Source organism: Meriones unguiculatus, chromosome 15 (genome assembly GCF_030254825.1).
Source record: "Meriones unguiculatus strain TT.TT164.6M chromosome 15, Bangor_MerUng_6.1, whole genome shotgun sequence".
Taxonomy (NCBI): domain Eukaryota; kingdom Metazoa; phylum Chordata; class Mammalia; order Rodentia; family Muridae; genus Meriones; species Meriones unguiculatus.
Window position 1 is genome coordinate 65235365 of NC_083362.1, and position 72089 is coordinate 65307453.

Below are 72089 nucleotides of genomic sequence, written 5' to 3' on the forward strand. Positions count from 1 at the left end.
CTTAAATGTTCCTGGGAAGATGAAGAGGAAAAGGTAGCTGAGTCCAGTCTTGACTACTGACATCTCTGACTTTCTGTAGCATGTATACTTCTCACGGCATAATGTGTAAGAGTGATCCCATGGTACTGGGTGTCCATGGAAACCTGATGGATGCCTGAGAGCAATGGCTATACACCAGCGGCACAGAGACTGCTCCTTAATCCTACCCTGCTATAACAGTCCCAGTACGCCAGGGACAGAGTCTATGGCAGGGATGTTACTAAACACAGCGTACTGTCACAGGCATGTCAGGTACTGTAAACACCAACTATTGTTTCCAGAACAACGTCCCTCAGGATTATTTAATGACTCAAAATAGAAATAATAATTACTTTTTTTTTTGTTTGTTTTGTTTGCTTTGCAAGACAGAGTTTCTCTGTGTATCCCTGGATTTGCTTTGTAGACCAGGCTGGCCTTGAACTCGTAGAGATCCACCTACCTGTGCCTCCAGATCAAAGGTGTGTGCCATTATACTTGGCTAATGATTATTTTAAAGAGATTATCTAAAAGACACATTGTTAAATCGTTGTGTGCGAGTGTAGACCTGTTCACCATGGTGCATTTGTAGAGGTCGGAGGACAACTTTCGGGAGTTGGCTTTCTCTATCTCTCTCCACCATAGGATATCAGGCTTGCTTGGGAAGCCCATCCCACTAATCCAATGATGTAAACCACATGGTTTTGAAGCTCTCAAGTAAAATAAAGTCATCCCTGGTTTCTGTCCCCTAGGAGACAGTATCTAGATAGAACTCAGATCTATCGCTATAGTCACCTTCATTGGTTATACATTACTGAACCTGCCCTATTATCCATTCATCTATTCAAAACTATGTATCAAGCTATTACTGTACTTATTTGTGGTCATATTTGTCATATAAACCATTCTTTCTAATATTTTGTAAAGTGTCTACCATTTTCAACATATAGGCATGACCGTAAATTTTTCTCTCATGCTATGTAAGAAAAAGTAATTGTAGTCAAAGGAAGATTTACTTTTTTCTCTTTTCTACATTATAGAAACTTCTAGATGCTGAGAGCAGAAACAGATGGGGAATTGGTAGTCAGCCTCCAGTTTTGTGGCACAGCCTGGCTTCTGGAATTATAGTGTCATTTGTCAAAAGACTTAACAGAGATGGAGAAGGGAAGGGGCAGAGTGGAATAAAAATGTCACATTTTAGCCTGTTTAAAAACTGACCATTCAAGTTTGGCTTTCTTATTTGTGTGTTGTGTGTTTCAGATTATTCTTGCTTGTAGAGTTATATATCACTAATATGAGTGAAATCTGAGGCTTGACCAGTCATAAACCAAGTCCAGTGCTGATGGTGTGTGAAGTGCTTTGTCCATTGAGAAGGACCCCCATGACATCACAGTGTGTGTTTGGCTTATTTCTGTTTCCCCCCTGCACTACTCACCTGAGCTGAGGTAAGGAGATGTCTTCCCAAACTGGATAGGTTGGCCCCACTGGTCCTGGGACTCTGAACACAATGATATGTCTAGATAAATAATGGTGTTCCTTCTTTCTTCATCCTCTATGCTTTTCCATGGTTCATATGCAGACCTCATCAAATTCAAGGTCACATTCTCCCAGAGAATTTTTTTTTTTTGTAGATTTGATTAATGACGATTTGTTTGAGCTTTTTCCAAGTCTTAAACAAGGGGTAGGGGTAATTCTTATGACTTATTGAAGGTGATAATTTTTAAATTTTGCACTAGATCAACTGATGGAATCAATGAGCTGGGCAGAATGGGAAAGCATAAAGCACAAGGCAGTTTTTGTTCAGAGGCCTGTTTTTACTTAGGTAATTAACAGCATATCAACTAGTCTTGTTGTCAAGCTTAAGTATCAAACAGCAATAATTTGTCCACAAAAAAATCTAGTATCAAAAGTTAAATGTTCCTCAACAATTAAGATGAGGAATTGTGTGTTTTTTTTTTTTAAATAAATTAAGCATTTAGATTATGATGGATTACTGGATTCCTTTAAATGAAATCTCCTCTGTGTGATTGATCTGGGGCTACTATATATTCAAGCGTTAATTGCTTGTCCTCCAAGACCTTCAGTGTTCTGTGAGCAAAGGCTTACGTACACTGAGTGACGTTGTGTAACCTTGCCTCCCAAATTATCCCTATTGGCCAGTAAAATTGCCTACAGCTGGGCTGGGCAGAAGAGAAACAGGTGGAGCTAAGGTTCGAGGGCTTGGAGGGAGAAGCATTACCAGAGGGAGGCGCAGGGAGGAAGGAGAAAGAAGTTCCTGTGGGTTCGTGTGAGCTAGAAGCTAGGAGGAGCTTTCTCTGAGGATTGGCACGATAGAGAGAAACAGCTCAAACGGAGCATGTGGAAGTATTTACGGGAATTTGGGATGGGATGTGAGGCTGGGAGATAACAAGGTAACTTATGGGGTTAGTGTCTGCTCATCCCCAGTGTTTAAGGCATATTAAAACTCTTAACAGGTGTCCATGTCTTTTATTCATATAAAATAGCAGGTTAAATAGTAACTGCTGCTTTAATAATCACATGAATCAATATTAAATATTAATAACATTTTTTTTCCAACACTCCTCCAGGGAGGTTCTCTAGGGAATAATTCAAATGTCATAGCAATTGAAGTGATGTTCTTGTCAGTTGGTGAGGGAAAGCTGGTGGTGCTTGACTTTCTCAATACCCGGTACTCCTGCACAAGGAAATTCTCTCCTAGCTCGCACCATTCCAGAGGCCCAGGAGGATGTCCTAAGCCCTAATGCCTTAGGACTGATTGTATTTAGAGACAATGTTTTGAGAGACGATGGAGTTCAAATGTGCTCTTGAGAGTGGCCCCTCACCAAATATGAAGGGATTAGAACCTGTTCAGAGAGAGACCAGGAGTGTACGTGAAATAGTTGGCTGTTATGAGGGATGGCGTGGTAATCATTCACAAGCCAATAAGAAAGGCCCCACAAGAAACTACACCTGTCGACATCTTGATCTGGGGACTTCCAGCCTCCAAGACGCTGTCTGAGAAAAAGCTGCTTTTTTTTTTTTTTTTAATTATGTGGTTTAAGTCAGTCTTGGCATTTTATTATGGACGCTCCTGGGAACTGACATGGTGTTATTTTTGGAAATCCATAGCAATGATGCTCAAACTGTTTCTGACATTCATGTTTTCATCATAACACATTTGTAGCTCCTGTCTCCATGGTGACTCTACGTATAGTAGAAGCATCTTTGCTATAAGCGTTTATGGTATTCATTTTATTTTACTATAAATCATCTTTATGTTTTCCATTTAAGCTTATTAGGCTGGTATATAGGTAGTTTTGGAAACTGAATGTATAAGGAATTTATAGAACCTGCATATTTGAAGCCAGAGCATTAAAAAAAAAATTTGAAATCTTTCTGATGGATGTAAGATACTGGGTTGGCTTGATGTTGAGAATCAGGGCTTTATATTGGTTTTAGAAGAGGAAAGTTTCAGTTAGGTTTTATTTTGCTTGCTGTAAAGGAATCTCCTTATTGAAACCAGTGATTCTTGGATGTGGGTGCGTGCTGTGAAGATATCTGATTTCCACACCGAAGAATGCTTTATTTGGGGTCTGGCCCAAGCATCAGGTCCAGCCTAAAGCTCTCTGAGTGATTCTAATGTGGGCACAGGGCCTACAGCACTCTGTCAGCTTCAGACGTGCTTGGGAATTCTTCGGTACTCCTTTTAATGAAAGGCAGATGTCATTGCCCTTGAATATAGGGCAGCCCAATGACTCATCGCTTAGCCATAGGAAGCAGTTGGAGTGTCCCCTGAGACTTTCAAAGTCAGGGACTGAAAGGCAGATACTGGTTTGTCCCTTCCTCCTAGCCGTCTGGGTGGGATTATGTCTGGATGCCATGCGCAATCAGACGCACACATCCAGAGTGCCAGCTGCCCCCTCCTCGGATGCTTTTGGCCATGCGCAGACAGACGCACACATCCAAAGAGTGCCAGCTGCCCCCTCCTCAGATGCTTTATGCTGCTCGGGCACCACTTGTTCCCCTGGATGAAGCTTCAGGATGATCTCTGACTGTGAGCATAGACAGACGCTGAGAGAGAATTGTCTAGAGGAGCCCTCTGAGAGATAATTTGGGCTGCTTATTGTATGAAGTAACTGGGGGAACTTATCATATAGCAGTGGCAGGTTTAAGCCAACTCTTCTAAAGTAAGACTCCCTGATATTTGCAAAGCTCCTTCTTGGACAGAATTCAAGTTCCCTGTACCCTTTTCCATTGTTCTCTGGATCAAAATACAGTGGGAGGCACCTCCTCCTCGCTAGAGCGGGATCACTGAGTCTCCTGAGTTCATGCTTCCATGGATTTCCAGCGTTAGGCTCTCTTTATTTTTAACCTGCTAATGGAAGAAGAATTATTTTTTTTGTCAGTTTGATATAAAAAAGGACTAGTAGTAAGTCTAGCAAAAAGGGCTATACTGAAGAGCTATCTTGCATATGAGAACACAGGAGTAGAGAGCCCTGTATTTTTTACTTCTGGATTAGTTCATACCTTACGCTCTGCATTTCTAACCATTTTGACTGATTTGTACATCAAGATGAGCCCAGAGAAGCCCAAGGCTAGGCAGAGAAAGCTGGAATATCATCTCTGTAATTTCACCGGGAGCTGACAGACCTGACACAGGCAAACGCTGACAGTCAGCTCATCACGGTTTGCACTGCAGCCGGAGAGACACGAAAGTACAGGCCCGGTCCACAGGCAGCCCCGAGAGTCCTGACTCAATCCTATTAGCAGAAACTGGGCAGCCAGCCAAGCATCATAAATGCTTTACGTGGCCCTCTCTTGAAGGGTCAACTGGAAGACAGATGCACAAATGATAGAACTGGATGCATCTTGTCTCTCTCGAAAGCCCGTTCCTATGCCAGCTCCATTTATTTCCTTTTCAAGTGGTAGTCCCGTGCAATGACCTTTTCCTCATTGACGCGCAGTGAAAACCAAGGCGAGGCTGGAGACAGTAGGAGTTTGGAAACTGTGATTTCCTAAAAATTATGTTTTCAAATATTTCTTTGATGCGTTTTTTGGATTGAAACTCCTGGAAGTCTGAGATTAGGATTACTTATATTGTTTTTGGTGCTGGGAGAGTCACACCCTGGACAGCACACTACAGTTTTCTCATAGAATTGGAGATCACCAGGTTACGAGACTGTTGGTTCCCAGCCAACCAAGGAGGTGTTTGTAGGGGATGACACAGTGGGCAGCAATCTTTGCAAGGGGCTGAGATGGTTTTCTTTGGGTCAAGCATGAAGCAGGGTACCTGGGGAATCAAAGCTTTATAGGTAGAGGGAATTTAAGATTGAGAGAGTTTGCAAACAACAGGGAGGACTGGAATATTTTCATAAACATGTCTGAGAAGAAAGGAATAGACTTGAGTCATCTTGTGAGAGACCCTCAACTGAGGCATGGCCTACATTAGATTGGTCTGTGACATGTCTGTGGCGCATTTTCTTGATAGGTGATTTTTTTTTTTTTGTTAGCTCAACACAAACTGAGATCTATCTGGAAATAGAATCTTAAATGAGAAAATGCCTCCATAAGATTGGTCTGTAGGTAAGTCTGTAGGTCATTTTCTTATTAGTGAGTCTACTGGAAGGCCCAGCCCATTGTGGGTGGGGTCACCTATGATCAGAGGGTCCTGAGATATATTAAAAAAACAGTTTGGGCAAGCCATGGGGAGCAAGTCAGGTGTGGCTTAAAGTAATGGCAGGCAGGGCACTGAGACACAGCATCTATTTCTTTTTTTTCTTTAATGGAGCAAATGTTTCACTGGATGAGTTATAAGACGCATTCTCCAGTTGGCATGTGATCCCAGTTTGGTCTCCATGCCATTATGCCAATGGTCTTTTCATACTGGGTGTTAGCTGCTCCAGTTCTTAATGGGTGGTTTTCACCACCCACATCTCTCCAGCTGTCACACCTTGGTCCAGGATATCCACTTCACCCCGCTACACCCACTGCAACGACAGACACTTCTCTCAAGACTAGAGAGTAATCAGAAAGTCTAATCCAGTTCACAGTCTGTCTCTGGGATCTGTCATGGGCAATGGCCATGTTACTTTGACCTCATCCATTAAATCCCTTTCCGGTGCTGGAGGCACACAGAACACCCTACACCCATCTTTGGAATTCTGTTCTTGCCTACTGCTTTCTAAACAGCCTCAATGACACATGGTCCTGGCCAAAGGCAAGGCCAGGACATGGCAAATCATCTTGAAGCTAGAGACATGACCAAGGCAGACAGTAGAAGAGTTGGATGTGGAGAGAGCAGGCTCTGAAATGAATGCTTCTGGAGATTCCTAGGACTTAGCTTTGGGGCCGAAAGGTAGAGCTGACATTGAGTTTCTTTCTGGACATTTCCAGAGACAGCTAACTTAGCTTCGGTGGCCTGCCCTGAATGTGGGCAGTCCCATAGCCTAGGTTGAATGGAATAAAAAGAGGCAGGTGGGAGACTTTGTGATTGCAGGAGGTCTCTCTCTGCTTCCTGGCTGTCTTGATGTGAGATGTCCTATCCTGCTCTCTCTCTCTGTTTCTTTCTCTGGCTCTTTGTCTTTGTCTCTCTGTCTTTATGTATGTCTCTCTTTCTCTCTGTATCTTTCTCTCTGCATCTTGGCTGCCTTTATGTGTGATGTCCTGCCCTGCTCTCTTTAAAATGATGGAGTGAAACCTCTGAAACTGTAATTAAAATAAAGCCTTCCTCTCTTCTTCAGTTGTCTTGTCATGTCCTTGAAAAGCTAGAACAGAAAACTGACATTCGATGGTTAATCTTGATTGTCAACGTCATAGGATTGGGAGGTGCCTAAGAGATCAGTAAAGCTCCCTCTGTGTGTCTGTGACAGTGTTTTTACACAATGAAGGTGGAAAGACTTATCGTGGATATGGCTGATCCCATGCAGTAGGTTGGGGCCCAGATGAAATGAAAAGAGAAAACAGAAGAAGCTCAGGAATGCTCACTCTCTCCTTTCCTGACTGCAACTAGAAGAACAGTGTTTTTCCACTATCATGCTTTCTCAGCTTTGATGCTCTGTCTTGTCACAGGCCACAGTAATGGGACAAAACAATTGTAGACGAAAACTTCTAAACTGAGCACAAACCATCCTCCTCATTTTAAAACGTTCTTTTAAGTATTTGTTACAGTGACAAAAATGGAACAAAACACAAAAACAAACAAAACACACAAAACAAAACACACAGAAAATTGAAGAGCAGTTGTGACTGAATTTGACTCTTGCTTTTTAATCTTTGGTACCAGTTTTCATGATGAATTCAGAAAAGTTCAAAGATGTATACTAGACATTAATATCTGATTGTTGCAAGAGTTTAGAAAACTGAATACTGGTAAGAATGAAGACAGAAAAGGGTGTTTTTATAAGGTTCAGATGGTAATAAGAATGTTAATGGGAAAAAAAAAGAATGTTAATGGGGATTTGACTGCAGACCAGTACTGCAGTCTGCCAAGGAATTTGTCTACATTTTGCTTGTGTCCTGAGACTTTACCAGAGCCCAAGCTTTAAGGGTAATAGATGAGTTAATCTGGTGGAAGAATTTTCAAGACACGGCAGCATTCAAGCTGTGGCATGAGTATTGCTAGCCATTTGAAGCTACAGTTGCAGTGAAAGTCAGGAGCAAAAAGCAGAGCAGAGAGACGGAAACAACTTGTGGTTTGGGCAGAAAAATCTTGGTAAAGTTGGGGCTAAGAATGTGTGACTTCTGAAGAGATTAGTACCAAGTGCTCTCCGTGTAGGGAAAAGGAAAGATACCTCAAGGGCGTCCCAGGAAGGAATGGGACCCGCTACACTGGACGTTCCAGGGGTAAGACTGCAAGCTCATTTAAAAAACTTTCCCAAGAGAAGAGAGAGCACCGTGAGGGTGTCCCATTCACACAGGGCCACCGCAGGGTCTATTTCCCAGTGTTTGACCATGCAGATATTTAGAAGCTGCTGCAACCACGACTCAAATTGGCAGAAGACATTGATATCGTCACACTATGCCAATTTTTATAGATATGTGGAATGCCAAAACTCTAAGGTCATAGAGGCTAGATTTAAAAGGAAAGGTGAGAAGCCAGGAAATAAATATCCTGAGGTCATTTCTAGTTTTGAAAACTACAGGCTGAACAGGTTACATTTGGGAATATGTGTGTATGTGTGTATGTATGTGTGTGTATGCATGTACAGGACAGTCCATGAAAAAGGAGACTTTGATTTGAAAGAGAGCAAAGAAGAGCATGTGGGAAGGTTGGGAGGAAGGAAAGAAAAGGAAGAAATAATGTAATTGTGTTAAAAGTCAAAAATAGAAGAAATAGTAAAAAAAAAAAATGCTTTCAGTAGGGACTCCATATCAGCTTTCATTTGAATTCTGCGTTGACTTTCAATCCCTGTCCCTAATCGAACAGTTTTATAATTACCTTTTTTTAAATCTCTGAATAATAATGATAGTAATAATAATAAAAGCAGTTTATATTTTCTGAGAACTTGACTGCTTATAAATTTTTCTCTGTTTTTAAAATGTTAGGACCTTCTGGGCGGAAACTGATGTTTGATTGATGGAAGAGGTAGGTCAGGCTGCCCTGAAGGGCTCTGTTTTGCTAGAGCAGAAAGTTGTCTCAGAGAATCAGCTGACTCTGTTATTTGGAAAGGGGCCAGAGAATCTTGGCAAGCATGAGAGCTTCTTCATTAGCCCAGCGTTTTGCTTCTCTCACCCAGAACACTGACACTGTGCTTTGGGAGATATGGAAGGATAAGAGCTTTTTCCCAATATGTAACACTTATCCACAACAGGAGAGCTAGGTTTTGAGCAGAGAACGGCTGTTTCCCCCCCTCTGTTATGGGACTTTTCAGAAGATCCATCCAGGAAGGTTGTTGAGAATGCAGATTTGTGACCCATCTAGGAGACTATCTTTTCACTAATACTTCCAATAGTAATTCCCTAGTAATTCCAGTGTCAATAGTCCATGTATTGCACTCAATGACAAGTCTCCTTCCTGTTTCAAGTTGACTTTCAGACACTGTATTTATACTCTAAAGTACTCTCCAATTTATAAAGTACTTACATATTCTCATTTATCAGTTTAGATGTATGGTCTAAAACTCTAAATGGTTTCTGGAAGCCCTTCCATCCCATCTCCAAGAAATGCTGCTTACTCGCTCAGAGGACCAGTCTGCGAGCTCAGGTGGGCAGTACAGGGTTCAGACACCTCTTCCTGTCATGCATGAAGACTTCCCATTCCAAGGGCATGCTATCTGACCTTTATCTATGGGTATTGATTGCAGAGGCAGCAGCAGGCAATGACCAGAAAAGTCTGTGGAAATGTTGTCAGTTATCCGTAGGAAACTATTGAAAAGACTATATGAATACATCTTGATGAGCAACTCTCTGGAAATAGTTTTCTGTTAGGGGTCTGGAAACTTGGTTTCTAGTCCTGACCTTAGCCCCTGACTTACTGAGTGAATACTTGGTGGCCTCTGTGCTTTGGTTCCTTAGTGACACGAAGGAACTGAACTAGATCAGTAACTTCATAATGTGCTCTTTGGAGCCCAATGGTTTAGAAGAGGAACCCTAGGTGACATGATAAGGAAAAAAAGGAATTGGGTAGAGGGATTTTCATATCCCATTCTGCCTTAGTATGGCTTCTTGGTATTTGTTTTGCTTTGTTTATCTGGGTCCTGTGTGAGCTCTCCAGAAACATGGGTTTTCATACTGAATATTGTTTGTAAAGCAATGAACTCATACCCTTTACTCATTCACATAAAAAAATAGGTCTCTATAGTTGCTCACTGTAGCCTCTTAAAATTACTCACACTCAATGTTAAGATACATGTTAATATTTTATTTATATTCATACATTCATATAATGTGTTTGGATCACATTCACTCCACATTCTCTCCCTTCTCATTCTTTTTCTATTTCTCACCACTTTGCTTTTCCCTCCAAATATTTTTTCCTCTCTCTCTTTCTCTGCCTCTTTCACTCTAAATATCCACTAAGTCTGTTCACTGCTGTCATCTACCAGAGTAGATTTTCAGGTCCTATATCCCTGAAGAACACTGACACTCCCTTCCTTGGCTGCCATCAGTTACCTATATCTCCTCATATAGAGGAAGGACTGCATGAACCCTTCCACATCTATGCCCAGGCTTTGGCTGGCTTGATTCGTACAAGTCTTATACATGCGTTTCAAGCCTCTTTGAGTTCATTTGTCATGTAGAGTAAATTGTGCTTTGCTGCAGACCTCTAATGTCTCTGGCTCTTGTCATCTTTTTGCCCCCTTCTCTGATGACCCTGATTCTTGGGGGGAGGGTCTGTGATGCACTCCAAAGTCTCTTACTCCGTACCTTGATTGGTTGTGGGTCTCTGTATTTATCTCCACTTACTGCCAAAGAAGATTCTTTGATGAGGTTTAAGAGATGCTGTATTCTATGGACATAAAGACAAGAACTTAGGGTGCAGTTTGTTACTTTTTCTGTTTGACAGTACTTGCTTCTTCCTCCAATGACCTAGCTAGCTATGGGTTTTTGGGCTAGGTTATGGTAGCAGACATCATGCCATCGTGACCTTGGTCATAGCAACAGGAGAATAACGCCCAAGGAGAAGATGTCTTACCCATCCAATCTGGTGTTGTTCACTGCAGAGTTTGTTCTGAGCATCATAGAGCAGCATGGCCAGGATTGGTCAGCTTCTATTGTTTACTCCAGGAAACAGTTTCTTTTTTGGCTCCAGCTTCCTTTTCTGCATCATGAAATTGCTAGACTAGGTGGTCTTTAATGCATCTATTCTGGATTCTGGCAGTTTGAGTTCCATTTCTTATGCTGTTGAAACTATTGAAGTAAGCATTTTTTGGGTGTGTTTGTATGATTAAAGGTTGTTCTATGGGAAAGACAAACAAAAAGTAGCCAGAGAAATGGAGCTAAAGGTTTCCTAATAATGATGGCCATATTTCCAAATATTTTAATATAAAATATGTGTCATTTAACCACAACCCCAAGGCTAAGACCAAGAGACCTTGGTCTTAAGCAGATGTTAAACAGCATAGATTTAGAGTTTTCATCCCAAACATCCAACCTACATAATTTTCAAACAAGAGTGAGTGATTATTTGATACTCAATTTTGGATAAAATGTCTTAAGAATGAATTTTCTTAAGTCCTACAACTTTGGGTCATTATTCATTTTTGTTTTTGGTTTTTCCGTGACAGGGTTTCTCTATGTAGCCTTGGCTGACTTGGACTCACTTTGTAGATCAAGCTGTCCTCGAACTCAGAGTGATCTGCTGCCTCTGCCTCCCAGAGTGCTGGGATTACAGGAGTGTGCCATCATGCCCAGCTGGCCATTACTGATGTTTAAAAGTACAAATACGGGCTGGTGAGATGGGTCAGTGGGTAAAAGTGCTTGTCACCAAGCTTGAGGGTCTGAGTTTGATTCCCAGGACCTACAGAGTAGAAAAAAGTGTTTGCGTTTTTATGATGAAGTCTCAACTGATCCAGTTAAAAGAGGAGGGACGGTCTGGGGATTGTAGCTCGGTGGAAGAGTGTGTGCGGGGCAGGCAGAAGACCCTGTATTTGATCTTTAACAGAATAGTCATAGCAGATAGAAGAGATTTGCAATACACAATGGTTGGCAAACCAGTCTCTCAGCAGCTCTGTATGTGTGGGAAGACACTTGGTTTTGCCTCTGGGACAGATGTCCCCTTCAGCTACAGGATGAGGTCAGGCTGATGGTGGAGGCCTCCTGGGGGACTTTCTCTTTTCTTGTCTGCCCCACAAACAGCTGTTTTGCTCTTTCACTTATTTTATTTACTCCTTTCTCCCCCTCTTCCCTTGAGTTCCATTATCCTTTGGGTTTCTCAAGGAAGGATTTTTAACCTTGAAATGCTCTCAGCCTCTTTATGTCAAGCGCTGTAGTGGGGAGACAATCAGCATGATGATGGAGTCAGTCACCTGGACTGGATTCTAGGGTTCACACTTAGTGGATTGGTGAACTCTGGCTCTCCATGTCTTCAACAACTCAACTACAAAATGGATCATTGTAAAGATTCAACAAACCAGCTCACGGGGGGATTTGGCAGATAATAACAACTCTTCATCCAACTGTCTGTCTGTCTGTTTCTCCATCTGTCTGTCTACTGACTCACCATCTATTTGTTTTACCCTCTTACTCTGTGCATCCCTATCTCTCTATAAACTGTGTCACATTTGAAAGAGAAAAGGAGGTAGTGAAATAGGGTCTCTGATTCTTTTTAAGTAATTGGCTTATTTTCCTTGCTTATGAAATAGTTCTGGTGACAGACAAAGCAGGTGACTGTGTGGCTAGAACCTATGCTGCCATCACCAGGCTTGGGATTCAGCTGACACAAATTCCACTCAAGCCTTGGCATTTCTTCTTCCCTGCTGTCCTCTCTGCCATGCTCAGAAGACAACAGCAACTTGATTGGGAACTGCTCTATCGTCAAGGTTTTTAGTTTGACTATCACTAATGGGAATTATTTGTGATTTCCCATAATTTGTAATGGGAAAGGGTGCAAAATATATTTCTTTATGTGATTTTCTTTCAGTAGCATGTTTTAATTGTTTAGATGTATGTACTACTTCTACTATAGTCACTTTAACATCTGTGTAGTGTTCTGAGTATTCCTTCTCTGTCTCATTCCACGTTCTCTTCTCTTGAGCTTCTCTCTTCCCTCCACACGGTTAGCTAGAGTCTGCTTTTGAGCATGACAGATAGATGGCATTGGATATTTATGTCTTTGAAGGCACATGTAGGTGACTATTTAATTTGCTTCTTCCCTGGGCCATGTTCTTGTCTGTAGATAGAAGGGCAGGGTGGGATGATCTCTAAGATCCCTTTTTCCTCTCAGTAGAACTTGAGCTCCAGCTAGGCCTCCATTGTTCATGACAGGTCACACCATTAGAGCAGCAGCCAACTGCACTAAATCTGCACTGGACCACTGGTCTCTGAGGGCCCCACCTGACACTGGGTCTGGCTACATGATGTCCTTCTTTGGGTGCCCTGTGAAGGAGTGAAGCAATTCTACTCTTCTCTCTGAGAATTCCCAGGACTCATGTCTTTCCTCCCTGAGAATATATCCCAAAATCAGAGAACTGGATCCCATCCAAACCTCAAACCAGTCCTACTCAGCCATCGTCTTTGAACTCAGTTTTTCTTTCTTGCCTCCCTTTTCCCTAGTGTCTAGTTACCGAGTCGAGATGATGGTCTCTTTTAGGCTGTGAGTATGTTTAAAGAAGAGGAGTTTTTGTGAGAGTGAGCGTGGGATGGAGCCAATTGAAGCTATTTGTTGGTTTGTTATGTTGAGGAGAGATAACTTAGTCACAAGAGGGGAATGGTGGCAATAGAAGTTTTATGGATGCAGCTTTTGGCAGTTACAAGCTCTTGTTGACACTTGTAGCCATCTTGTAAGGAAGCTCTTTGTTCAGAAAAGTGTTAGAATGCTGAGAAATAGAATAGATCAAAGTTCATATAATATAGTCAGGCTCTGGATGGGTTCTGTGAGGAAAACTAACATCACGAAGACATTCTCATAGCTGGGTGTTTATAGCCTCATAGACACCACATTCTGCCTCACAAAAACCCTTGATATCTTCAGAAATGTAAGCTGGCTTATAGTGGAACAACTTGGAGAGCAGAGAGGGGCACCATATCCTCAGGCCAAAGGAAAAAGTGTGTTTTTAGGATGGCACGAGGCCTTCTTTCTTATAGTGGCCTTGGAGGCAGAAGAAGGTGAAGGCACAAGTTGGAAAGAATGGAGGAGGGGTGGACACGCGGTACCAGAGGGAAAAGTTTGAGAATCCAGCAAACAGCAGTAAAGAAGCACGTGATTCTTTCAGAGCTGTCTGGGACAATGTGAGATGAATTCCAGCAGCATGCTACAGGATACATGGACCTAAAGGGAACATCCCATTTCTTTTCCAAAGGAGACATTCTTCCAGCTTCCCTGTTTACAAAGGCTACAGATGTTAATGCTTCCTCTGGCTGCCTTATTTCCTTTCTGCATGTGATTTGGGCATGTCCCAGTGCCTAAATCAGCTTCATTAGGGGTGTAGGAATGCATGCTTAGACCCCTATGATGGAGCACCTGACTCTTCTGGGAGAAGAATAGTTGTTTCTGATTGGATGAGTGGTTTGGTGAATGAGCTCTGGCAGTCCAGGTGGCAATTACTCTTCTTACTACAGGCTGGCTAAGGTGCTGATAAAGAATGAAGTAGGGGCTGAGCAAAGGGTCATCTGTCCTTGGCCCATGATGGTCCTGCACTAGCACCTCGAGTTGGAACTCAAAAAGGACAATGTTCTTCATTGATGTGCACTGGAGGCCTCATCTTTCCTCAGTTACTTTCCTGAGAGTTTGGCCATGACTCTGGATGAGGAAAACATGTGAAGAGGACTTCAGACTCTGGTCCTGACATTTGCCCTCCCAAAGTCTTGCCCTCCCCTCTAGTCTTAAAAGTTTCAGGACACATTAATCTTTTCTCCTATCTAGTTACCTTCCATGTGGACTGTGGGTGTTATCATTCAAAGATACCTGTCATTTTACAGGACATAGAGAAGTGGCTGGTAGGTAGAAAGTGGTCTTCTCTGTTCTTAAAATGATGTCAAGAAGGAAGGTAAAATGTGACCTTGTTTGGCTGTCCCCACATTTATTCTCTTCAGCTCATCTAACCTCTTCTCCTTGATGCTATTAGAATCTGTTCCCAGAAATAGACTACCCATCTCTCAGCATTTTCTTGTCTATTCCTTGCTGATCTGGGCCATGCTGCTTGCCTGAGATTGAATAGCAGAAGTTCTCAGCCCTCCATGTCCCAGAGTGACCTTAGACTCCTGGACCATTCCGGCTAGTCATCTCATCTATCCATGCTCTAAGGACATTTTATTCTCTAACTTGTTTTTGTAAAGGAGTAGTTAAGGATACATGAGTGTGATGACCCAGTTAGCCCTAACTTGGTTAGGTGTCCAGCTGTCACTCCCACATTAAATTCCATCGTAGCAATACCTTCCAGCTCCTCAGAAATCTCCTCTGATTTGGTGATCTAGATCCCGTATCTAAACAAATGGCACTTTCCCCCAGCTTCTTCGGGGTGAGGCTCCTTACACACATTGGAACTGGGCTCACATTATTTGGTCTCTCACAAAGGCAATACAGGTGGTGGCTCCTTTTATGCATGCACAAGTAGTCTCTAAACATGCCTCATACTCTCTGCCCTAAGCCTTTTCTGGCTCCATGGATCACATGCCTACCATCCCCTTACATTGCTATTTCAAGTCTCAGTGAAACTTTTAAGTTCAGTGTTGCCTGGTCTTCCAGGGAGAAGTACTGTCTCCTTCACAATCTCCTGGACCTTGAGTTTCCATCTTGCTATTGGAGTTGATGTTCTCTTATTGCCTATGTGGTTCTTAGCTTGTGGATGCTGGATGCCACTTTTAATTACTTTTAATTACGACTCCTACTACTAACCAAGAGTCCTTTAGCCAACAAAAGCGAAACTGTGTGGCAAAAGGAGGGAGTGGACGTAAGCCTGGGAGCTGGCCTGCCTGAAATGGCTTTACACTCCCCACTCAGGCTCATATCAACACAAGATGGGTAGGGAGTGGTAGGTAGATGGCTATATTACCCGAATGCATATACATATAAAGTACAGATATAAATGTAAATGGAAACAGAATAAAGGCATTTTCTTCATCGTTCCCTACTCATTTTTTCTTTTTCTTTTTCCTGAGAGTTTGGCCATGACTCTGGTATGGATGAAGTAAGCAGGTGACACAGGAATTTAGACTCTGGTCCCTAGATTTGCCCTCCCGAGATTTGTCTTCCCCTCCCCTCTAGTCTTAAAGGCCGCAGAACACATTCCTCCTTTTCCATCTCTGGTTACCTTTGTAGGGATAGGAGGTGTTCTCATCCAATCACACTTATTTTGCAGGACATAGAGGGGAAGTGGCGGGAAGGTAGAAGGTGGTCTTCTGTCTTCTAAAAATGATGTCAGAGAAGGAACGTTCAGCCTGACTCTGGAAGGGAAACGGAAGGCAACATGGTGTGGGTGATGAGGAGTGCTTGTTACCCTTAACTGAACTTCAGCTCACAACCAAAGGTAACTGATTAACTTCATGGTTGTCAGAGACAATAGATTGTTTGGGGTGGGGGATAATCAATAGGCTTTGCAAAGAAAAGAAAAGCAGCCTAAAAGAGAAAACTGAAGAATGGAGCACTCACGGGGACTTTGGAAGACGTTGACATGCTGCTGGGGATGCAGAAGGCACGCAATGCATGAAGATGTGTCCTGCTCATGACAGACAGAGGCCCTGAGCTTCAGCACACGTGGGAAACGAAGGGCAGTGCAGAGCCGTGAACTTCCATCTCTGAAACAGGCAGTGTAACCCTTGGCTGGTGCCGAGTGCGAGCGGGTACGCCAAGTCTCTTTGGAATGCAGAAAGTCCTCTGGACTTAGACGGTGATGATGCCGCCATGGTATTAGGAATCAATGAAGGAAGGCACTGCTCTCTACCATTTGTCATGGAAAACTTAACACGTGAAGAGTAGGTCTCCATGTAAGCTGTGAAGGCTATTAAGCATATGGTATAGGATAAGGACTCGTAAGGATTATTTTGGCAGAGCTCTCCTGCAGCATTCCATGAAACCCTGACAGTTTCAGTCATGGCACCAAGCACACGCTTGGCATCACGTTGTCAAGTACACTGGGGAATGGCATGCGGGTATTTGTGTTCTGCCCATGCCTAGACTTGGACAATCCAATTAGACTTTTTCTTGGTTTGGTGAAACAGGTAAAATTTACACTGACTTTTTTTTTTTTTTATTCTTTCTTGTACATGGCTGGCCTTGAACTCATATGTAGCTTAGAATGACCTTGAACTTCTAACCCAGCAGTCTCTGACTTTAAAAATTGTCGTAGTGTGCAAGCCTCGCATATAGTTTTTTGTACACCCCGCTACCCCCACTCCCCAAACACAGCTTTCCCAGAGGAGTTTCTGTAAATGTCAAGGCCTCCTTTGGGCTGTTAGTCATACAGGCTGCGCCCGGCAACTGCCGTGCTAGGCTATCACTGAGGCGTGGGGAATTTCATGCGGCCGTGCACAGAGCAGACACAGGCCTATAGTATAGACGTAGAGGATGACTCATTGCAGACATGATGTCTTTCCCAGTTTCCAGAGGAAGCCAGAAGTGATTGTTCAGCCATGAAGCCAGGATCCGACAAAGCCTTGGGTTCCGTGACGTTGACATATTTTTTTGGACTTACTTTCCTTGCCATCTCCTCTGTGCTGTTGTGACCCTCTACGTCTGTAAGCTATCCATTGGCTTAGGTCTGAAGGCAGATACACTTCTCTGAATGAGTGAATGTGTCAATCGGTGGATGAATAGGCACAGATTGAACAAATGGAGTCACTATGCGCAGTGAGGCATGGTGAATGATGGGTCCGGGTGGAATTTGGAGACTACTAACCCTGAGACGTTCAGCCATGAGTTTACCTGACTGATGACCGGTGAGAGCACCGCGCGCGTCTTCCATCTGCAGGAGATCCCGGCATTCCTTTCTGCTCACACCCAGTGCCTGGCCTGCGCAGGCGTTTCTCATATCATTTTCCTGCACATGTGCTTCGAAGAACTATTCCCTGAGGCCCGAATGTCCTCACTTGCTCAGCACGGCCCTGGCTATTGGCTGTGACTTCCTGGTATCCGTCCCCCAGCTTTTCCTTGTGCATGTGACTTTTCACAACTGTTTCTTTGCCTGAGGATCCACCGGTGGTATGAGCCAGTCCCAGGGTGATCTGAAAGGTAACGATAGACTGCATGATTCTGTACGATGAGCTTCCTGGAGGAGGAGTCCACTCTTTTTGTCTAGCTGGGCTGACTCTGTGGAGAGATAGAGACTCTTGGGACTAATGGTGTAGCTCAGTGATCACTTGCTTAGTATGCATGTGTGTATGTGTGTGCATATTTGTGTAGATGTGTGTGTGTTTGTATATTTATCTGTATGTATGTGTGTATCTGTGTGTATGTATATGTGTGTGGATATTTGTGTGTATGTATGTGTGTATTTGTGCATGTGTGTATGTATGTGTGCGTATGTGTGTGTTATGTCTGTGTATGTATATGTGTGCCTGTGTGCATATGTATATATGTGTGTATTTATGTGTATATGTGTGTGCACATGTATGTGTATGTATGTGTGTATTTACATCTCTGTGTATATTTGTGTGTATGTATACGTGTGTGTACCTGTGTGTATGCATATATGTGTATGTATATGTGTGTGGACATGTATGTGTATGCATGTGTGGGTGTTCATATGTTTGTATATGTGTGTATTTGAGTGTATGTATATGTATGTATCTTCACACATGTGTGTGTACATGTGTTTATCTCTTTCGTATGTGTGCATGTGTGTATGTATATGTGTGGGTGCACATGTGTGTGTATGTATCTGTGTATTTGCGTGTATCTATGTATGTATATGTGTATGTAGCTATGTGTGTTTGTACATGTATGTGTATCTCTCTCTCATGTATGTGTGTGAGAGAGACTATTCAAAAGAGAAGAAAAAACCCTCAGGGTTCTTTCATGGCCCGCTTGCCTTGGGCTGCCCATGTGTTAGAATCCCAGCTGTCGCTGGCGGAGCTGGGTAGAGAAAGGTGATGGGAACTGGCTGTAACAGGAAGCAGATTCCTGGAGAAAGGGAGATCCCCACTTCCTGTTCTCCGTAGTTTAGTCTGTTTTGCAGAATCCCAGGACAAGCCGTGAAATCTCTTAAATCCATGGGAGTCTCTTTCAGATCAAGACACCTTCGCTACATGCAAGAACTAGACTGAAATGGATCTTGGTTTTGTTGGGTTTCCATTTAGTTATCTGATATTTGGAAAGTATTAAGAAATCCTTTAAAAGCTTCAAAACACTTTTAAAAAGTGTCACTTGTGTTCTCAGCTGGACTCCCTGAAGTTCTTCATCAGTGTCCTCTCCAGCCTGACCTCTTCATTAACTAGGGCCAGAGGAAGTGACCAACAGTAGTTGAGCACTGTGTGTCCCAGAAAGGGAGCATGTGTCCCATTTCGGGAGGAGGTGGGACATATGATCCCAGTTCCATTGCTTCCTGCTATGTGATCAGGGCACGTCCCCATTTAGACTCAATGGTCCATGTTTATACATACATACATACATACATACATCATACATACACGTAAGCATGTTTGTATAAAGACTGCTCATTGTCTTCACTAGCCTCTTGTAAAAATCAGACGGGCATGAGAAGGCTCTCTAGCACATATTCATGTTACTCAGCTAACGAACATTCACGGGCTCACCGTGGACCAGGTGCCACTCTAGGTGCTGAAAATAAAACAGCGAGCAATAATTTTTGGTCCTCAAACTTGAATTTAAGTTAGATAATGCATGCAGCTTCCATGAACCACCTTTTTGTATCCTCCTTCATTGATCTAATGATGGTAGGGGATACAGGCTAGTGTTTGGTCCCAGTCCAAGCTGCGACACGTGTGGCGGTTAGGATGAAGAAGCAGGTTGGGCCTGCAGAGCGTCTCTTCACAGCCGCCTTGGCTTTGAGTCCCACCCCTCCTCAGTTTTGTTGTCTAGAGTCCCCATTTCCTTGCCCGGTGATGAAATCTCGGGAAGATTCCGTAACTTTTCTAGGCACTCTTGTTGGGATGGAGAGATGACTCAATGATTTAAGAGCACCAGTTGCTCTTCCTGAAGACTGGTGGGATTCCCAGCACCTGCTGGTGCTGTGGGGAGTAGAGACAGGAGAATTACGGAAGCTTTCTTACACTGATGGGGTGGGACTTCACAGTGCTACAGCTGTTTTGGGTTTGCACACACTCATATAAGTGACCCATTGTCCATGTTCTATAAGAAAGACCAATAAACTCCTTAGATTCACCAAGTTGGACTTTGGCACAATTCTACTTTAGTCTGTCATTGGTGTCTATCTGGGGATAATAATAATAATAATAATAATAATAATAATAATAATAATAATAATTGTTTGCACCTCTGCAGGGAAAGTCAATTCAATACTATCATTGAGTTTTATTTTAAGATTTGTTTTATTTATTTTTAATTGTGTGTGTGTGCTCAGGTGTGTTTGTGTGCGTGTGTGTATGTGCAAAGCAGTGCAAGCATACAAGGAAGTTGGAAGAGGTGTTACATCCCTCGCAGCTGGAGTAATGAACCATTGTGAGCCTCCTGATGTAGATTCTGGGAACTGAACCCAGTCTTTGAGAACAGTCTGTTCTCTTAACCACTGAGCCATCTTTCCAGCCCCACCTTACAGGGTTTTCATGAGGCTTAAATAGGATAAAATTTAAGAAGTACTTAGAACAATTCCTGGTATATTGTAGGTACTAGCCAAATACTTGCTAAGTAAATACGAGGCCAAAAGGTTTGAAAACTAAATGGTACATGTGAGGTAATCACAGCTTTAATCTTTACTGTCGTGAGTTGTGGGTTCTTTCCTCCTATCCATCTCTGGATGATGTCTAAGGTGCCCTGGTCATGGCATCATCCTCCTGAGCGTGGCTGGTGTTAGAGGGAGAGCCTGGGGGTCACAGTACATACCTGGCTGATACCCAGCCCTGTCCCCATCTTATTGCAAGTGCTAGGAATGTTGAGAAGTATGAGTCTGGGGAGGGCGACTCAGGAATGAGCCAGGCCCAGCATTCCCAGACACAGCTTCTCAGAAGGAGTTTCTGGGAGAGGAGAAGCAGTGGCAGATGCAGGGGATTTTGGTTGTGCAGAGCTCTGTCAGACCTGCAGCCCAGCTTGCTCAGAAGCGGGACAGCCTGGTGGAAGACGGGACACTACCAAGGATCTTGGCACAATTAACGATCCTTTTCTTCACATGCCTGCCTCTCTTGACATGCTTGCGGATGGCTGAAACAAAAATACAGAGAAATTATGCAATGGAGCCGGTCACGTAGCACGGGCAAGAAAGAGCTGGGTCAGATCTCTGCCCTCTGTGCTGCTGTTTAATCCGATGAGATTCATGGTTCTGCTGTTATCCCAGCACAGACTTTGTTTAGTAACAGAAGCTGTTAACATAAATTCAGAGATGTGTGGCCAAGGACTCTTGGGTCATCTAGTGAAAATGACGTCATCAGGAAATGAAAGTACTCAAATACTCAAAACTCCAGAGAAAGTGTGTGTGTCAGGATGAGTCAGGGGGGGAGAAAGAAAACACCACACCACATCAAAACAGAAGACCACAGACAAGCTGTGGATGTAGGCTAAAGGGAAACTGTTGTACGTGGGTCACATGAATGTAGGACAAGGGTTTTACTCTTTCACTGACATATTTTTTCTAGAACATTTTAAGGAGGTACAGCTTCTAATGCTGAGAATAGCATGAACTTCAGAAAAAGGCAATTTATAATGCAATGTTTGTACTTATGTTTGAGCGTTTAGGGTTATAAAGACCCCAGAGAAGTTGGATAAATACCAAACTTTCATTTTCTACTCTCTCTGAGTTACTTTTCAGTTTCCTTTCAGTGAGACCAAGGATGAGTAGAAGCAAGCAGGCTTTGGTGTGCCACAGGTTCAAATCTTGATAATACAGGAAGATATAGTCTCATACAACCTGGGGTTTCACAGCTCAGGAGTTCAAGATTGCACCCTTCCCAGAAACTCCCACAGACCACAACTCGTTGCAAAAGCAAGAGGTTTAATTTAACCATTGCGCAATGGGGTCACCCCTGCCAGTCAGCAAAGAGTGGCACCGGGAGACAAAGGCCTTAGGTTTTTAAAAGAAAAATTGCGGGAAATTTGAAGTTGCAGTTTTGGCAATTTAGGATTGGATGAGGAAGCTATAAAGTAAGATAACTGGTTAGTCTTAGGTGCTCAAGCTTGGCCAGTCCTGCCAAGTGTGGATGCAGCTGCAATTGAAGGTAGGGTGGTTAGCTCATCCTTGAAGATTGGGGCTGCGGGCTCTTGGTTGGAGGTCAGGAGCTACTCAAAAGAAGAATTGGGGCCATCTGGGTTGGTTGATAAGAAACATTATCTCGAAGACAAGGGTCTGGTCGTTCTTTTTGCTGAGTGAAGGCCATTGCTTGCTTGCTTTTTTTTCTATTTGTCCTCACAGATAGGGTCACATTTCTCCATTCTCTGGAAAGGTACTAAGAGGCTTTAGCTTAACCTGAACCTAAAACTCAAAACTATAGGCTTTAGAAGACATACAGGTTACAAAGTTAGTCCAACCCTTTCAATAGTTCAATGGGTAAAGTGCCTGCCACTCAAGCATGTGGCCTTGAGTTTGATTCTCAGCATTCATGTAAAATTCTGGTTGCCATGGCACACATCTGGAATTGCAGAGCTGGGGGGAGGTTGACATCTCTGGACCTCACTGGCTAGCCAAGCTAGCTAAATTGATTAGGTCAAGGTTCATTGAAAAACCTTGGAAGGTGGAGAGCAATTGAGGAGGACAAACAACATAGCCCTTGTGTACATGTGCTTAAGCACCACGTATACACATTCATGTACAAATATAGACAAGTACACATGCATACAGGCGCACACTTACTTACACACACACACACACACACACACACATGCACACTCCTGATTATATCACTACTGGCATGGCTTTGGAAAAATTGCTTAGTCGTTGGCCTTTCAATTTCTTTTTGAATGAAATGGTTATACAGTATTGATGTAAATTTGGTACGGAATAGACACCCACCCAGGTAAATATATATATATATATATATATATATTATTTTTTTTTTCTTATAGAGGGGTTCTTACATATAGCTCCAGCTAGCCTGAAACTCATTATGTAGACCAGGCTGGCCTTGAGCTTACAGACACCCACCTGCCTCTGCTTCCAGCTAGAGAGCAACTGCAGCATACCTTACACTTACTTAAATTTAAAGCGGTTTAGTGAGAAGACAGCATAAAAAGTTGAGAAACAGACCTGAACACACATGGTGAGTTGATTATTTTTTAAAGATTTTTTTTCTATTTTTTTATTATGCGTATTTTTGTATGTCTGTGTGTCGAGGGCCACAGAGTCCAAAAGACGGTGTCAGGACCTCTGAGTTGGAGTGACAGGTGGCTGTGAGCTGCCTGACATGAGTGCTGGGAGAGGACTGAAGCAGACTCCTTTTAGTAAATAGTGCTTGCACAAATGGACTTCTATGTGTTAAAAAAAAAAATTAGACCCTTGGACCGAGGAGATGGCCTAATGGGCAGAGCACTTTCTGTGCAAGCGCAGATACCTGAATTTGGGGTCCCGGTATCCACATAAAAATCCCAGGGGCTCAGTGCTGGTCACCCAGCTTGGTCAATCCAGTAAAGTTTGCCCATTAAGAGACCCTGTCTCAAAAGCTGAGATGGAGAATAACTGAAGAAGACACCTCAGGGTCAACCACTGGTCTCCACACACACTTACAGTGATGAGGACACTGACACACACTTACGAAACACAGACACACACAGCTCGGTTCATGCTTAACATCAGAAAATGATATTAACTGAAAATATGTCATAGTTTTAGATTTATAAAACAACTATTAAAAATGGTAGACCAATTTAGAGAAACTTTGGGGATGTTGGCTTAAGGAAACGTTTCTTTGACAGGATTCATAAGGCACATCCATTAAAAGAATTAAGACACATTTCTGATAAGAAAATGGAAGTGTCAGCTGCAGAATGAAATGAAGCATTTCTGATACGGGTTAATTCCCTTATCATGGCTGTCTCCCCAAGCTGTGGCACAAAGTGAATGAGTGATTACCGACTCTCTTGCCCAGGCAGAACACACTTTCCAGAAGGTCGCTCTCGGGTCTGTCATTATTAACACCATTGCTCACAGCCGTGGTTCTAATCACCATCTTGCTGTGAAGGAGGCCTGGGGAGAAGGCTGAGTGAGGTAGGAGCCAGCAAGCCCAAGCCCTAAGTTTCAGTCTCAGGGTAGGGGAGGTATGAAAGAAAAAAGCAGCGGAAAGTCTGCTCCTGGTAATGGGGGTGGGGCATCCAGCCTCAACAGCAAACCACATAAATTCATCTGTTACTTCTCCCTAACAGTGCTCAATGCTTTCCTCAAATTGTTTCCTAGAAAGACCCCTGCAGGGTTCCGGGGCACCAGAGGTCACGGGGTCAACAGCAGGCGGTCTGTGGTTTCAAAGGTCCTTGCATGGGATTTGGCTTTCCCTCTCTTTCTAGCTTCCCAGTCCCCAGGACTTCCTTCTAGGTTTGTTCTGGAAGCCAGGGTGGCTCTTGGTTTTTGTGCCTTGGGGCTGCAGGCTCACGTCTGGGATTGATTTTGTCTTGATACTTGGCCTCTGCTTTGCTTTCTGACACCTGGCTGTGTAGCTCCTGCTCCTTAGACCTGGTGATCTATTTCCCTACCTTGTTGTTTCCGGTTTGCCGTGCCTGGCAGTCTCCTAGTGAGCACTGATCTTATCTGTCCCCAAGGTTCACAAGCAATAATACCATAGCAAGTAACTGGTAGGAGTGTTTCTTGTGGGTCTGTCCTCATCTTCCAAGCGTGCCACCGCACCCTCCTGTGGCTGGCTCAGCGAGAGGGTGCCCGCTTCTCCCGTGCCCTGCTTGAGATATACAGGTGTGTGTGAACAGTCTGTGTGCCGCTTCCGAGGCACGGCCACGTGGGGTAGGATGCAGCAAAAGCTGCCCTTAATAGGGCAGCACGTTTCCACTTCAGACAGAAAGAGAATCTGAAAGATTGTTGTTTTCACACTGGGTCTGTCTTTGCAACCCTGGCGGACCTTGAACTCATGGTCCCCTTGCTTTAGCCTCTTAGCTGCTGGATTACAGGTGTCCACCAATTCCTGGGGGAGAATCTGGAAGATCCCAAAAGAGAACATAAAGAATGTATTTGTGAGCTCGGTGCACGAGGCAAGCAGAGTCTTGGTGCTTTTAAAGTGCTAGCCTGCACCAGCCAGCCTTGCCTTTTAGAGTGGGTTAGCTGAAACGAGCTTAAAACTCATAAGGTTCTGAGAAATTCGCCTGCTGACCGGTCCTGCCCTCCCCCACCCCCGGTAGCCAACTGTTTTACTGCAGCTGTCCGAGGCTTGGAAATGTTAAAGAAAGGTTTATCAAATTCACCCAATTAGTGAGAGAACTTAGAACAGAAGCCCCTGTTTCTTGACTATAAATTCTGTCCTTGCTTCCAGCTGTCTTTTATTCTAATGACAGGATTGGATTCCCCCTGAAAACCTATGGATGACAGACATAGCGGTTATTTCCTGCAAGGGAAAGGAAACACAAACTCCTTGTCAGTGACAGTGGACTTTGGGGGTAACAGTTCAAATGTAGCACCTTCTTTGCCCCTGTTTCCACACATTGGTTTTGGCCACCTAAGCCTCTTGCTCTGAGCTGGGGCAGGCGGGCGGGGCAGGCAGCTCCTTCTCCCCCTTCTTTTTCTCTTCACAGCTGCAAAGTTCAGAGAGTTGAACCGCAGTGCTTGAGTTCAGCGCTCTCCGCCACAGTCAACCTCTGTTGTAAATTTTCCTCCCGGAACACGTGACGATGCATTTCTTGACTATATATCCCAAGGACAGCAGCCGGGCTGTCAGAGTGCAGAGCCTGACACAGAAGAAAAACATCCCCGCTTTCAGCCATTTAGGAGTTCCACGCTTGGGACAAACTGTCAGCCTTTGGTAAGTTAGCAAGACTCCTTCTCTTCAGAGACATGCAAGGGGGATAGTTCTAACTATTAATAGAGAAAGTGCTCCAGCTTTCTTCTTCTTCTTATAAGGAAACTTGGCTTTGAAAGTTTGAAGGTTTTGAAACAAAATACAAAGTTTGCTTCTGCCCTGCTGGTTAAAACATGCCTTTCAAATTTTAAGGTTTTTCCCCTCTATGAATCCTTATATCGTATATAATGTTGAAAGTATAGAACTAATGCATATCTGAAATGCAAATGAAGTCTGCATATCTATCTATCTATCTATCTATCTATCTATCTATCTATCCATCTATCTTTCAGCCATCTCTTCTGTGTCTTTCTAGCTGGTGAAGGTTTTTCTCACTTTTCCTCCATTCTCTCGCTTGATTTCTCTTACTTGCTCCAAGCTCTCAGAGTCAATCCCTGTTACTTGTCTGGAGAGACTCCTTCTAACTCTGCGAACCCTGTGCTTGCCTTCTGCCAGCACTGTGGACCCACACGTACGGTCTAACTTGTGGCTTTACCTCTCCAGACCCCGGCTGTGTGAGCGGCGTTTCAATGCTGAGGATGGAACCCCTGAACAGCACGCACCCCAGTGCCGCAGCGTCCAGCAGCCCCCTCGGTTCCCACGTGCCTGGCAACAGCGGCGGTAATGGCAATGAATACTTCTATATTTTGGTCGTTATGTCCTTCTATGGCGTTTTCTTGATTGGAATCATGCTGGGCTACATGAAATCCAAGAGGCGGGAGAAGAAGTCCAGCCTCCTGCTGCTGTACAAAGATGAGGAGAGGCTATGGGGGGAGGCCATGAAGCCGCTGCCTATGATGTCCGGCCTGAGGTCAGCGCAGGTGCCCATGATGCTGAATATGCTCCAAGAGAGTATGGCGCCTGCGCTGTCCTGCACCCTCTGCTCTATGGAAGGGGACAGTGTGAGCTCTGAGTCCTCCTCTCCGGATGTGCACCTCACCATCCAGGAGGAAGGGGCTGATGATGAGCTGGAGGAGACCTCCGAGACGCCTCTCAATGAAAGCAGCGAAGGGTCGTCAGAAAACATTCATCAGAATTCCTAGCATCCCCTGGCCTCCATAAGCCACGCTTGACAGAGGAAAGACATTTGCCAAGTGCCTGGTTTCACTTTTGCTCTGCAGCTGCCACTTTGAACAGACTGTGGGCAAGCCCCCAGCGTGGGGGAGGGAGAGACAGGCTCGGCCGGAGTCCTCGAGGTTCCTGTGGTTCCGACTCATCACTGAAAAGCTCCCAGAGACGTCCAGCATGACCATTAATCTGGGGCCTGGGTGTTGGGGTGCCTGTTCAACATCTGGCTGAATAATGTGTTGTTTTTTTTCACTGGATGCCCTGAGTAATTTCTGCAGCATCTATCTGTCTGTGCCCAGGGCTGACAACTGCCCAGGGCAGGCTGAAGGACTAGTTTTGATTTGCTAATTTGCCTAGAGCTTTGTTCTTCTAGATCTAATTGGCTGTAAGTACCTTTATTTTGTGCCTGTGGCATTTGGTCACAGACAGTTCCATCTTCCTTCTGGAGGTGGGAGAAAGCTGAAGACAGAACCCAGATTGGTTGCACAGTGGGAGGAGAGAAGGCAATGCCGGAGGTGGAAGCTATGACCTGTTCCGAGCTTTTGTCTCGCCTGTGAGCTTGCACTCTGACTTGTGGCTGTACAGCATTGCAGGTGGGCATGGCTTTCTTTGTCAGTGAGCTTCCTGAGAACCAAGCCTACTTTCAGGATGGCGGTTCAGGGGGTCCTCCTGACCTTTACAGACTGGGTAATGGTGGGGTTACACAAGGCCAAATCATTGATGGGTCTGTTAGAGCTCTTTTTTATTTTTTCCCCAGCCTAGTTTTCTGAGGCCAGAGAGAACACATGCAGGCCTCATAATGTGGGGTTTTGTCACGTAGCTGAGACCTAAAAGGGCTACTCAGGCAAGATAGCACAGAGCTGGGGTTCAAGCACTGCACTCCCCTGTCTGATTCCTGACGCTCATTTACTGTGTGGTCCTGGGTATGTCATCATGAGGCTCTTTGCCTTCATGAGGCTCCTGAGGCTGTGCAGCCCCAGGGGGCTGGGAGGACATCTTTAGACTTTGTACTGTGTGATAAATCCTCCTCCACGGACTGGTGTGAGGAAGTTTGGACCAAGTATTTCCCCTTTGGCCGCTTAGTCTGGAGAAAGATGTGTTGACTTAAAGGCACAGTTGGAGACTCTGGAGACGTGTAACTGGGGAATTTGGGGCCGATCGGCAGCTAGCCTTACTGTAGCTTTCCCAGGATGAGGCCGAAGAGGCAGACAGCAGTTTCCTTTGCAGAATTCTGTGGATGGGAGGGTGTTAACACTCCCAGCTGAGGGAAAGAGAAGTCTAAAAGGAGGTGCTCAGGGCCGCTTACCAGTGCTCCTGGAAGTCCTGTGGGCCAGAGCCTTGCAACTGTTCTTTTGCCCCCTGAAGACCAGAAGGAAGCAGAAAACCTCCAAAACGTCAAGTTTGCCTCTAGTGAGAAACTTTTTTAAGTTTTATTTATCTTAACTCTCCCCAGATTGGAGATGAAGCACTTACTACTGGTTCCTATGTGGGGTTAACAGTGTAGGAGCTGGGTTTTTCAATCAGTTTTGAATCAGAGGTAGTGTTCATTTACGTTGGAAGTGGAAAGGGGCCCTCTGTTCACTTTAAGATCCAAAGTGTGGAGCGCCTCCAAAGGGGACCGTTTAAGTTGAAAGAAGCCAAGTTAAGTTTGGCCTCTTGCCTGGAATCACTTGAATTCTGAAACTTTACTGCGACAGACATGTGCGTTGTCACATTTTCCATTGCTTAATTCTGGTGCGGTGCGAGTCTGTCTGCGCCTGTAACAAAGGGATGTATATACTTCCAATATACTGAGTTGTAGACAGTTGTCTTTTGTATTTAACGCTTTGTAATTTTCACAATATTTTTTAATTTAAATAAACACATTTATCCCGGAGAGACTCACATCTGTCTGATCTTTTCACATACATACAATTTCTAGTCTCTAGGCTATTGCAAGCCATTGCTGCGTTCTATTGATCTCCGGAGTCAGCCTTCCGCAAAGGCACATCTTTTGCCACGGGGTGTGTACCAAGTGTCATTCCCATCCTTGGATCTACTTTGTAGGGATTGGAAAACAAGCTGAGCATGGTCTTACATCACCTTCTGCAAAGGTCCGGGAGCTTTTGGACACGAATGTGAGTGGCTTGGCGGGTGCTGTTAAGTCTCTCCAAATTTGGTTGTGAGAAAACATTTGATTTGCACGCTGTCTTGGCACACGTCATCCACATGTGTGGCCCAAGCAATCCTGGCTTCGTGGGCAGGGGTGTTGCCATGTGAACAACCAGCACAGACTTATGAACGCAATCAGATGCGAAGTCCACAGCTGGAGTTCTGTTTCACACTCTCCTCCCCAAGAAAAATTTCCAGGTCTTGCCGTTTCTCTGTCTTGAAGGCTGAGACATGGCCAGCCTGGCAGCCTGAGCAGCCTCTCCTTTAAAAGTTTATTTGCACAGTCAGAAGCGCTAAAGAATAATGAACAAAACCTGTGACCCATTTTCAAACCAAGCAGACAAGGGGGAAATCTTTCTTGTATGCCCGTCTGTTTCTTGTGAGCTTTTCTTTCTTTCTTTCTTTTTTTTTTTTCCTATTTCAAGTAAATGTTTCCATAGGTTTGCAAACAGTTACCTAAAAAGGATTGACCTAGTAATGGAGCAAGGAAGCCTGGATCCTTCTGGAGTAATGTGCAAGGATCCCAATCTACCAGCCAATAACATTGATAAGCAACATGGAGAGATTATAATAGAAGAAAATATTTTTTTTTTAATTTTTTTTTTTACCCCAGCTTCTAGTCATTCTTGGTAAGGAAGTAGTTAAGAAAACTTTTTTGTTAGCATGAGTGGACGAAGAGGGAATTCTAAACTCTAATTGTCCTAAAAATATGCAGAGTACACTGTGTCGTTTTAATGGAATATTTGTTTTCTTTAAAAGAAAAAAAAATAGAACTTCTAAGCAGAACCTAGGGCCCAAGGGGTTTGGTCTGTGTGGATTTACTCATGCATGTGAAAAACTGAGAAGGGAATTTGGCCCTGTGCACCTCAGATATTAGAAACATATTTCAGAAGCACATGAATGGTGCAGGATGAGGTAAACGGATCATCCTGCTGGCTCCATGCTGTTCTAATTACACCTTTGTACGTCAGAGTCAAACAGATGCACTGCAGAGGAAGAGATTTCTTTCAGGGATGGAATCATGGGATCAGAACTACCGGGAAGGGCTGAAGTTGAGCCAAAGGTTGAGTACTTTTGGCTCGATATGCTGGTTGGAACGTGGACCCCACAATGCATTGGGAGCTATGATTGCAGGGTTTGTGGCAAACCTGTTCAGTCATGGCTCAACTGAAGGAAGATTATCTCTCATCCTGTAAAATGGTGCTCTAACCCTAGACGTTGTGGGACAGGTAGAATATTCATCTTATAACGCAATTTAAACTCCATGTTTAAACATAGCATACTTTTGTTCCCTACTGTAAAGTATGGAACAAAGCTGCTGAAGAAAACTGCAGGATCAAGGATGGGAGCAGAGGTTAGGGGCGGGGCAGACATTTGACCAGCTGCAGGGCGGTAGGGGGTGGTGGTTTAGGCTAGGGCTGGATTGCAGCGGGACCCCATGTTGAGGAGGCTGGTAGATGCTCAGCTTTGTCATGTCTGCTTTCTAGCCTTACTTGCTACTGCATGCTTTGGAGCTCTAGGGAAGCTCTCCAACCCCTCTGACTCCTCTCTTTCAACACAAGGACAACACACTGGGCCTGCTCCTTGGGAAGCTATCATGAAAGGAGTAGTGAGCTGCCGAGGAACGCCCAGCGCCGTGTGAAACCAAAGCCAACACAACTTCCATCTTCCTTTAAAACGGTGTCCTGGGCACGCATCTGCAAATAGTGTCATAGCAACGTCCTCTTCTGGGGTTGCTTTTCTCAGGAGACTGCAATACTCAGAAGAAGGATATAATTTGCCAGAGGAGAAGGGTCAGAAGAGAGAAAAACCAGTGTTAAATCCTGCCTTCCTCTCTCTCTGAAATGTCGCCTCCCACACAGGAAGGAACAGTTTGGGATGTGCACTGTTACCATGGAAACAAGCAGCCAAGGTCACTTGACTGAAGGAGCCTGTGGCCCGAGGGTGCTGGCTCGTTGTAGCTGCTTTTTGAAGTTGAAGCTCGGCCTTTGCCTCAGCACATGAACTTGGGCCTTCCTATTGCAGGTCATGGTCAGAGAAAGGGGGCAGGGACTGTATTCCTCCTTTTTTCCCTCCACCATCCAGGCCTTTCTTCTTGTACTGTCTGTGTGCTCCTTGCAGTGTGGGGCTGAGAGCCTGTTCTCTTATCCTTGAGTCTTTATTTTCTTATTTTGTTACGAAATGCTTCACATTCATAATCCCTGTTCCTCTCTTTGATTTTCAGCCACTGTTCAGTCTTTACTAGACCTATTTCTCTCCCCCCCCCGCTCCCCCTCCCGTATCTCTCCTTCCCTCATTTGCTCTCTTGCTTCTTGTCATTACCCAAAAGAAACAAAGGTGATAGTAAGTACAGTTCTCAGTGAAGGGCACGATGCCTCTCCGGCACTTATGCTATGCCATGTGTGCACTTAATCTAGTCTGTAGACTAACACGCTACACCAGGTGCTGGGAACCTGGTATAACCCTCTGCCTGGTCTCCAAAGACATCAGAGTATGTGTATCAGTGATTTCTAATGCAATCAACTCTGTGTTTGGTTAATGTCTAAAACTGAAGGGGAATTTCTCTATGCAGGGGGGCTCTGGCTCTAAGATGTGAAAAACATGTATCCACTTTGTGTCTTCGAATGGTCTGCCCAGACCGTGGTATAGTTAAATGGATAAGATGGATCTAGTGTTTATCACTTTTCTTTGTGGTGGGCATTTTCACTTTGTTTATATCCTTCAATCTTCCCAAGAAAACTGTGAAGTGGGCCTATATTTTTTCACTTCTGTAGTGTGTGTGTGTGTGTGTGTGTGTGTGTGTGTGCGCGTGTGCGTGTGTGTGCGTGTGTGTGTGTGTGCGCGTATGTGTGTGTGTGTGTATGTGTGTGTGTGTGTATGTGTGTGTGTGTGTAGGTGTGTGTGTGTGTGTGTGTGTGTGTGTGTGTGTATGTGTGTGTATGTGTGTGTGTGTGTGTGTGTGTGTGTGTGTGTACATTCTTTGGAGCCATTCTTTCCTTCTACCATGTGGTATCAAAGATCAGACTCAGGTTACCATGTTTCAAAGCAGGTGTCTTTAACAACTGAGCCATCTCGTATAAGTGGCTGTGCGGCTAGTTATATGTTAACTTGAAACAAGCTAGAGTCCTTTTAGAAGAGAGAAAGAACCTCAATTGAGAAAGTACCACCACCAGACTGACCTACATGCAAGCCTGCGGTGCATTTCCTTAATTGATAATATGGGTCCAGGTCACTGGAGAGTGCCATTCTTGGGCTGGCAACCTTGCATGCTCTAAGAAAGCTAGCCGAGGAAGCCACAGGACTAACCTGGTAAGCAGCATTTCTCCATGGCCTCTGCATCACTTCCTGCTTTGAGTTTCTGCCCTGACTTCTCTGGATGATGGACTACACATTGTAAGATGAAATAACCCCTTTCTCTTCCGAGTTGCCTTTGGTCGTGGTGGTTTATGGCGGCAATAGAAAGCTAACTGGGGCAATACTTAAGGAGATCCCATGCTTGTTCATGTAATGAGTGGCAGGTCTGATAGGAAAACCTGGAATTCTTCCAGTCAGTGGGAATCAGAGAGCAAGAGACATCAAATCCAGTCCTGCCCTAGACATTAGGTGGCTCTGTGACATTGCATATGTTGGCATCTTCTCACTGGTAAAATGAATATGGTAGCTTTTTCTCTACCCTCAGAACAGTGTCAGGACTATGGATAAAGCATAGTTATGTATAAAACATCATTCACTGACTTTTTAATAACTTTCTTCGGGAGATGCTTTCAGGTGTGGGTGATGGGTGGAGGCTCAGCCCTGGACTGAGGTTTCAGATGCTGCAGGAACCAGCAGGCACATGACTAACCATTCTTTTACATGTGTAGCTCCGATATAGAAGCAGTCAGTTATCCTTCATTTTATCTCTTTAACACTGGGGAGAAGCATGCTAGACAATGGGTGTATAATGATAAAAGCTCAGTCTCTGTTGGAATGTGTCCTTCTGCATGATGAATTGTAGAAGGCAGATAAATCAGGAGTCCGCTGGGAGGATCGAGGAGTGCGTGAACTGCACTGGAAAGGTGCACAGAGACCGGGAAGTCAAAATATGGAGGTGTTGAAGTAAATGAGATGGAGCAACCGTTTGAATGTTAGAGAAGAAGAGAGAGGGTAGGATGGAAAGTGATGGCAAGGTTTTCGTTTTGCATAATTCAGAATGGAAGCTCAGATAATAAAGTTGTTTGGAGCCCCAGCCCCCTCTGTGCTGCTGTGATGGGGTACCATCATTGCTAAGGAACAGAAATTAATTTCTAGAGGCTGGGGAATCCACAATCAATAGACTGGCATTTGGCAGGGACCTTGTTGTTGTGTAGAAGGCATTGTCAGGCAATAAAACATGAGGGGAGGTGGGGGAGGGGAACCAAACACCTCATTTGTAAGTGTAATTCCTGAGATGCTGACCTTAGCCTACCAAGGAGATGCTCCCTTGAATACCCCACAAACGCCCCACCTCATCATATGGTTTCAGGGACAACTGAATTTAATCATGAAGGAGACCATCCCATCCCAGGGAGAAAGTGCTGCAGGGGGTTTGCTGTGGTGGAAGTTTTGAACTGGAGATGTTGACATGACATCCAGAAGGGTTTTAGAAAATAAGTATGGGAACTTTTTTGCAAGAAGCTAGAGAAAGAGAGAGAAAGAGAAAGAAGGGGGAAGAGAGAGAGAGAGAGAAAGAGAGAAAGAGAGAGAGAGAGAGAGAGGAGGTTTGGAGTTGTGGGTGGAAATACAGGCACGTGAAACCTTACACATGGCTGAAATAGCCAAGGGTGAGCGGGAACAGAGGGGAAGAGAGGGCAAAGTGCTATCCTTCAGGGACCAGCTCGTTCTCGGGGGTTGCCAAAGGAAGGAGAGTAAAAGCAGGAGCAGTTAAAAAGTTGAACAGGATGGCAGCCTGCCCAGGCACCAAATAAGTAGAGATTTTCCAGAAGGGAGATATGGCTGGCTAGCCACGGAAGGATGCAGAGACGATGCTGACCTGAGGATTCGCAGGTAGTCAGTACAAACAGGGATTCTGGAAGTGGTGCAGATAGCACAGCACCGAGGAAGAACCCGTATGAAGGGATGGTTAACTAAGTCTTTCTGGAAAGTTTGACTTCTCCACAATGTTGGGCTATCATTTGGAAGTGTGAGCTCAAACAAACTCTTTAACCCCTACATTGCTTTTGCCAGCATATTTTATCACTGTGTCAGTAAAGGGAAGTAGGATAATGGGACTGTGAAGTCAGAATTGCTGGTCAAGGGCTCGCCTTGCAAGCCGGAGAGCACGAGTCCAATCCTCAAGATCCATGTGCAGTAGAGTGTGCTTGTAAAGATCTCAACACCGAGGAGACAGAGATGGGTAATTCCTGCAGATAGATGCCCAGCCAGCACAGACCACTTAATGAGTTACAGCCATTAAGCGCTCTTGTAAAAAAATAAAATTAAATTAAAAAAAGGAGTATAAGTAGGCTGAGTCTGAGTTTTAGTGGCTAAGGTTGTCCTCTGGACTCCATGAAGGAATAGTCACCCATGAACACATAAGCACACATGCACATGCAAAATTGCTCTCTTTCTCATTCCTGTTACGGACTCTGGTATGAAGCTGAGCTGCAGTTTCTGGGGTGGTGGTTGTTTACTGCCTAAAAAAGCTGCACACTGCACAGCTGCGATGTCCTCTCTGCCATCCAACCCGGTGAGGCTGGAAATTGACATGGACAGAAGACCAAGCCCACAAATTTGAGACATGGTCCCCAGCTCAACCGGAGATGTTATAAATAGCCTTGAACTTTATGTGTGGCCAGTGGACTCTTATTGAGGGGCTGTTTTTGTGCTTCTAGTCTTTTTGTTTGTTTGTTTGTTTGTTTTTTGAAGCAGGGACTCAAGTCCAGGCTGGCTTTGAATTCTGTATGTAGCTGAGGATGACATTGAGGATGATCTTCCTGACTATGCCTTTGAAATGCTAAGTTATAAACAAGTGCCAGCATACCTGGCTCCAGCTCTGTGTGTGTGTGTGTGTGTGTGTGTGTGTATGTGCGTGAGAAAGGCATGTATATATGAATATAGGTATATATGTGAATATAGGTATATATGTGAATATAGGTATATATATGAATATAAGGTATATATATACATATAATATATGAATGTATGTGTGAAAGATATATATATATATATATATATATATGAATTTGTGTGTGTGTATGTGTGTGTAGGCCAGACGTCAACCTCAGTAGTCTTTCCTCAGGAACTGTCCATTTTGCTTTGTTTTTTGAGAAAGGATTTTCATTGGGATCCACAGCTCACAGATGAGGCTGGGCCAAGTGGCCTGTGAGGTCCAAGGGTCCATGTGCCTCCACCTGCCCAGCACTGGGTTTGTCGAATGTGCCACCATGTCCAGTAATTTCTCTTTTTTATGCAAGTGCCAGGGATTATGCTTGCATGGCAAGCTCTGTATTAGTTGAGCTCCCTCTCCAGCTCCCTTCAGTTCTTTTAACTAGTTTGGCACTATCTATTTATTTTGCAAGTGAAAAAGATGCTATAATACGAGATATTGTTAGGCTTAGCCTAAACTCCACATCTGTCTGACGCAAAGACTTAATTTATTGCCTCCGAATTGCAGTTTTTCCTCATTTCCCATAGAACTACAGAAAGATGATAAATTCTTTTCCCTTTAAACTTGAGAACATTCCTATGCGGTTTATAGATAGTCTACATTTCTTCCTCAGTTTGCAAACCGTGTAGGGATGCTGCAAAGGATTTTAAAAATCCTAAAAACCACCATGCGAATGGACCCAGACTATTGTGTGAGCATCCCTGGGATGAGATTGCACTTCTGCCTCAAAGGCAAACCTGTAAAAGGAAGTTCTTGTTCCTGGAAAGTTCAATACTTTTCATCGAACCTTCAGTTGTGGAAGGGATGAACTGTTGCACAGCCTAATTATGGTTTCTCTTGGGCTATCTTTAGTCCCCTCAGTAACCATTCCTTGACCTCAGTTTCTGACCTACTATCCTGGTGATAACAGGTAAAACTTTTTTGAAATGCACTGACTTAACAGCTTCCACCAACCCAAAGGCTCAATGTCCTCAAATGATGTCTGAGGCCTACTGCAGATCGAACCTGTCTACTTCTTTACCAAATGTCTTGATTTATGACTTTGTATTTTCTGTTAAAATAAAAGCTTCGTCAAACTGGTACCACATCAGAACATGGAATTTGGGGTAACCTAAATCTGTGTTTCTGTTCCATGGTTAGTCTCTGTGGCTCCAGAATAAGCTGCCTTTTATCCCTTTCAAGGTGAGAATTGTGTTTTTATATTTACACTGGAGACAAAGGAAGGTGAGCCTGAGGCTCTGGTTGTCTGGGGTGGAGTCCTGTGATGGATGGGTCCATGGCCAAGAGAGGCCATCTGGTTCCTATGGGCCTACAAGCAGGTGAACTGTGGTGATGGTGTGTGTATGTGGGGGGGGGACAAGAAGAGAGCAGCCTCTGTGGCCATGACCTACCAGCGTGACTGTTTTGAAACCCAGGAAGTGGGGCCTGGAAGTTGTTTCTCTCATCTAGCAGTCCCTACAGTTCTCAGGGTAGACGCAGGAGCAGTCCCTGCGAAGAAGGCAGCAAGGTCATTTCAATTCACTTACTCATTAATCTCATAAACGTTCACTTTCAGCCTTCACTGTGAACCTGTCTTTCAGAAAGCCTCCACGGAGCTCAGGGAAAACATGCTTTTTTTTCTCTTAGGGCAGAAAATACTAAGTAGTTAGCAAGGAAGGTGAGATCACACCTTCCAACTATTTGGAAACTTTTCTTTTGTTAAAAAGAGAAAAAGAAAAATCATACGGACAACGCACTTAGCATTTATTTGCCAAGGCACTCATTGTTAGGCAAATTCAATTGAGTTCCAGCCTTGCATGGAAAAACCGGGTTCCTTTTCCTCTTTTATGGAAATTTCTATCTTAGTCCCCCTGATCTGGTTTCACTGGATTAGGCCCATATCCTGCCTTATCCACCCAGCTCTTCAAGCTCCCTGGGACAGACAGAGAAAATATGTGGGAACTAAAGTTTGCCAACACGTGCCTCATGCAAAACCTTTCTAAGCATTCTTTGGGAGGTTTTAAGTATGTGTTCTCACTACAAGAAATGTAGCCTCACACTAAGAGTCTGCTAAGCTTTTAATAAAAATGTCATTGGCGAAGAACAATTTGATATCTGAGAATATCTTCAGTTTTCAAAGTCTGATCTTTTTTTTTTTAATGGAAAAATGATAGGCTATGGGGTATAAAGTCTGAAAACAAGTCTTAGGAAAAATGTGACTGCTTTATCTAAAATGATTTATTTTATTTTTCGCTTAGGCATAGCTGGAGGAGCTGTAAAAATGGACTTCAAAATGTAAAAAAGAGGTCTCATATATATATAGTTTTAATAATAAATATAAGTCAGAACCTTTCACTGACACCCAGGTTAACATACCTATAGAATGTATAGACTCTTAGAAAAGTGTCCTTGCATAGAAAAGATTAAAATGACAGACACCATATAAATATAAATATCCTTAATCTTAAAATCTTTAATTTCTAAAATCCAAAACTTCTTGAGACTCTTATGTGACAACTTGACCTCACGTTATAGGCCACAGCCACAGTGCAGGTATACTACAAAGACTATGGAAAATTATACATTTTGGAAATATTCTAAACACAAAACAAAAAGAAAGAAAAGAAAGAAAGAAACAAAAGCATACGGAAGCACTCTATCCCCAAGCATCATGTTCAGAACACCCAACCAGTCTTACTGTGTTTCAGTTACTATCAAGATAGCAACAGCAAGTATTTATAATTGCTTTTTAATTTCACTGTTTGACAACTTTCCCATCCTGTGCTGGGAAAGATGCTGCCTTGCTGGCATTGGCATTACTGTTCTCTCTTGCCAAAACAAAACAAACAAACAAACAAACAAACAAACAAAAAACAATTAATTGCAATAAGTCTCAAGTCTCTCCTGAGCCCTTCCACCATTTCTTTGGGAACATGGAGATGGAATGTACTCAGAGATCCCATTTAAATAAACCCTCTGCACAAGCTTACCCAATGATCACACTTGGGAAACTTTCCACATGCTAGACTTTGTGTGCGTACAGAATCTTAGGCCTTGTACTTAGTAGGTTTATAACTTCAGTAGAGGGGACTGATGATTCTAATAAGATACTTATTAATTAAAATAGTAAGTATTTTATTTGAAAATCTCATAGCTGCCAACCAGAGGATCCAGGGTAGGAAAAAAACAAAACAAAACAAAACAAAACAAAACAAAAAAACTTAGAGAGGAGAAAATAACTTGGGTAGTGGAAAGATTTTAAGGACCAGAGCTAGATGACTACATCAGAACAGTGTTCCCAGGACACAATAGAGCAGTCATATATGTGAATTTACAGTGGTCGTGACAGTATGCACCAGACCTACACAAGATCAAGCTAGACAAAATGCTAATATGGTGGGGGTTATTTATGAAGCCCCATTTCTAGCAGAGAAGCTATTGATAACTGATAGCTCCTGGGAGAGGGAGAGTCTGTTTTGTTTAAGGGTGTTTTTGTTTTCCTTTAAGCCTGGTAGATTGGTCACACTCCGGTGGAATATGCTCAGGAATGGTCAACACAGATCGGACTTGATGGGTTTATTGAGATTTAGAGAGAGAGAGAATCTCAAAGTTGGTTGGGAAGGAATGGTAGTAGAGAAGATGATAATGGGAGGAATTGGGGGATGGGAGATGAATTTGTCCAAAAAATTGAGAAAAAAAATGTGTGCGTGTGTGTGTGTGTGTGTGTGTGTGTGTGTGTGTGTGTGTTTTAAAGGTAGCTTCATCACTATTTAGGTAAAAGTCTTTAAGTAGCATAAGCAGAAAACAAAGTTGCATTTAATGTGTAACATGAAACTGAAATAATCCACCAGTAGAAATTGTTCAGGGCTTGGAGTGGGAGCAAAAAGTACTTCCAGCACTCAGGCAGGTAGAAATTAGGAGGGACGAGAAAGACTTGTTAGGGGTGAATATGACCAAAACACCTCATATAGAATTCTCAAAGAACTGATTAAAAAAAAAACCACTTTGAAGAAGTTTCTAACTGGTGGGTAGACATTGTTTCATTTTAGGCATTTCGTAAGCGGAAGCAGCCAGACAGAATTTGTGCCGGTAAGTTCTAGTTGTCAATTTGTCATACCCTAAAAGTCACCTGGAAAGAGAGTCTTAGTGAGGCAGTTTCCACATCAGGCTGTCATGTGGCCATGCCTATGGGAGATTGTCTTGGTTGTTAATTGATGTAGTTGACTGGGGTGGCGCCACTTCTTAGGCTGGCCTGGCGGATATAAGGGTAGAGAAAGCCAGCAAGTGGGCAGCGCTGTGCGTTCGCTTTCCTCTGCTTCCGACTGTGGCTATGGTGTGGCTGGCTCCTTCTGTGATGGCCCTGAAACAATGGGCTGCAACCTGGAATTGTACGCGAATGAGGCCTTTCTCCCCCAAGTCGCCTTTTTTTTTTTTTTTGGTCAGTATATTTTATCACCACAACAGAAATGAAACTAGAGCAGGATTCCTCCGTCATCGAAATTTCTATTATTTGCTGCTCTGGATTCCACTCTACTGGTAATGGAGGGCGCCAGGCCTTTACAGTTTGATTTTGGTAGAAGACCATACTCCAAGTGGCTGTCCTCTAAGCAACTTCTATCTTGGGGCCACTCAGCTGCACTCCATTGTGAAAGACCATTCCAACTGGGGCTGCTGACCGTTCACACTCCCTCATGGAGGTGAGTTACTGGACCTTTACCCAAGTATAAGCTTCTCCTTAGCACCTGTTGGGTCCAATTTTTCTTTAATTGGGTTTGGAATCTGAGAGGAACCAGAGTGTATAGCTCAGGGAAGACTCGGGGGTGGGAAAGCCCTCTTCCCTTTTGGGTGAAGCTTTGCAGGCAGAGCCTGTTGGCGGAAGGGCCCTCACACCCTTGTAAGTAACCCTTCTCCTATGCTCTGTGAGGAAGCCCGGTAAACTCAATGCTTCTCCAGAATGAACCTGTGCCTTGGTTTGTCATTGGGACCTTAGGGGAAGGGGTGGACGTTGGAAGGGATTTTAGTAATAGAATGTATCTGCACAATTCTTTTGGATTAAAGACATAGCCTACAAAGTAGCAGGCTTCCTTGTAGCATTTTCATAGCACTGCATTTTGGTTGGTCTTTCCCACACCACTTCCTCTATCCCTTCTCCCTGATCCCCATTCCTGCTTAAACCCTTCCATCTCCAGTATTCCCTCATCCACTCTCAAATTACATGTGTTGTATTGTTCTCCCATTCCTCTCCTTTAAAGGCCCCTTTTTCTTTCTCTCATGGGTCCCTTTTTAGCTTCTTGGCCCCCACACATTCCCATGCCTATTAAACACAAATATAGAAGAATTAGAAGCTCAGATCCACCCAGGAGAGGGAACGTGCCTTCCTCTGCCTTTGGATATCTCACTTGTTAAAATATTTTCCAATTCTGTCCATTTTTCTGCAAATTCGTAATTTCACTTTTCCTCATGGCTGAGTAAAACTTCTCAGTGTATATGTAACACATTCTCTCTCTTCCTTAGCTCAGTAAGGCACATTTTTGTTGTTGCAAAAAGGGCTTGCCAAAACCCAAGCAGATTAGTGGGCACACTGAGGCCAGCATGCTTCTTGTCTTTTATCTCTGATGTAGGTGGTGATGCTTCTCATTCCATTGATGGGAGCTCATCATAATCTGATGTAATTGGCTAATCATCACAAAGGGGAAAGTTAAGAAAATAAGAGTCCTCGCTAGGCTAACTACTTTTGATTAAAACATTTTTTCCCTTTTGTATTATACATCCCTACCCCACACTTAGCTAGCATATGTCAATCATTTGAAGTTTCCAATAAAAGCAAATCATTGCTTTAATTGATAGCTTAGGCATGGTTTAATGTAAGCCCACATTCCCATGGGGTGGTGTCTCAATGAAGAGATCTACCTGGCCCAATAAGTACTACTCTCTCGCCTAGAAGTGGTTTTATCTTAACAGACCTTTTCAGCTAAACTATTATTCTTACCTTTGGAAATCTTACCCTAGAATTGTTTAGGATCCAGATCAGGTCCCCCCCAAATTTTTGATATGTCTTGTCTCTGGCAAGGATGAGGTGGCCAAGAGGATTTTGGATTTTAGCTGAGAAAGAAATTGATTACTTTTCTTTGGTTCCCCCCCCAACTGTTTAGCCAATTTTTACCACCTGTTCTTAAACACCACTCCTTCTGATGAGGTAGCCCTAACAGCCATTGTGGGAGAGGGGCAATGACTGGTTTGGCTTATTCTAGCTGAGTTTTGGGTGTTGGGTAGACTACATTTTCATTATCCATTCATTTTTTTTGATGGGCATCCAGGGAGATTCAATTTCCTTGTTATTGTGAGAGGGCAGCAACGAACACGGATGTGCAAGAATCTCTATGAGAGGATGTAGAGCCCTGGGGTGGTATATCTCGGTTATTTTTGAATTTTAATTTTAGTTTCTGGGAAGCCTCCAGAATGATTTCTATGCCAGATTACAATCACACCAACAGTGGCTAAGGCTTTCCTTTTCTCCACATTCTTACTAGCATCTGTTGTTTTGCGTTCTTGATGATCGCCATTCTGATTGGGGGGAGGTGGGATCTCAGAGTCACTTGATTTGCATTTCCATGATGTGCAGGATGCTTGTGCTAGTTGGCCAACTGGATACAAACTCAAGTCATCTGTGAAGAGAAAGCCTCACTGAGAACACACATCTATCAGATTGCTCTGTAGGTAAGTCTGTGGGGGCATTTTCTTGATTAAGGATTGACCAGGAGAGGCCAGTTCATTGTGAGTAGTGCCACCTCTGGGCACATGGTCATCGGCTGTACAAGAAAGCAAACTGAATAAACTACAGTGAGCAATCTAGTACATTGCATTCCTCCAGGGCCTCTGCTTCAGTTCCTGCCTCCAGGTTCCTGCTTTGCTTGAGTTCCTGCCCAGACTGTTACCTAGAAATGTATCAGGGAAGAAATCCTTTCCTCCCCAGGTTGGTTGCTTTTGATCACAGCAATATTAGGTGAACTGGGACAATGGTCCTGTGGTGGTTTGAATAGGTGTGGCCCCAAAGACTCATGTGTTTCAATGCTTGGCCTGTAGAGTGGCACTCTTAGAAGGTGTGGAGTAGGCGTGGCCTTGTTGGAGGAAGTGTGTCACCGTGGGGGCAGGATTTGAGGTCTCATGTATGCTAAAGCTATGCCCAGTGTGACACACAGTCAGTCACTTCTGCTGCCTGCGAGTTAAGATGTAGAACTCTCAGCTCCTCCAGCACCATGTCTGCCTGCATACCGCCGTGCTTCTTGCCATAATGGACTAAACCTATGAAACTGTAAGCCAGCCCCAATTAAATGCTTTCCTTTATAAGAGTCTCTATTGTCATGGTGTCTCTTTGTAGCTTTGAAACTGTAACTAAGGCAGGTCCCACTAAAATATTAAAAAATGTTGGCCATTTTAATTTTCTCTTTTGATTGCTTTCTGCCCAGTTCCTTAGCCCATCTTCACTTACTGGGTAGGGTAAGTTTTTTTAGTTCTTTGTGTAGTCTAGATACTACACAAAGTGTAGCTACTGTCAGATACATAGCTGACAAAGATTTCCTTCCATTCTGAATGTTGCCTCTTCATGTAATTGTCTCCTTTGCAGTACAGAATGTTTTTTTTATTGCATTATGTTCCATGTGTTGATTATTGACCACAGCTCCTGAGTGACTAGAGACCTATTAAGACGTTTCTTACCTATTCCTGTATCTTGATTTTATTTTCCTTTAGCAATATTAGAGTTTCAGGGTTCATATTAATGTCTTTGATCCATTTGCAGCTGATTTTGTGTGTGTGTGTGTGTGTGTGTGTGTGTGTGTGCAAGATGAGAGATAAGAATCCGGTTTTATTCTTTTACCTGTGCCTATCCATTTTCTTCAACACTATTTGTTAAAGAGGCTGTAGTGTCACCTTGAATATTTTTGGTATCTATGTCAAAAATCAGGTGGCTATAGCTGTATAGGTTTGTATCCGGATCACTTACTTTGCTTTGTTGATCTATCTGTCTGGTTCTATGCCAGTACCATGCTGTTTCTGTTACGATGGCAATGCTATATAAAACTGGGTCTTCAGCCTTAGATTTTCTGTTTCCTTGGAATTGCTTTTGTTATTCATGGTCTATTGTGCTTCCAAATGAATTTTAAGATTTTTTTTTCCATCTCTGAAAAAAAAATGGTGTTGGAATTTTCATGGGTATTGCATTGATATTATAAACTGGGGTCTGGCAGATATTTTCACAGCACTGAGTTCTCCGAACTGTATGCGTGGGAGATCTATCTTTCTATCTATCTTCAATTTCTCTCTTAGTGTTTTAAATTTTCCACTGTAGAGTTCTTTCACTTCCTTTCTTAGGCTTATTCTGACATATTTTATTTTATTGGTGCAGTTGTGAATGGGGTTACTGCTCTCATATCTTCCTTGGTAAGTTTGTCATTGGTAGAGAAAGGCTACTGGTTTTCGTGTGTCAGTTTTCTAGCTGGCCATTTTTTTCTCACATTTTTGTATCCTGGAAGTGCTTATGCATTTTCAAACTTTTCAGGTGGAGTCTTCAGGGCCTCTTATGTATAGAATCCCACCATCTGCAGATAAGCACATCTGCATAGTTCTGAGGCTCCCCAAATCACAGTGAGAGCATCAATTGATGTTCAGCTGGCCTGCCAAAGAGCTGAGCCTTTAGATTTTAGGATAAAGAATGCACAAAGCTGGATTAATATTTCACTTTTCATCAGGACATCTTGGCATCAGGTAGAGAGTAACTATGGACAAATTTCAGGAATTTGAGTGATTTGGATCCAGTACAGAGAAAATAACAGCTTAGATTCTAATTTGAAGTGAAGTTCAATTACCCACAGCCAAAAATATCCTTTCTTCTTCCAAGTGGTCTAAGATACTCATTAGCTCTGGCATCAGTTCTGGGGTATTTTTGTAATGAAGTCGGCTCAAAGTTTGAAGGACAGATGCGGTCGCCATCCTTCCTGGGGCTCTAGAAGAGAACTGAGATAAGCTAGCGACTAGAAGAGATAAAGGGCTTAATGAAGAATAAGGCTCCAAAGGCCCAGTTGTGTCTGAACAATTCCTGGGCATGTTTTAAAACCGACCCTGTAAAGGTACAAGACACACTTTATGGTAATGTTCTTTGGGTTTTGACAAACTTCTGCATCAAATCAATCATTATCAAAAACAATACAAAGAGATCTACCATGGAGCATGGCATCTCCTCAGTATGTTTTCACACCACATCCCAATCTTGAGGACACCACTGATCTGATTACAACCTCAGTGGAGTAGGCCTTTCTTTCCCTTTTGTTCCTTTTTGCATAGTATCTGTAGTTGGAATCTAATGCAGTGTTGCTTTTATTCCTAAGCAGTAGGTTTTCAAAATTAATCCTTATTGTTGAGTACACCAGTTATTGTTTTATGTTCATCACTGATTAATATCTCATTTGTGGAACAACCTCATTTATAGTTTGTTTATCCATGTACTTGTTCATCTAAGATATATGTAGTTCAGGGCTTTTATGATTAAGCTGGTGAAGGTGTTGATGTACAAGTGACAGAAATATGTATTTTTACTTTTCTTTGGTAACTACCTATGAGAATAATAATTATGCTGAATCATATTGTAATCTGCTTCCATCGCATATGAAAATGCCAAACTATTTTCTGACATGGCTATAGCCATTCTGTATTCCTTATGCCATGTTTAAGATATCCACTGTTGACCATTCTTGTTAATCTGGCATGATTGTCCAGCTCATCTTTGCAGTAGGTGTGGAGGAATCTTGCAGTCATGTTTCAACATTTGCCTGCTGCTTGAGATTCTGAACAGTGTTTTATGTGCCTTAGGGCCATTAGTATAGTCTTACTTGTGGGGTGTTTGCATCTTTTCTGCAGTGGTTCTGAATCATGGTAGTCATGTAGCTCTACCAACGTGCATCATGGCTAGAATGGTGGGTAGACTGGATTTGTCTTTAATAATACTTTTGAGATCTTTATATATTCTGGATATTAGCCCTCTGTCAGATATAAGGTTGGTGAAGATCCTTTCCCAGTCTGTAGGCTGTTGTTCTGTTCTGATGACAGTGTCCTTTGCTTTACAGAAGCTTTTAAGTTTCATGAGGTCCCATTTATTGACTGTTAATCTTAGAGCCTGTGCTATTGGTGTTCTGTTCAAGAAGCTGTCTCCTGTGCCAATGAGCTCAAGGCTCTTCCCCACTTTTTCTTCTAACAAGCTTAGTGTATCTGGTTTTATGTTGAGGTCTTTGATCCACTTGGACTTTAGTTTTGTGCAGGGTAATAAGTATGGATCTATTTGCATTTTTCTACATGTAGATATCCAGTTAGACCAGCACCATTTGTTGAAGATGCTATATTTTTTCCATTGTATGGTTTTGACATCTTTGTCATTTGGAAATCAATCTGGTGCTTTTTCAGAAAATTAGGAATAGTGCTACCTCAAGATCACTATACCACTCTTAGGCATATATCCAAACTATACTCAAGTATACAGCAAGGATATTTGCTCAACCATGTTTATAGCAGCTTTATTCATAATAGCCAGAATGTTGAAACAACCCAGATGTCCCCCACTGAGGAATGGATACAGAAATTGTGGTACATTTACACAATGGAATACTACTCAGAAATTAAAGATAAGGAAATCATGAAATTTTCAGGCAAATGGTGGGAACTAGAAAAGATTATCCTGAGTGAGATATCCCAGAAACATGGGATATACTCATTTAGAAGTGGATATTAGACATATAATATAGGATAAACATACTAAAATCTATATACCTAAAGAATCTAAGCAAGAAGGAGGACCCTGGGTAAGATGCTCAATCCTCATTCAGACAAATGGAATAGACATCAGAAGAGGGAGAAAACAGAGAATAGGACAGAAGCCTACCACAGAGGGCCTCTGAAAGACTCTACTCAGCAGGGTATTGAAGCAGAAGCTGAGACTCATAGCCAAACTTTGGGCGGAGTGCAGGGACTCTTGTGAAAGAAGGGGGAAATAGAAAGGCCTAGAGAGGACAGGAGCTTCACAAGGAGACCAACAGAGACAAAAAATAATGAGCCCTGGGGGCCCTACAGAGACTGATACCCCAACTAAGGACCATGCATGGAGAGGACCTAAAGTCCCAGCTCAGATGTAGCCCTCAGATGTAGTAAGGGTTCCTAATAAAGGGAGCAGGGGCTTTCTCTGGCATGAACTCAGAGACAGGCTCTCTGATCACCTCTCCCTGAGGGTTGGGGGAGCCTTACCAAGCCACAGAGGAAGATAATGCAACCAGTAATGATGAGACCTGATAGACTAGGGTCAGATGGAAAGGGAGAAGGACTGGAGGAGGGGCATGGGAGGAGAAGAGAATGAGATTGGGTGAGGGTGAGGGAGGGGGCTATTGTTGGGATACAAGGTGAATAAAGTGTAATAAATAAAAAAAGAAAAGCAAGCAAACAAAAAATACCTTTGAGAGTAAGGTTACATGGTGAAAGACTGAATTTAAAAACCATTGCTTTAAAGTAAAACTATAAAGGAGACAATTTTGGCTTTGGCCTAATTATCCCCTTTTTTATTATTAAAGATTGGTTAATTTTTATTTTATCTGTGTGAGGGATTTGACTGCATGAATGTCTTTGTATCACACATGTACTTATTGTCTGAGGAGGTCAAAAAAGGGCTTCTGGTCCTCTGGAAACTTTGTTTGAGTTCCAGACAGTTATGAGCCACTATGTGAGCAGTGGAGCCAAATCTGTGTTCTCTGTGAGATCAGCCAGTGCTCTGAACTATTGAAGCATTTCTCCAGCCACTGGTTTCTCTCTCTTGTTTCTACATGTCCATACAGTAGAGAGCAGAACACTATGCTGGGCATTCCAGAGAATATAGAAAATAACTCTTCATGTAAAAAATTTTCTTGGAATACAGAATTATGGCTAGGCTCTGAAGTTAAAAACTGTGGGGCTACAGTTCTATTTTACAGTCTGTTAGATTTCTCAAATTTCTTAACCCCCCAAAGTCCATAGTTTCATAAGCTAAAAACCTGGCAACTATAATATGCAACTAGTAGGTGATTCTAACCCTTAAGCATTTCCAGCATGATTGATAGTAGCTATGTATCAAATATAGGTTTATTTCTTCTTTCTCTCCTCCTAAACTTGATTTATTTTTTCCTCTAGTTAAGTATTTAAAGGTTCCTCTCAGTGGCATTTCATCCTTCTCACCCTTTAGAGCTTCTAGACCTGGCTTAACCCCACTTTCTCCCTTAGTTTTCTATGTATTTTCTCTCACAGAGTTTTGTTGAATACAAATAACTTGTCTGATATATGACTTTATACATGAGTCATATTAATGTGGCAGTGGTGACAATATTTTAAAATTTCAACAACTGTGAAGATTGAGGGAAGAATGAGAAATGGGGGAATCTGAGGCCTCTGGGAGGCAGATGAGGGTAGGTAGCATTCTGGGTGTTTTTGACCTTTCCCAGAACCCCATAAATCACATTACATAAGTAGTTTTCTCAAGGGAGTTTGCCTGAACTTGGATATTTTCAATTAGTTGCTCCATTTCAAGTCCTCCCTACTTTTTATGAGGTCTTTCCCATCACCTTCTCATGGGCCAAGCCATATAAATGACTTTACAAGCCAACCCATGTTGCTTTTTGAGGAGTGTCTTCTATTCTCCAGATTTATAGTTTCACCATGCTCCCATTCTTATTGATTGCACATGACTTAGCAGAGTGTTTCATGGAACATTTAAGAATTTAGGAAAAGTAGGAAGAACATTTAGCTCTTGGAACAAAAGTCTGATGGGGTAGGAAGGCCTGCTGTTGGTCTTCTGAACTGTGTTTTAGGAGCCCATCTAGCACCCAAGCTAACAAATCTTCCAGAGATGTTTGGGTGGTGGTCAGGTCTACCTTCCAGACGTTGTGAAAGAATAGGCTGTTAGAGTTAGTTCATACTAGAAGCAACTGCTCTAATATCATGTCTAGGCTTTAGGTGAGAACATGTTGATTGTGCTCAGAAGCCAAGTTTTTGATGGATGTTGATACGCCTCATTGGTTATGACATCCATATGGACAATCCCCACTGCTGAAGGTATCTGGAGACAGCCAAGTCATGCTGCTTTTTATAATTCAGTTTATAGTCCTCCATTCTGGTTTCTGTTGGTTTGTTTTGTGATGTTAACACACATTGGTTTTCTATTGCTTTGAGAGACAAAGAAAACCAGAATATCAACAGCACACAAATAAAACCCACACTAAATCTTAGGTCCTAAAGGGAGCCTACCCTTTTTCTGCCAAATCTGTCTTAGGTCCAAGTCAGCAAAATCTTGGAAAAGATGTTTATAGCTTCCAGGAAATAAATGTCTGCAAATGGGTTCTACTTTGAAACTTTACCCACTTTAAAAACCAAAAATGTTTCCCCAAATGGCTGAAGAAATTGCCTCCAAGCAGAGTAAATGAACTGACACGCATCCAAGTTATCCCCACTTGCTATTCTTGGAAATCCCTTCTTATTTTGAGAAGAAATAGTTAAGAAAAAGGAAATGGAGACTTTTACACGACCTCCTTTATCTGTGACTTTGGAAAACTCCTTGAAGATCCAGCTGAAGAACCTTAAAATGGTGAAAACTGTGTGCACATCCACCCAGGGAACATAATTTGTCAGCATCAGAACTCCAGTGGGAAAAGTTCTCTGCTGAGAGTGACAGGGCAGACATAGTTTTCTGATAACTTAGAACTGGAGAGTCTGAGAAATGGCCAGTGTCTAGCTACTGGGAATAGGAAAAGGTGCCTAAGGGTATGGGGGAATATAGGAAGTTTTAGGTGAAAAGTTGAAATGAGAATTTTGATACTCAGACCTTGACAAAATTTGCAAGCGTGCCTGTGTCCTGTTTGAGTACCCCTGCATACTCTGCTTGCCTGAGTCTCCTAACTCGTGTAGCTCCTCATTGGGTTTTATGTGGTTCTGCCTTTATTGTACTTTCAAAGTTGAAAAGGAGGTATGTGTGTATAAGTTGTTTTACGTTGTGTAAAGGCTAGAAAGGAGCTCTTGTGAAAGAACACAGTGTTGGTATGATGCCAATCACAAAAGATGTAAGTGCTTCAGATATGAGGACATTTAGAGTAAAGAGGCTGGGAAAAACCCACCAATTAGCTGGCAAAGTGTCATGACGCCTGCTTATCGTTTTGTCTAATGAAGGCATAGATGGAAGAAGTATTAAAAAAGAGAAATTTGAAAATACAAATCTTGGAAAGACCAATGTTGGGGGAGTGGTGGATTATTCAATGATTATATTGAGTATTTTTTTGGGGGGTTTCACTGATGGTTATTTATCTATTTTTTTTAGATCACGTTTCTTTTTTCTTTTTTCTTTTTTAAGGCAAATTTCAAACTGATTTTTGTTTCAAATTGGGTTCCCCCCACCCCCCCAGGTGTCACCGACCCTTTGATACCTCCAAGGGCCAATAGATCAAACAGATTTGTTTCGGGGTCTTATATGTTTTCTTCTAAAACCTAGACCAACAGGGTAAATCTGGACTGAAGTATGTAAGATAGTAATCTCCTACAGTGGGCTGCTGTGAGTTTTAGAGATCATTGCTATTGAACTATTTATTTCTGGAGTTAAAAGATAGATCTATTTAAAGGTAGTTCCCAAACTTACCTCCATTATTGAAATTGTCTGGGAAGGACTAGAGAGATGCTTAAGAATTAAGAGCACTTTCTACTTTCAGGAATTCAGTTCTTAGAACTCATGTGGGATGGTCCACAGCTGCTTGTAATTCCAGTTGAAGATCCAATACCCTCTTCAGGCTGCAGTGAGTACCCTCACAACAGAGGTGATACACACATGAAATACATATATACTCTTTCTCTTTCTCACACATGTGCATACACACACACACACACATGAAAATATAATGCATATTGGAAATAGTCTCAGAGATTAAAAATGTATGGATATTTGTATCAACTCCTGGTGAAGCCTACCATGAAGAACTGTAAAAAGTTCCCTGGGTTAGGGGGTAAATATATTTGTCCTAGTTAGGTTTTCTGTTGCTGTGATGACCACAACATGACCAAAAGCAATTTGGAAAAGAAAGAATTTATTTGGCTTATACTTCTACAGCATAGTCCACCATTGAAGAAAATCAGAACAGTAACTCAAGCAGGGCAGGAACCTGGAGGCAGGAGCTGATGCAGTGGCCATTGAGGAATGCTGTCTATTGCTTTCTCCCCATGGCTTGCTTAGACTGCTTTCTTATAGACCGCAGGACGAGCAGATCAGAGGTGTCCTCATCCACCATGGGCTAGGCCCTTCAACATCAATCACTAATTAAGAAAATGTCCTATAGGCTTACCTTCAGCCTGAGCCTATGGAGGCATTTTTTTTTCTCAACTGAGGAACCTCCTGTGTGATAACTGTAGCTTGTGTCAAGTTGACATAAAACTAGCCAGCGCAATGTTCAAAACTCATTGTATTGACATTCTCAAAAAATTCTCTCTCTCCCTTTCCTGTTAATATATAGCAAATTACCAAACAGATAGAAGGCAGAACTTCAGTACCATAGGCCCCAGTAGATGAAAAATCTTCCCAGAGAGAACCCTTTACAGGCTTTCAAGTGCTCTTAAGCTAGTCCTCCCATGTTACTACGCTTTATGTACTTCCCTCAGAACCAAAAATTGACTCTATTTCTCTCACCTTTGTATCTCATCTTTGCTGGGTTTCGTGTTGTTGTTTTCTACCAAATCAGTACCCAGCTCCCCTAAACTGAGATCTCATGCACTATAGTCCTATCCAGAGCTTACTCTTTGCACCTGAAGCTTGACTTCATTATTTACTACTTGGACAGGTAATTTCCCTTGCCTCTAAAACTGGAATAAGAATAATAAAGGCACATTCTTCAAATACCTTACTGTAAAGCATAAATTATTTAATTTATGCAAATTGGTGGTGCCTGGAAGACAGTAAGCCCCCAATCGCTAAAGTTCTTTTCCAACGTTCAATATACTGTTTAGTTTTGTAAGTTATTTCAATGTTCCATTGTAGTTTTACAAACTACTCCAATATTTATTCTTGAAACAGGTTTGTTTGTTTGTTTAAGTTTTCCATGTTTCTGCAGCCTGGACTGAGCCCTGCTGGATACTTTTCTGCTCTGTGGGAGCAAGGGCTAGAATATCCAAGATGGCACCTTTGCTTCTGTATCTGGTTTATTAGTTAGGAGACCTGGGAAAGCTGGGTGCTAAGAGGTGCTTTGTCTCTCTTTCTGAGGCTGTTTTGGACTACCTCGTAGCTTTTCATGTGGTTTAACTTACCATATGGTAGCTGATTTCCTACAGAGAAGATGAAGTAGGTAGATGCTTTTAAAAGCCTAGTCTAAGAAGTCTCAGTACGTTAGTTCGTCCATATTGGTCCATCAAAAGGAAGTCACATACCTAGCCTACATAGACCAGGAGAAGAAATGGTCTCCACCGCTCAAAGAGAAAAGTAGCATGTACACTGGAAAGGAAGGAATTGACAGGATCAGCTTAGGGAACAACACACCACAAGAATACTCAAATAATTCCAGGAGAGAATATTTTCTCAATTAGTTATAGCTTACATGAAATGCTAGGGTGATATATCTTACCTGAGTACCATGTACTCAGTCAACCAATCTTGGCCAACTGATCCTTGCATGTAAGAACAAAGGTTTACCAGGTGTGGGAAGAGTAAATGACTTTCTCACCCAAGACAGAGTTCTCATAGTGGAAGAGAAAGGGGTAGTTGTGAATTCTGCTGTGCCTCTCTGACTCTTAGAGAATGGTATAGGCCTTTTTATTTTTTCTTCTTTATCAGTTTCCTTTCTTTCTTTTAGTTCCTTGGTGATGTCAATGCAAAAACCACAGGTTTATTCTGTAGTCATATGAGTGACCGTGGCCCAGAGGCACAGATTTAGGTTACTCCAAATACTATTATCCAATGTGATAGCACTCTCATGAAGTTTTTATAGTAACAAAACAAAGAAAATCCATACTGAAGATACTCTTAAAATACATTGATGGCAATATCAGGAAAGCCAAAAAAATCTCTACTATAGGCCTTGTATGCTATTTGATGATTTGGTGACACTATAATCTTCTTGGTTGTTGGAGGTTAGAGGCCTGTATATTCCAAAGAGATTCACCTAACAGTCACAGGATATTAGGTCAAATCCAGGGGTAGGCAATAAATGACTTAGATGGCTAAAGATAGTCCAAGAGATATTTATATCCTAACATAAAACATCACAGCTTTCTACAATTATTGAAAATGTAATAAAAATATAATCAGTTAATTAGCGTTGTGTAATGTTTATTATGATGTTGTTGGGATAACTTTTTTTTTTTCTTTGAATGAAGGTGTGTTTCTGTATTTTCAATTGTTAGTTCTGTACCAGCAGAGAACCAAGTGCTGGCAGGATTCAAGTACTGGAATTCCTGTGGCCCATCACCTTGGTTTTTATTTTGTATTCATCCTTCCTCACCTGCCTAAAGGCAATCTAGACTTCCATCAGAGGTTGTTTTGCTACTGATTGGTTGTACTAAAGAGCTGACAGTCAATATCTGGGCAGGAAGTAGGGGGCAGAACTTCCAGGCAGAGAGAGTGAGGCAGTGGAAGAAAGGAGACCCAGGAGATTCTGAGCTGATGCAGTTGGGAACAGATGGGCCAGGCAGAGCAGAGAAGGTATTGTGGCAGGTCATAGGCAAGACATTCAGGTTAAGTTAGATGAGCTAGCTGGAGGCTGCGCTAGCAAAGGAGCTAAGCTTTAAAGTAGATAGAAGATTCCATGTCATTATTTATACTGCTGGCGGTCCAAGAAAGGCTGTAATATGCGTAGCCTCTCCTTCCTTCCTTCCTTCCTTCCTTCCTTCCTTCCTTCCTTCCTTCCTTCCTTCCTTCCTTTTTCCTTCCTTCCTTCTCTCCCTCAATCCCTCCCTCCTTTCTTCCTTCCTTCCTTTCTTCCTTTTTTCCTTTTTATAAAATCTGGAAACTGAAATAACCCAACAAAAATGTCCTTAAGTGTAACAAATCCTTCCTTCCTTTTTATAAAATCTGGAAACTGCAGTTAACATTGGGTAACTGCAAATGGTCTCCCGTTTCTGAAGAATAAAGAGGACTTGCCGTCATTCTTCCTATAACGCAGTGATAGAAGGAGCTTGGTCCCCCAGCTGGAGCCTGTAGACACTCCTTCTGAAAACCCAAGCTCTCTTTTGTTTTTCATCAATCCTAGATGCTTGGGTTTGATTGCCGCAGAGCCTCTCATCTTTAAATTGCGTTTCAAAGACTGATGGCTTGTGGAGGAGCATTCAAGGCTTAGATTTTTATCACGAGGCACACAAAACAAGGATGTAAAGTGGAGATGTGGAGAGCTTGAGAGACAGATCTGAAGCTGCTTAGATTTGTGTCTTCATTTTTCTTTTTTTAAATAAATTATTTTTTATAATTTATTCATTTGATTTACTGATTGTGGCCCTCTCCCTCATCTCTTCCCGGGCCCACCCTTTCTCCCTCTTCTCCCCTACTCTCCTCCTCTAGTCCACAGAAATGGGAGACCTCCTTCCCTACCATCTGACCCTAGCCTATCAAGTCTCATCCTGGATCTCTTTCTCTGTGGCCTGGCAAGGCTACCCCACCAGGGGGAAGTGATCAAAGAGCAGGCAGCAGATTCCACGTCAGAGACAGCCCTGCTCCCCTTACTAGGAAACCCATATGGAGACTGAGCTGCCTGAGCTACATACTTGAGAAGGGGTCTAGGTCCTCTCCATGCATGGTCCTTGGTTGGTGCACCAGTCTCTGCAGGCCTCTTTGTACCCAAATTTGTTGACTCTGTTGGTCTCCTTATGGCGTTACTGTCCCCTGCGGGTTCTTCTATCCCCCCAGTCTTCCATAAGACTCCCTGCGCCCTGTTTGGCTCTGAGTCTCAGCATCTGCTTTGATCTCCTGCTGGGTGGAGTCTTTCAGAGGACGTTTATAATAGGCTTTTGTCCTGTTCCCTCTCTTCAGCCGCTTGCGGTGTCTATTCTATTTGCCCTTCTGTGTGAGAATTAAGCATCCTCCCGAGGGTCCTCCTTCATTTTTCTCCACATGGTCCCGAGATGGCTTCAGAGCAGAATGTGGAATGGCCACAGGACTATCAGCGTTCTTTCCTCTTTGCTTTGTTCTGTGAGACCTCGACTAGTGAGCATAAATGGGTCACAACTGTGAAAAAGAGCTACAGTGTGTGTGTGTGTGTGGGGGGAGAGCTGTTAGAAACGGGTCTCACCAGCTTTTGTTTCATGTTGTCATTTTCAATTTGTTTTGATTTTTTTTTCAGGAGAAATTTTATCTCTAACTCGGAATTGTTTTCAAATTTGTTACAAGGTGCGAACATAAAAACAGCTTACCATGTTACTAGCAGAGGGATAGAATAACCTCCTCAAATAGAAAGTGTCATTTAAACTGCATCAGGGTTTGGTCTACAGCACCAAGTCTCCCGGGGAGAATGCTGCCCCCTAGAGGACTTTGACTTTTGTGAGGGCTGTAGGGCTGGTATGTTAATTAGCGAGTGGGGCCAAAGGTTCCAGAGCTTTGAAATATTTGCAGGAGACATTCGGGCCCACGAAAGAATCGATTGATTCCCTTGACAGTGAAAGATTCTCTCAGACTTTCATCTGTAGGTATGAAGCCTTCGCGTTTCTCAGCTTTTTGTTCAAATGTTACTCTAGGTTATTAAACGATTTGCTAAATTTCTTCATCTACGGTTTGGAGTCACCTTACCTCACGCATAGATCGGCAGACATCCGCAGGAGCGTTCTCAGTACCACAGTAGGGATGAGCTTCTCGTGGCTCCATTAGTTCTCTAAGGGCATTTAATCTTGAATTTGTTGGCATTTTATTGCAAATTATAAATTGTGACACGTATCCATGTGTGTCTTAGTGTTTTTGTGTGTGTGCAAATGTGTGTGTGTGCAAATGTGTGTGTGTGTGTGTGTATGTGTGTAGATGAGATTGGATGTTGTGTTCCTTGATTGCTCTCCGCCACACACATCACACTGAACCCGGTGCTCACCAATTGAACTCATCTACCGAGTCGTGAAGAATCCCCATCTCCATCCCCCAAGAGCAGTGGGGTTATAGGGCCACCATACACTCCAGACATTTACGTATGTGCCAGAGGGTCCAAACTTGGGTCATCTTGCCTGGCTGGCAAGCACTTCAGCCACTAAGGGATCTCCCTAGCACATTTTTTATGTAGTTCTGCTTTATATTCCTCTTAAATATAAACAGGTTTTATTATGGATGCATGCTGGTTTGGTTTGATTGGAGGGTTCTCTTTTTGCTGCTTATTATGATTAGGTGTCTGCTAATAACAGCTGCCAGTACTAAATAAATAACTAGACACAAACATTATTTCAACCATACTTTAATGTTTTATTAAGTTAGCTGACATAGCTTCTATGGAGCAGGTGCCTTTATGATGGAGTCATAAAAGGGAATAAGACACTACTTTGAGATTGTCAACGAGAGCAGAATGGAGCAGTGTCATCAGTTGAAATAAGGGAGATGGATGTAGTAGGGGCTGGGGCTGGTGGGAAGAGCAGTCATAATGTCTGATGTTTTTGGTCAGTGGAGAGAGGAATGTTGACAGAGGCTTCTTCCTGGAGAGCTGCACCTAAAAGACTGAAAAACCAAACCAAACCAAACAAAACTCCCCAAACCCATGTCTTAGGGAGAGACGTCATCTTCTTCCTCTTCTTCCTCTTCTTCCTTATCCGTCGCCATCTATGGCAGGCAGGAGAGCTGGCCCCAGGCCGTGAGAGTGAGAGAATTGGCCATGTCCCACACAGGCTGCAATACTGGGGAGAGGGCCCTGGGAGGTGGGGGGAGAGGGCCCTGGGAGGTGGGGGGAGATGGTGGGTTGGGGTTGCTGGTGACATGGCTGGAGGTCAGGAGAGCAGGAGAGCCAGAAGGATGACCAGCTCAGATACCTCACAGGCCCAGATCCCAGGCTTCAAATCGGCCCACCCCAACTTCTACCCCATTGAGAACTGCTGGAATGCATGAAAATGCTGGTTTTATAAATCTAAACAGGATCTCCATGATGCAGGGCAACAGGATATCCAAGAGGAGAGAAGCCAGAGGCATTGTAGCAGATCAATGAGTCACTGCAATGAACATTTGTAAGCGAAAAAGTGTGGACAAAATGGCATATTGTGGGACACACTGTGACACACTATAGCTTCCACAGGGAGATTTCTTTTCTCTGTTGTGTGGGGGGACGGATTGCAAGGGTGGAGGGTAGAGGGAGAAATGAGTGGGATTATGGCGCATGATATGAAATTCACAAATAACCAATGAAAAATGAAAAAGAATGAAGTATTCTTTTTAGAAGTAGAGATAGTACTTTCATGCTATAAAAATCGAAGAACTCATAAACAGAAATATTTTTCCAGTTGCAAATTGTCATATATGTGTATGTATGTAATTAACTTTTCATTCAGAAGTGAAACAAACATCGACAAAATTTCTATGCAGACTTTTTTATTCACTATTTTGAAAAATTGCTTGCTGATGAATGAAGTTTTGTTTGTGGCTGTGATCTGTTACTATTTTAAATAAGGATTATCTTCTGTTTCCCCCAGGGGGAAGTCCTTCGTCTTTGGGAATTTTCCAAGGTGTTTTTGATTTTGTTATATCTGCTAGGAATTATGCAAAAGAATTTGCCTCTACTGGTTTTCATCCTTAAGTCAGAGCGGAGCATCTTTAAGCACAAGAAATGAGCCTATTCATATAATTAACACGTGTCAAAACACTACCTTTGTTCAGCACTCAAGAGCTCAGGTGTTGAGCCTGGTATGGTAGCTCACACCTTTTAGTCCAACCATTTAGGAGGCTGAGGTTGGAAGACTGTGAGTTCAGGACATCCTGGTCCACAGTCTGAAACTCCTACACTTAAACAAACAAACAACCCTAAACCAGCACAACAGAAAAGAGGAAAGGAACTACTTGTTTGGCATGAGTCCGTCTAAGAGTAAGACAGTTAGTTTGACACCAGCTCCATTTCTAATACTGTCTTACTGTTTGTTCTTAATCAAACTTTGGCTTTTCACAGACCTGGTTTCAACATCTTTGAAACAAGGTGGTCAACGGAGGTTATTTCTAATCAACCTCATGTCTTATTTTTCTCCTGGCTGTGACAAAAGGCCTGTGACATAAACAGCTTAAAGGAGGAGGAATTTCTTTTGGCTCATGATTGTAGATGATTTAGGTCGTGGTTGTTTGGTCCCATGTGTTTGGTAAGAACCCTACGATGACCAGAGCATGGACGATTCTTTACTTCGTAGCAGACAGGAAGTAGAGAGGAACAGTAACGGGAAGGAGCCAGGGCAGGATGTAGCCTCTAGTGACATCACAACTGTGATCTCCTCTCTACCACCAGACCCCATTTTCCACAATTCCATAACCTCCCAAAATTAATTTCAAAATTTAAATCTATCACTGCTGTAGACCACACATTATGCCTGAGTCCTCATGATCTGACTGTCTCTGGAAAAGCCTTCACAGCCACATCCATTGCTGTGCTTCGCTGATCTTCCAGGCACCTGTCAGTCTATTAAGCCGACAATAAAGATTAACCCTCACACGTTGCTGTGTGTTCTCATGTCTGTGTGTTCTCATGGTTTCTGTTTGCTCTGAAGCGGTCAACTTCTATCTTCTCCTCTACCATCACCTTTCTTCTAAATAAACATCTTTCTGACAGCATTCTTTGATAAAAGCCTCCATTTTTTCAGATATGCTGATTGGCTTTCTTTTCCACTGTATTAAAGGAAATCCCCTTGCATAGAGTAGACCAGATTTCTAGGTAGAAGTCCTGTTGAGGATTAATGAATTCTAATGATCCCGGTTTAGTATTGGTTTTAAGAATCTCACATTGAGCTTGACTCAACATCTTTGCACACTCTATTCCCTAGATCTTCCCATGCAGGGTTCTTCCTCATTTTCAGATATCAGTGGGAGCATTGTTTCAGTGAAGAGGGCCTCTCTGTTGTGCTGGCTAATATTATGTTGATTTGACACAAGCAAGCTACAGTCATCTGAGAGGAGGGCACTCTAATGGAGAAAATGTCTCCACAAGATCTGGCTGTAAGCAGGCCTGTAAGGCATTTTCTTAATTAGTGATTGATATGGGAGCCATTGTGGATTGTGCCACCTTTGGGCTAGGGTCCTGAGTAGTTTAAGAAAGCAGGCTGAACACCCCATGGAGAGTAAACCAGCAAGCAGCACTCCATCATGGTCTCTGCATCAGCCCCTGCCTCCAGGTTCCTGCTCTGCTTGAGTTTCTGCCCTGATTTTCATCAGTGATAGGCTGTAATATGAAAGTGTAAGCAAAATAAAGCCTCTCCTTCCCACACTGCCTTTGGTCTTTGTCTTCACAGCAATTGAAATCTTAACTAAGACACCTGTCATCTGGTTTATGGCCACGTTAGTTAACTGTTCTCTGAAACTGTTCTGTTTGTTCTGTGCTCATCCAGCATCTGTCTCCAATTGGTGGAATGCTTGCTTTTAGCCTGCTTCGTCTGCTTGAAGCAGTGACTGGCTCTTGGTGAGAACTCATCTTAAGCTCTGACCCTGTGTCCCTAGCTGCTACCCTATGCTGCTGTGAGGAGTGAGAGGGGCAGCGGCTTCCGCAGAGGAGACTTAGATGCTGTCAGGTTACGATGACACAGCGATCAGTCTATTAAATCCTGGCCCTGAGGATTCTGGCTGTGGCTGCAGAACTTTGTATTACGAATTTGTGAAATTGATGAAAACCATTAAGATGAAGATTTAGTGTGTGTGTGTGCAGCCTCTTTTCTAGGCTGGGCAGGAGTCCATCACTTCATAGGAATTAGCTCATTTCTCCTTCATACCAACCTTTTGAGGTAGCATCTCTGATTATCTCCATTTACAGAAAGGCTCCAAGACAAACTGAAAAGTTTGCCAGGATGGGAACAAAATACCACAGACTGGATGGCTTAAACATCCAGAATGCATGTTCTCACAATTCTGGAGATTGCAAGTCCAGGGTATCACAGGTTTGATTTCCTGTGGGTCCTCCCATGCCCTTATGTCTTAGCATGCCTGGTGTCTCTTCTGTGTAAAGTAATAATAGCAGCCCAATTGGATTAGGACTCCATCTTTATGACCTAATTTAACCCTAATGACATCCCTAGAGCATCCTATCTCCAAATGCAGTTGGCATTGAGGGCTAGAACTTCGACATATGAATTTGGAGAGGACCCAATCCAGTAATGCCTCCCAAAGCCACTGAGCTAATAAACAATGGAGATGGATTTGAATCTGGGTCAGGCCCCAGCACTCTCAGGCATTTCTCAGTGCTGCACTGAGGACTTTCTATCAACAGCCATTTATGAAAGGACAAGCCTGCAATGTAGGCAATCCCATTGCCATCTTTGCTATGTGAAGACCGGGAAGGACAGGGCAGATGGCTAAAGACTGAGCAACTGCTTGGCATTACCGTGTGGACGTGCTCAGACTGGGTAACTCCATGAAGACCACTGTATCTCATTACTTTCTGTACGTCTGAAAGGAAGGTCACTGTGACAGGAGCAATCGAGCATTATAATTAGCCAGAAGCCTCTGCCAACCTCGTGGAAAGTTAGTGGAGGCTAAATTTCACTTTGGCTCTCTCATGGATAAAGTGTCAGTTACCCAGGGACTTTAAAAGGCCAGTAAAGTGTGTAAAGGCAGAGCTGATATTTGTCAAGAGTGTCTTGCTCAAACCTAAGGTTGACAGAAGGGGTTTTTGGAAGGCAGCTGGGGCCCAGGAAAGGAAAAAAGTCAGTATCTGGCCATTGCTGATGGGTGGAAGCAGGTTGTTGGGGGCATCACTGAGTCTGTCTGTGCTGGCTCTTTGCCAACTGTTCAGTAACCATTTCTGAACATCTGCCATGCACCAGACACCCATGAGAGGTAGAGTTCTCCTGGCCCCTGACCATTGGTCCCAGCAGATGAGCTCAAAATTTATCTATATCAGGACTCGCAGAAGAACTCAGTGCACTCAAATAACAAATTTAGCTGTACCCATCCCTTGTCCTTCTGATAGCGTTCCTCCTGTTCTTCCTTCACCTGCCTCGTTCTGCCAGACACTTGATAGACCTTCTCTCCTAACAGGAAGCAGCTATTAGTGAGGGACCACCTGGGAGTGAGAAAAAACAACTGTGACTCTTTGAATTGAAGCCAGGTGCAGAGAGCTCTTGAAGGGTGGGGTGAACTGTTCTGAGAAGCAACCAGCTGTAAACTATCTACAACCAGCTGTCAACTATAGAGCAAAGTGATCTGATTTTCAGGTATAAAAACCCTGTGCTTTGCATGTTCAGGGTCGTCTCCTGTCTTTGGAGGGGCAACCCTATCGCGATAGCAATAAAACCTCTTGCTTTTGCATCGAGGTTTTTTCGAGGTTTTGCTGGGGTGTCCAGATGTCAGCATCCCACTTCTCTTCAATCAGTGCATCCACCTCTGTTGTGTTGACGCCGCCTCTTGATGGATAGAAGGCTCTTGAATTGCCACTGTAAGCAGATTCCGTAGTACACTGCTCGCCTCCATTCTCTAAAATGCCACCTCTATTTCGAGCTCTTTTCCATTCTGATCCTGCAGCAACTCGTCTTGTGACTCCATAATTCTGTAAGAAAATGGTCACATGGGATGATGTTTTAGATATGTGATAAACGTCTTTTGTCGCAATATCAGGGGACTTAGAATTACTACCTTAGATGAACTGTTGAGGATATCCACAAAATCTGATCGCAGGAATGACATGAGATAGCCTGAGGATTTTTACATTCATTCTTAGTTGCTAAATATATAGTTGGACAATTGTATTTGCAGGTTCTGTGTTTGTGGACTTCATCAGTTGTGGATTAAAAACATTTTTTTTGGTCTGTATTTAACATGTACAGACTTATTTTTTCTGTCCTTTGTCTCAGCTTCTTTTCCTGTTACTGTGATAAAATACTCTGACAAAAGTCACTTAAGGGAGAAGGGCTTTGTTCTGTCTCAGTTCAAGGCTTTCACCCATCACATTGGAGAATTAAAGGTGATAATATCTTGAAGCCACTGGTTATATCATCTCTATAATTAGGAAGCAGAGTAGCAAGCATGCATTCAACAGATCCTCCTCTTGCTCCCTTTATACTGTCCAGGATCCCAGTCTGGGAACTTTGTACTCACTGGTGAGTTCCCATCTTAATGAGGAAATCAAATCATCTGCCACAGGCTTGCCAAGAAGCTTTTCTCTTGTCAAAGTCACGTTCTCATTTCTTAAACAATATAGCACAACAATTGAGGCAGAATTTACATTGAGGTATTACAGATTCTCTAGGGATGATCTAATCACCTGGAAGGAAGTTCGTAGTTTTATGCAAATATGACACCATTTTAAATAAGGCTCTGATGCCTTCATAAATTTGATACTCTAAAGGAATCCTAGAACCAATCTCTTAGGGATACTGTTAGGAACCTTGCAAAAGGAACAGCAAAACAGCTTTAGAACTCCTGGAATGAGAGATACTGTGAATTATAGCATCTTTAAATCCTTCTTGCACTGTTCTAACCCATCCTAAAAAAAAGGCTTTGCTTTCTACCTTACACCTGGGAATGCTTTTGAAATTCTAAACTCTTTCTCTGTGAGGTGCTGGATTTGATTTGCTTGGCTTTGATGCTTCTTTTGATAACATTACTCTGAAAATAAAGCTATCTAGGCAACAGCAAATAACAACCATGACTCCCGGATTTAAATTTGTGATAATCCTTGTTAATATTGCCTAAGTAGGGTTGTAAACACGTTTTTAACTTTTCTATTTGTTTTGTTAGTCTGATGGCCTTCTGGCTTTAATCAAAGTCTTGATCATTGATCATTGTGATGAGAAAATAAATGTCAGGAAAACTTAAATCTACTTGAATGCACAGCACTTAAAAAGATTACAGGCAAAGTTTTCTTTTTTTTTGTTTCAGAAAAATCAGTTTTTCAAAAAATATTTTTGGGCTAACTGAAGTTAAAAAAACATTAAAAACTAAGTTCCATTGAAATATTGAAAAACGCAAATACAGAAAATAGTAATAAAATAAATTCACATTTCCTTCTATATCCAACTTTCTGAAATTTTACAAGGTTCTTTCTATGCTCACATATATTAAAAAAAATTGAAAATTTTAAGGTCAAAAACTTTTATAACCTTTATTGTGTCACTCAGATTTCTGTTGCTATGATGAAATACCTAACACAATTAACTTCTTTTTTTTAAAAAAGATTTTATTTTTATTTATTATGTATACAGTGTTCTGTCTGCATGTGTGCTTGCACAGCAGAGGAGGACACAGATCTCATTACAGATGGTTGTGAGCCACCATGTGGTTGCTGGGAATTGAACCCAGGACCTCTTGAAGAACAGTCAGTGCTCTCAACCTCTGAGCCATCTCTTCAGCCCCCGAGACAATTAACTTCTAAGCAGGAAACATTCATTTTTTGCTTATGATTTGGGAAATTTCAGTTCATCATCACTCTAGGCCTGTGGTAGATCAGCTGTACACAGGCAAAACTAGTCACCACACAGTGTCTATGGCCAAGACAGGGAGACAAAGACAGAGGGAAGAAGGGGTGGTTGGGTACTGGGGTTCATGCCATCTTTTGATGACACACTTGAGGTGGCTTATTTCTTCCATTTCAACCTCATCTAAAGTTTCCGTCTCATTCCACCAACGGGGGACCAGGCCTTCAACACATGAGCCTTAGAGGTAAGCTATGGAGCCAAACTATAAAATGCTTTAAATTGTGTGTGTGTTTCCTTTCTGAAGTTTAGCTTTCCTGTTCTTGACAATAAGCATTTTTACAGTTACTTATCTAGTGTGTGTGTGCGTGTGTGTGTGTGTGTGTGTGGTACACTCATGTTACAGTGCATGTGTGGAAATCAGAGGACGGCTTGTGGGAGTCAGTTTTTTCTTTCTACCATGTGGGCTCTGAGTATTGAACTCAGGTTTGGTGGTAAGCTTCTTTTTCTGCTGGGCCAAGAAACATTTTATTTCTATAAAGAACTTATGGCATTAATCAAGAATCAAATTTGAACTAATTATTAACATAAAAAGCTAAACAGGGCTGGGCATAGTGGTGCATAGCTTTGATCTCAGCACCGAGGTGGCAGAGGCGGGTGGATCTTTGTGAGTCCGAGGCCAGTTTGATCTGTGGCTTGTCACTGAGTTTGATGACTTGAGATGGATCTCTGGGACCCACATGCTGAGAGGAGAAAACTGACTCCTGCAAGTTGTCCTCTGACCTCCACAGTTGTGCCATGGCGCCTTTCTTGTACCTGTATAAACACACACACACATACACACACACACACACACACACACACACACACACACACACGAAATAAAAACTAACAGAAATGATTAGAAATCAAGAAGAAACAATGATGAAGGCAGAAGCAATTGCATTCCGTTTACCAGCTAAAAACAGTTCATGCATATGTTTGCTCTTTGTTGAAAGGAGTCTGAAAGATGAGATTAAAGCCTTCTATCCACTTCCCAAACTAAATTCGTCACTGGCAATAAACAAGCCACCAGATAGTGATCAGTTTGGCTGGGTGGTTTCCAGATATACAGAGGAGATACTACTCAATCCAACTCCCAAATGGCCCAAAACAAGATTCACTAGAATCAGAGCAAGGTTGGGCATAGCAAGGGAGTTTGCAAGAAATGCCCAGTAGGTAGGTAGACTAAGGTGAGATAGGTTGATAAGTCACTTTTTTTTTTTTTTTTTTGTGGTGGTGGGGAGCTGGTTCTCTAAGCAGAACATGGGGGCTCATGCATGTTAAGGAAACACTTTGCCACTGACCTATGATTTAACCCACAGGAAGCCAAATTTTTTAAATGGGTTATTTATATTTTAGCCTTACTTCAGAATCAGTAAGAAAGCCAACAAGCCCTCTTCTTTTTTCCTTTAGAAACCGGACAAATGGGGACCAGGATGAGTCCTTCCACCCTTCCATTGTGGTAGGGTAGTAGCAGATATGAAATGTCAAGAAGAATCACAGAATTAGGGCGATCCCAGATTTTCTTAGATCACAAAACTAATTCCCCTGGACTTTTCAGAATTGTGGAAGATGGCTTCAGGCCTGGATAAAATGTAAGAGCTGGGATATTGTTCCATTTTCCATAGACTTAAAGACACACGGAGGAGGTATCACCGGACATCCCGGATAATTAGGAAAGGAGGAATAAACTATAGATGGAGTGTTGCTGAAGAGACACCCTTTGGAGGTTACCTCCCAACAGCAGAACATTACCACAAGCAGAACTAGAGCTTCAAGTTTTGATAATGAGGAAAGAAGTCTGAGAGAGAGAAAACCCCAGCTGAGTTCCCTAAGTGAGAAATAAGGAAGAGGAGTATTTGGGAAGATTTTGTACATGAAAATGGCAAAATTTACATTGAGAGGAGAAAACTAGCATCCTAAAACGCGTCTGGCTCAGAAAAAAAGTAAAAAAATAAATAAAAAATAAAAAAGAGAGACCTCAGTAATGGACCAAGCAATTTGTTGGGTTAATCATGAAACTTCCTGGCCTCACTTATTTTTTGGGCACATACAGTTTGTTTTTCTGCGCTCTATATTCTTGAGACTCTTGCCATCCTGATCCAGGTTTTAAAAAGCTGACACAGATGGCACCCACCCACACAGGGCACGAGTGCAGATCTGGCGTCTGTAGGGAGAACCGGAACCAAAAGAAATTGTGTACAGAGGACTTGAGTGTTAGAACGCTCGGTTTCCAGCTGGTTCTTTGGGAAAGTTAGGAACTTTTAGAAGGTAGTGTAAGACCTGGGGTCTCACAGCTCAGGAGTTTAAGATCGCGCCCTTCCCAGAAACTCCCCCAGACCATGACTCGTTGCAAAAGCAAGAGGTTTATTAACCATTGTGCAATGGGGTCACCACTGCCGGTCAGCAAAGAGTGGCACCGGGAGACAAAGGCCTTTAGGTTTTTAAAAGAAAAATTGTGGGAAATTTGAAGTTGCAGTTTTGGCAATTTAGGATTGGATGAGGAAGCTATAAAGTAAGATAATTGGTTAGTCTTAGGTGCTCAACCTTGGCCAGTCCTGCCAAGTGTGGATGCAGCTGCAATTTAAGGTCGGGGTGGTTAGCTCATCCTTGAAGATTAGATGCTGTGGATTTTTGGCTGGAGGTCAAAAGCTACTCAGAAGAAGTCTGGGTTCGTTGCTAAGAAACGCTATCTTGAAGGCAAGGGTCTGGTCGTTCCTTTTGCTGAGTGAAGGCCATTGCTTGCTTGCTTTTTTTTCTATCTGTCCTCACAGATAGGGTCAGATTTTTCCATTCTCTGGAAAGGTACTAAGAGGCTTTAGCTTAACCTGAACCTAAAACTCAAAACTATAGGCTTTAGAAGACATACAGGTTACAAAGTTAGTCTATCCCTTTCAGTAGAACCTTCCCAGAGAAAGTACATCATAGGCTTTGATGTTTTCAAACCTGGCCCTACCTTCTGTTTTCTCTCTACTTCCTGCCTGGCTGGCTGGTCCCTCCCCACACCTGCTGCGTGCGGTCCTTCCCCTCCATGATCAACTCGACCCTCTGGTAAAACCTAAGCTGCATTTATCAGGATATTTATCGTAGCAATAGAAAATAAATTGATGCCCTGGAGATCTTTGAAGGTCATACTTGGTCTGTTATCCCTTCTTCTTGCTGTACTTCCTGTCTACCATAATGTCCTCTGTTACATATTTTTGCCACCACGTTGTTCTGCCTTAGTATATGGGAGGATCAACCACAGACTGAACTCTCTGAAACTATAAGCAAGAATCGTTCTTGCCCCCTGAACTTGTTTACATCAACTCTGGTCGCAGCCATACATTAGCAACGGATTCATTCCCTTGTTGTTACTTACTCCATACCGAGTGATTTTCACACTCAAGGTCTTCTCATCAGATTCTTATTTTCACTCAGTTGGAGACCCCTGTTCTTCTCATAAACTCTGGATGAATATAAGGGCCCCTCTCAATATATACCTGAGAATCCATGGAGAGACAAGCAATAAGTCAGCCTACAGTGCCCCAGGCACCATGTCTATCCTTGTCCTAATCCTTACATGTCTCCTAGTCTCCCTCTCTCGTAATTGTTTTATTGGGACCATTATGTTCATCTTCATAACACAGAAAGAAACATTCTCCTCTCCTTTTCCTTAGCCTCCAAACTTCATCTGTCACAAACCTCTCTTGACTTTCTATTATCAGTATTTCTCTGTCCATTGCATTCTCTTCCTGTCTGCTCTGTCTGTAGCCCACGTTTCTCTTGCAGGTCTATTGTCACAGCGTTGCTCTCCTTCTCTGATTTCATGGTGTGGCTGAAAACAGGACACGAGGTGACTCAGTACAGGTCTGAGAGACTCAGGAAACACTTATGGTCCTAAACACACTATCAGTGAGGAGTGAAACAGCTGCTCTTCACACCATTTTCTTTTATTATTTAAGCACAAATCAATCCTGGGGTACCAAGGCTACCGAACTTCGAGTTCACGAATATCAGTGAGGTCAAAGCAGAGCTGAAAATGCTAAATCCAGACTAAAAATGGGTCACTGAAATTGTAGTTAAAAGAGATTGTAGAAGTATTAAAATAGGCATGATGGGAAAAGCTAGTTCTTATGCTTGGATGTTCTTTCTTATCCTTATTTTACGGTTTAGTATAAATATTATTTTGACTGACATTTTGCGCTGGGATGATGATTGGATGGGAAACATATTCTCCTTAGTATTTATGGCCCCCGGAGGTCTTAAGATGACCCTGCCTTGAGGACATAATCAGGTTGCCTTGGTAACTAATTTAGGAAGGGTCTCCCACTGTCTTTAGTTGTGAGCTGTTCCCAGTACTGTATTGGTCTCTTGTGTTGAACCCAGGCCACCCAGCTAGACTCCACTCTACTACTTCTGTGGAATTTTCTATTTGGTTGTTTTCTTACTGATGGCTCCAATATAAATAGACTGAATCAAACACTTAAAACCTTAAAAGGACATGCTTGGGACCACTACTTACCTCAAAGAGGAGGATTGATTAGACCCCCGAATAAAATCATAGCTTGAAACTCATTGTGTGTATGGGGCATAGCCATTCTGACTGCTAATAAGATTTGAGCTCAAAGTCACTGCTACACCCAACAGTACTCTTGAACTTTGCCCCCAGCACAACTGGAAAGCACTTGTTTTAAAATTTATTTATACATGACCATTTCTATCTAGTAAACTTCCTGGAACAAAGATGGTCTGATCCAAGTGGATTCTCCTGTGCTTCACTCTTAAAACTAAAGTTGTGTCACATTTCAGCACCCAGTACCTTTCCAATGCCTAAGGAAAGGGACCACCCTGTCGAGTCTGTGATTTTCCGCTTGGCTTTTCCTTTGGTCTGCTGATTTCTTTGGCTCCACCCTTGACTGGAAGCACGGCCTCATGGGACATGCCTATCTGGTTTATGCTAATGAGGCTGCTGAGTGCCAGCTTGCCTTGCCTGGGACACTGCATTCTCCAACTCCTGCTGGGCAAATGGTCAAACCCACTTCCCACTCAGTCCTTTGAGAGTGTGAAGACAGACGCAAGCCACCTTGGTCAATAGCGTTAAAGACATTTTCACATGACTCAGAAAAAAAGGCTTCGCCAAAAAGCCCATTTGGTTTATTTAAAAATTCCACTGTCTTATCATTGTGCGAGGGTTTGAAACTGGCAGCCGCACAGATGCCTTAGATGTTTTGGGTATGTGAGCGGTTCAGGCTCAAAATGTTCTGAATAAGTCGGGTGTTAAAATTGCCTAACATGGGTTTGAAAAATGTAAACCTTTATGCTCATTATACATTGCATTTGATTACCTTCTCTCACACTCTGCTAGGCCTGTAGAGTGAAACAGAAAAAAGAAATACTGAAGCAATCCCATCATGAAGTTTTCAAACTTTCCATAGACCACATGGTCAGGGATGTTGTATGCAAGACTTTTGCTTCCACAAGAAATACAGGTTTATAGTTATTGGGGGAACTATATTTTAGAGCAAATTGAGTACACAAGAAAGAGAGAAGTTGAAGGAGATACCTGTGGCCCCCAAATATCTCAATAAAATGTTTTTTTTAAGGAAATTAATATTTTCTTCTGGCCTTTAAGAAAAACAGTTGTTGAGATCAGCAAAACATGTCAGGTGTTCACCATGGAAGATAAGGGATCACTGGGTTCCAAGATACTGCTCAGGGTTCTGGCTGCTGTAATAGATACAACCAGCCACAGAGGTGTTCAATAGATAGAAGTTAACGTGCACACACATGCACACACACAGGTACACACATATACACACACACATATATACACACATACCCATGTACACATATGCGAGCGCACGCGCGCACACACACACACACACACACGTAGTAAATGAGACAGATGTTTGAATGTTAACAAACTGTATCAAGGAATATCTAATGATCATGATCGTAGGCTATTGTTTTATGTAATATCATCATTGGTGGAAATTTTAACAAAATATCTATCAAGATTCTACCAGAAGTTAATTTTATTCTATAACAGTTGCCATTTAACTATTCATAGGAGTAACTGCAATTCACATACAAGCTTTTTTTAAATATTCATGTGTTCCTAAGTAAATATATATTTAGGTTTCCCAAATTGCTCTGGCTCCTCCAATACTACTGATTGTGAGGGGAAAAGTGTGTCAGAGGGAATACTAGAGTGAAAAACAAAACAAAACAAAAAAACCGTGGAATTAACCATCTGTAATTAAGTTAGCTTAGCAGCTTTTTCTAAGTTACTATCATGTGATCATGTTATTAGCCCCTTTTTCTTAATTAACCTAGGCTTAAAGGGGCAATAGCTTTCCAACGTTTGAGCTGGAACCTGGCCCAGTGGAAAGAGCTGTCCTTCGATTCCTGGGGTCTGGGTTGGGCTGGCTCTTGGGTGCTTGGAAGCATGGATGCGAATGTTTAGCTTCCTGTCCACCATATTCTGACTTCTTTTCTTTTGTTTCTTCTCTTGAGAGAGGGTTCCCTTATGTAGCTTGGCCTTAAAATTGTAAGCCTTTGGTTTTAGCTTCCCAATGACAGGGATTACCTGCATATAGCATCATGTCTAATATGTAAGTTTTTAAAATTAGGCTTTTGTTGGTTTGTTTCTCAAGGTGTGAAGGTCAAAGAATGAAGTGAAAGCAAAGTGATCTGAGTGGGTTACTGAGGGGCTTTTTGTTTGCATGAAGACTTGGGATGAGGTGGGCCATGGGTGAGATGATTTGCAGACCCCTAAATGCTGGTAAGAAAGCCCTGGACATGTGAGGAGTCGAGCTGCGTTGCCTCTTGCTGGGTCCAAAGGCTCAGCTAGGCAAAGGGCAGGAAGTAGAAAGGCTTTCTTTTGGCCTCTGGATGAAGCCAGGATCGCAAGTCCAGGTTACCAATGGTGAAGAGATCATGACCTCTTCCTTTTGCTCCTTGTCAGGTGTTTCAGAATCTGTTTAGTAATGCGGCAAGGCAGGCCCATAAACTCTGGACCATGGAACCCACTCTGTGGCCAAACCCATTGCCTCAGTCATCGTCTCTGGGCTCCCCAGGCATATGGGCACATATCGGTGCACCGTGGATCATAGGCTGCCCTTTCTGACCCTGAGCTAGCAGAGGTGGCTGCTACGTTGTAGCAAGGAAAACCCCCTTGGTTCGGTACTGTACATTCCTGGCAAATTTTCTGAAGCAGCTGGGCCCAAGCCCAGAAGTCCTGGGGGAAATCACTTAGCCACTATGTTCCAATGGCCTCTTCTAAACATGTGGCAGGCAAGGAGACTATTCCTTTTATGACCTCAAATCATCTTAGAGTAAAACCAGCTCAGGCTGAAGGAGAGGAGGCTGTGGACATGGCAAATAAATCATGAGTGCCACAGACAGCTTGGCTCTACTGTCTGCTGCTCTGTTCAGTCCTGGCTATATCCCCAAGCTAGAGGAAAGAACAGAACACCCAAGTGCTGGGGCATTCCTTAGTTGACAATGAGGCCCAGGACTCTCATGTCTTTTCCCTATCCCTGTCTCTAATCTGCTTGATGTTTTGGGGTCACAACAGCCACCCCCTCCATTGTTTGTTTTGGGAAAAACATTTACAGATACAGCCGTGGCTTCCTTTTGAAATGGAACTTTACTTTCTCAGGAAAAAGAAAAAAAAAACAGCTTAAAGTTAGTGTCTGAATCTTAAAATTAATAATAGGTTATTGACACAGTCTCAGTCATCTGTGTCTGCCATAGAAGATACCAGGGACGGGGTAAGACGAATCAAATCCACCATTCTGAGGGCCGGACATCTGAGACTGAGAGAGAACACGTCTCTTCCGTCAAGAGCACCGACCCTAGTAGAAGGCTCTTCCTCATGCATCCAAGTAGCTCCGAAAGGTAGCTAACCCTAATACCATCCCCCTGGTGGGGTGAGCATCTCAGTGTGTGCATTTTAGGGACGGGGAGAAAACGTGCAGCCATAACAGATACGTTCCACTAGTAGTTCGTGGGAGATGGTTCATCAGTTCATGGCTGATGCGTAAGAGCACATTTCAAAAGAGACTTGTTCTGTTTGGGTAGGTGATCCTACTGCAGGAGAAAAGCTTTAATGGTCATTTTCCATAAAGACTATGGCCTGATGTCCACTAAGGATGGATGGTCAGGTACCCTTGCTCTGCACCAGATCCTGGCTCTCCTCTGGTATACTACAGTCATGATATTTGGGTGGTGTCTCTTTGGGACTGGGAGAGACTCACTGTCCCTCATGTACCCACAGCTCATATCACCAGGATGGAAAAGCTGGTGGGAGTTCATGATGCAGTGGGAAGAATGGAGCCAGAGCTCTTCTTCTGGGCTCGAGGACGTCAGCAGGGTCACTTTTCAACTGCTTCCAAGTTTCCCTTGTCCATGTGGTTGACCATCAGGGCCGGTGCATCTTTTGTTCCCTTCTAGGTATCTTCCTGTAGAATTAACGGGGCCTCTAGCTTATAAAAGAGAGAGGGCAAAACTTATTTGGCAGTTACTGTGTGGTCCACACTCAGATAAGCCCTTGACACCGTCGTCACATTTCATCTGCAGGAGATGTCATTCTGGTTTCACAGCTGCACTGCTTGAGCCCACAGAAGTTAAAGGAAAGGACAAAAACAAAACCTGCGTTATGTCATGGAGCTATTATGGTAGTGAAAAGATTGCCTGTGACAAGTTCCATTTATGCTGGTTTAAGGACCATCGTGGGCTGTGAAGAGGGAGGGAGCGACTACTTTATGCCTCTCCCAGGCCTTTTGTTCTCTGCTGGTTTGATAATCAGGTTGTCTGTGACAATGTGGCTATTGCAGCTCCAGCCCTCACATCACTTAAAGTGACAGAGCATCGAGGAGGTTTCCCAGATGTGGAACTTTCAGTTTTTAAGCCTGGAAACTCCCAGGCAAACTGTTAAGTGGGTCCCCAGCACTGGCTCAGCTTCAAGTTCAGCAGGAAGTAGGATGCTTCCTTGAATAACCCTTTCAAGATGTTCTGACTTGCTTAGAGCAAGTCTCAAGGCAGGTCCTGAACTGGATACAATGCCAGTAGTAAAGAGGATGCAGGCGTGAAGATTGGCTTCAGTTTAGGGACAGCTTTGCCCGGCCATTTCCATAGGTGGTAGAAGAAAGGGCCAGCCTTTCCTTCCCCCAACAGGGTACACATTGAGAAAAAAACCAAAAGACAAAAAGCAATCAAGCAAGCAAGCAAACAAACAAACAAACAAACAAACAAAACAGCCCAGTAAACAAAATGTGGTCTGTGATTAGGAGAGGGAAGGAGTGGTTCTGTGTAGCTGATAACGATGCCACACTTTGCTGGTAAGGGGCAGAAGCAAGTTTCTGACCTTTGTCTTCTTCCTGGGAACCCCAAGGAGGTGGATAATTCCAAGAGATGTTATGATCACTTGCCAGGTGGGGTCAAA

The 72089-nt window shown here is 43.0% G+C and overlaps 1 protein-coding gene across 1 annotated transcript; it reads left to right on the forward strand.

Annotated features, from left to right (window-relative positions):
- Nucleotides 1-25480: 25480 nt before the first annotated feature.
- On the forward strand, nucleotides 25481-28666 carry Kcne4 (potassium voltage-gated channel subfamily E regulatory subunit 4). Its single transcript, XM_021662683.2, has 2 exons — nucleotides 25481-25686; nucleotides 26227-28666. The coding sequence occupies exon 2, from the start codon at nucleotides 26253-26255 to the stop codon at nucleotides 26763-26765; it is 513 nt and encodes a 170-aa protein (XP_021518358.1). The 5' UTR covers nucleotides 25481-25686; nucleotides 26227-26252; the 3' UTR covers nucleotides 26766-28666.
- The last annotated feature ends 43423 nt before the right edge of the window (nucleotides 28667-72089 follow it).

Excerpts from the sequence above, each read along its gene's own strand:
- Kcne4 (XM_021662683.2), top strand. The coding sequence starts at position 26,253 with ATGCTGAGGATGGAACCCCTGAACAGCACGCACCCCAGTGCCGCAGCG.